The 64,945-nt window shown below is 39.5% G+C and overlaps 1 protein-coding gene across 3 annotated transcripts; it reads left to right on the top strand.

Moving 5' to 3' along the window:
• Positions 1-5,477: 5,477 nt before the first annotated feature.
• On the top strand, positions 5,478-63,877 carry RNF2 (ring finger protein 2). 3 transcript variants are annotated; one of them, XM_003815602.7, is made up of 7 exons: positions 5,478-5,821; positions 49,192-49,280; positions 53,224-53,384; positions 54,723-54,938; positions 59,728-60,000; positions 61,446-61,617; positions 61,856-63,831. In XM_003815602.7, the coding sequence occupies exons 2-7, from the start codon at positions 49,194-49,196 to the stop codon at positions 61,955-61,957; spliced, it is 1,011 nt and encodes a 336-aa protein (XP_003815650.1). In that variant the 5' UTR covers positions 5,478-5,821; positions 49,192-49,193; the 3' UTR covers positions 61,958-63,831. The 3 variants fall into 3 exon arrangements, with proteins under 3 accessions (XP_003815650.1, XP_034798299.1, XP_063459553.1); XM_063603483.1 differs by lacking the exon at positions 5,478-5,821 and adding an exon at positions 33,189-33,309; XM_034942408.3 differs by lacking the exon at positions 54,723-54,938 and having other exon boundaries at positions 5,496-5,821; positions 61,856-63,877.
• Positions 63,878-64,945: the final 1,068 nt, after the last annotated feature.

Here is a 64,945-nt window from a genome sequence, read left to right as displayed (position 1 = left end):
CTCTTCATCTGTACTTTCCCATTGGGATCTTGTATCCTTCTTTACTGGAGGAATTTCCACTTCAGTGCTGAGTTTCAATCTGAATCATCTATTCCTTATTAACTTCCAGAACGATTGGTGATGTTCCTAGATCAATGCCAAAGCACAAACCTCATCTCTCACAGTAACCATTTTGAAAGAAAAAAAAATCTGCAAAGGTTTGTGTGAATGGAATGAACTTTCTTCGTACTAGAAGCCAGTAATTACTGAAAGCCAGTAATTAAATCATACTTTATTTTATATTTGAAAATGGATATCACAACAGTATACACTTCCATTATGAACTATAAAGAAACAGCTATCCATGCTGCATCAGAATGAAAACTTTAATTCACCCTTTTGGCTTTTCAAACACGTTAGTTCATTATTTTAATAAAATGCACTAACAGATGTCAGGCAGAATGTGGCCACATCTGGGACATATAAAATACCATTCCAAATCTCCATGGGAGGGAAATAGCAATATTGTTTAGTTTTCCTCAAAAGTCTTTCTAACTAGCCCATCTCATTTAACCTGTTTAACTCCTTTAAGTTGGACAGTTAGCAAATAAAATATCACCTATTATTTTGGTTGTTTGGGGAATAGAAAAAGGAATTAAAGTGCCAAGGGAAGTATCACAAATAGAAATGCACTGTGCTGAAATACAAATAAAACTTCACTAGAGCTTGTGGCTAGAGCTATATTTTTTCAGCTGAAAAGGTCGTAAATCTCAAGTTGCCTGCTTCCTGGAGCCACCCTGAATTATAGGTCTCTCTAGGCCTTTCTACAATGTCCCCACTTAACTTGGCTCTTTCAAAGAAAGCACAACACATCTAAAAGATGGCAAATAAAGATTTTGGTAGAGGATATATTTCAACAATAGTATCTATACATAGTGGTTAAATCCCAAGCTCCTCCAGTCTTCTAGCTTACCTTTTACTTTTATTTTTCTTTTTTCTCTAAAAGTAAGTTTTCTAAGAAGATAAAACCAACACTTGCTAGTTTCCTATTAATGTATCAGCTTCTTGAAAATCATCTTGGCTGGGCATGGTGGCTCACGCCTGTAATCCCAGCACTTTGGGAGGCTGAGGCGGGCAGATCACTTGAGGTCAGGAATTCAAGACCAACCTGGCCAACATGGTGAAACCCCGCTTCTACTGAAAATATAAAAATTACCCGGGTGTAGTGGCACATGCCTGTAATCTCAGCTATTTGGGAGGCTGAGAAAGCAGAATCGCTTGAACCGGGGAGGCAGAGGTTGCAGTGAGCTGAGATTGCGCCATTGCACTCCAGCCTGGGCGACAAGAGTGAAAGTCTGTCACAAAAAGAAAAAGAAAAAAAAAAAAGAAAATCATCTCTAGCTTCTTGAAAAAATACTACACTGAGGATTGGGATAAATAATAATGTTGAGAGGAAACTCCAGAGATGTTTGACTCATATACCACTTACTAGAAAGAAGAAAGATACTGCAGTTGTGTATGCAGCACAGAGTGGCAAGGCAGATGTGGCAGAATGGAATATATCTGGCACTTGGAGTCAAAGGACCAAGGTCTGAGCCTCAGCTCTGCCACTTACTAACTCAATGTTTGGGAGAGTTATTGAGCTGCAGAAGTCACATTTCTGTCCTCCATAAAGTAGGAATAATACCTTGGAAAACTGTTCTGAAAATTCATGAAATAACAGATCTAAAGTTTCTTTATAAACTGTGATGCATACATAGCTTAGCATTAACAGGTGATTGGTGGCCTGCAGTCTTCATCTCAGATGAGCTGATAACCATTAAATACTTCAAGCATGGCTGAAAATAAATGTATATGGTAGAGATAGAATAGGCAAGTGTGAATTTCCATTTAAGACACACTGCCTAAGCAGAGAAAGCCTCTGGAGAGACTAAACAAACTCTTGACAGAAACGTCCTCTGTTAAGTAATGAAAGTGAAGCAAACCAAGCTCATATGTGCTATTCTATTTCATATACACACTGGAGTCAAAGAATCCCATTCTTTCATTCTCTTAACACCTATTTATTGAGCATCTACTAAGTGCCAGCACTGTGCTAGTCTCTAGGTATCTGCTGGTGAACAAGATTTTTGCTTTCAAGGAACTCATATCCTAGTTATATTAATGTTTTTATTCCAAGTACTTAACAAAATGCTTGGCACGTACTAGATGCTCAATAAAAGCTGGTTGAACTAAACTAGTTTTAATTTTGTAGCCTGACTATAGCAGAATACCAGTTAAGAGGTAATTTTTTCTTTCATTTTTTTTTTTTTTGGATATGGAGTCTGGCTCTGTCACCCAGGCTGGAGTGCAGTGGCACGATCTCAGCTCACTGCAACCTCAGCCTCCCAGGTTCAAGCAATTTTCCTGCCTCAGCCTCCCGAGTAGCTGGGATTACAGGCGCCTGCCACTACACCTGGCTAATTTTTGTATTTTTAGTAGAGACGGAGTTTTGCCATGTTAGCCAGGCTGGTCTCAAACTCCTGACCTCAGGTGATCCACCGGCCTCGGCCTCCCAAAGTGCTGGGATAACAGGCCTGGGCCGCCATGCCCAGCCAAGAGGTAATTTTTATGATCACTTAGAGATACCTACCCAATTCATCATGTAGTTAACCTGATACTACTTCTGAAATGTTAAAGGAAGACAATTTTTTTTAACTAGAATTCATCTAGTCATCACCCATAATATACTTCTATTATGTAGTGTTAATTTAATGTTCCTCTACTTAAAATACAAATATCACTTCCAATTAGCACATTTAACATGCAGATAGAGTGTTACTAGAAAATGTTTTTTAGAACGATATCTGTTATGTCAGGTCAAAACATTAGCAAAAATAATGTGGTCTGGAGATGTGAATCACTACTGATATATTTACTATGGAGTTTACATCGATATAATATACGATTAAAACAACAGGGAAGAAAATGGAAAGTCCACTCTATTTACATGACAGTCAACTCTTAATAAGTAAGAGAGTTTACTTTTGAACGCATAACTTTCTTGGGGTCACTCAAGAGAACCAGTGTTACAGAATAAAACCTCTTAGAATTTTCCCATGGCATCTAGGAACCTAGTGGTGAGGTCAGGGTGGCTGACGTTAGCATTGTTCACCAATGTCCCCACTTCTCTTTCTGAACTCAGTTCAAGGACTCAGTCCCTTTGCAGATGTGTGGGGCTGTACAACTAGTTCTGGGCAATGAAATGTGATCAGTGCTCTCTTTTCCAAGCTAAGGCTACGAAAAATTCACGGGGATTCTTTAGCCATTTTCTTCCTCTGCTGCAGAGAATAAGTTTCTGTGTTCCAGGGTGGTACAGCTACAAGATGGTGGTGTCTCTATCAGTCTGGTTCCTGGAGTGACCAGAACAGAGTGAGTTGGATCCACATGAAGCATGAAGCATAACCAAACAATAACTTTTGTTGTGTTAAGGCATGCAGATTTTGGAGATGTTTGTTACTATACCATAACCTAACCTTTCCTGATTAATATAGTCAGAGAAGATCCAGTGCCAAGTTTCTGAGTAAGAGATAAAATAGATAAAATGAGTTCCATTAATTTGTCAGTAGTGTTTTTCATATTAAGGATGTTAGCCTGAGGTCTAGCTTTTTAATCACATTTAATCCAGATATCCCATAAGTTTTCCGTTTTTCCACTAATTCTCCTGTGAGTCTTTTTTAAGCACTATATTTAACTTTCATCCATAAAGTTCCTGCGCTTTCTACAAATCATCACTTTTTTCAACATCAATTGAATTGCTTAATCTAACCACACATCATGATTTTCAAAGGCATTTTAATTAGAGCAAAAGTTCTAAATTATGAACACCTGTCTTCCTTTAATTGAACTACACATGCACTCGTCATGAAGGAAGAAGGGAGATGCTTCTGCAACTGCACTGTTTCTAGAAAGTGGACTTTCACAAGAAGGGAGAAGCAGAGCTTCCCTGATTATTTTGATTTTGTTGTTGTTGTTGTTTTGTTTTGTTTTGAGACGCAGTCTCGCCGAGACACCCAGGCTGGAGTGTCATGGCGCGATCTCGGCTCACTGCAACCTCTGCTTCCCAGGTTCAAGCGATTCTCCTGCCTCAGCCTCCCGAGTAGCTGGGACTGCAGGCGCGTGCCACGACACCTGGCTAACTTTTTTTTGTATTTTTAGTAAAGACAGAGTTTCACCATATTGGCCAGGCTGATCTCGAACTCCTGATCTCAAGTGATCCGGTGGCCTTGGGCTCCCAAAGTGCTGAGATTACAGGCGTGAGCCACCACACCCAGCCTTTTTTTTTCCCCCCACATTGGAGGAAGAGTTTAACCTTGAAGGGCTTGTAGAGTCAGATAACTGTCACTTGTTATTTAAAGTTATAGATAGTAGGCAAAAACTTTCAAGCCACTGAAAAAGAATAATGCTTGTTTTCTTTGATGGATTGTTAGGTAGCATATATAATGTGCTGTATTTAACACCTGTCCTTTTTCTTTCCACCCATCCAAGGCGTCAAAGACCATCTTAAATCCCGGCTCCTCAGGAAATCATCCCCAAACACACCAGCTGGAATTGATATTTTTCTTTTCCAAATTCCTATGTAAATTCATGTCATTTATTTGGAATTGCTTATAGAGAGTTTCAGAGCGTTAAAGAACTGGAAAGGACCTAGGATTCAATACAATTCTCTCATCTCGCAGACGAAGAAAATGAAGTGCATAGGAGCTACGCAATCTACGTAAGTCACATAGACACACATTGGAGGCTATGAACCTAGTTTGCCCAATTCCCACTGCAGTCCATTGGTTTATGCCTCTATGCCTTCAGATTTACGGTCTGGTATTGCTGGTTATCTTCTCAAGAGAACATGACATCTCAACAATAGTACATATAGAGATCAGGGAACTTTCAATTCTTCGTTACTTCTTCAGCTCATAATTTATATGCATTAAATGTCGGATAATTTACTGGAGACTAACTGGCTGTTTTAGGTAATGATTACATCTATTAATCTATTACTTCGTAAATCCTCAAGTTCAGAAGATAACACTGGAAGGGGCCAAGGAGGTAGGAATAAAGCAGCAGCAAGGTAAATAGTAAGAGCTGATGACCACAATCAGAATGTTAAGCTAAGTTTAGAGTGGAAGGTCATTTTCCCAGGAGTAATTACACTTGCAGTTTTATCCTGCAAGGATGAAAAGTGTATGTTTGTTGTACGAGAGCGGAAGGGTGCCGAAGTTCATGTGAAGTTCTGCAGACCAAAGCCTGATGAGGATTTCCGCCGGGTGGGATAGGTTTAAGAGGACGAACTCATGAGAAAGAAGTCTGAGCCCAAACCCCAGAAGCCGGCCAGGAAGGTGTAAAGGGTGGGCCGAAGCCAGGGCAGAAGAACCCAAGCAGAAGGTTGAGCACGAGGTGGCTGCGCCGTCATCCGGGCGTTGCCCGGGGGCTACGTCGGACCGCGGTGGGCGCCGGGGGGGCGTGGCCGGCCAGCCCAGGGCGGGGCGGTGGCGCGGGTTCTCCAGGCCAACACGCGGCGGCGCACCCTCCCCTCGCGCCGCGGGCCTCCCCGCGCCGTGCACGTCCTCGTCCCGCGCCTCCGCCCCTCGCTCGCTCGCTCCTTCCCGCCCTCCCCGCAGCGCCGGCCGAGCCGGCTTCCCCTCAGTCTCTCATGAATATTGAGCGGCCCCTGTTGTATTTCCCGAGCTCCATTGCGGAAGCTGAGGCTCGCCATATTGTGCGGCGGCGCCGGCGGCCGCGGCAGCTGATACCAGAGTCTTGCTCCGGACGCGGCCAGCGGAGCCCCGGGCTGGGGCAGGAGCCGGTGAGTGGGGCGGGCGGGGAGGCGAAGGGCGCGGAAGCGGCGGGCCGGGACACGCGTCTGCTCGGCAGCGTTGCAGGCGACTGGCGGGGGCCCCGGAGTGTGGGGGGGGTGTGTGTCCGCGGGGGTGTGAAGGGACATGGCGCCGCCGCCGCCCCCGGCCGCTCTCGCGGCGGAGACGGCGGGTGAAGCGGGTTCTCATTGTTACCGTGTCTTCGAGGGTCGTGGGAGGGAAGGGAGCTGGTTTGCGGAGGACCCAGTCAGCGAAGCGCCGGGATTCCTTCCTTCGCCGCGAGCCTTTCGCTGCCCTTTCCTCTGCGCGGAGGCCGGAGCTGCGGCGCGGCCCCCTCGCCTCCGGGGGCGGGGGCCCCAGCCTCTCTGCAGCCCTACTCCGGAGGCGGACGGAGTGGAATGCGGGTTTTTTCTCTGGGCTTTCGCCTCGCAGCTAGGGATGTGTGTCTGCATCGTGGGGGTGGGGTAGGGGGCACTTTGTGCAGATATCGCTCCTTCCTTCTGGGGGGTCGGAGTGGGGGTTCCAGTGTAGAGGAGCTCCTCGACGTCGGGGTTCCTCGGGGAGACCCCTTCAGCTTCACACATTCCTGGAGTGCCGCCTCCTGCTCTGGAGTATCTGTTGCTGCTTTCTAAAGCCGTGAGCTTACCCAGGAGGAGTCGTGGGGGGAGGGGGTGTCTTGGTTAGTTTCTGCGGGAAGCTTCGCGTTTTGAACCGTGTCGTTTACGCTGAGATGCTAGTACCCACTTTTGCCGGGAGCCCACGTCCTGCTGGTCAGAATCGTTTACCTTCTACAGAAGTCGCCTTCTTGCTTTCAGAGATGGTGTTAGTAAAAATTGATCTCAAACTTTGAGGTTCATTCCAGTTATTTGCCCGCTAAGATCAATTATAGACTCATCTATTTGAAGCCCCTTTGGGTATTTTTTTCGAGGCTGTCGGAAGTTTTAGAGAATGTAACTTTACATTGTAAAATGATTTGAAGATGTCAGGTTTCTTTGAAGTGCCGTGAAAAGGATATAGATATGCACTCAGTATTTTAGTAATACGCTGTTTTTCAATTTAAAAAATTAAGGCATGGTTTCAGTGTTCTAAACCGAGGATATGTTTAAAACGAATGTACGAGCGATTTGCATTACATAATCTACTTTTGGTAATTCCAAGATGATCAGCTGGAATACTTAGTCTAATTGGTAGCTAATCTATCTGTTTTGTATTAAGTGCAGTTGTTGAATATTCTGATAACTGAGGTGGGTGTGAGAGTTTGCTTCTTATAGTGAAATTTGATCCTTGGATTTATAAAGTATTTAAATAGCAGCAATATGACTCTTGGTTATTCCCTTTTCCCCCTGAAATTTCTACTTTTCACAATCAACAAGTATCTTTAAAAATCTTGATTGTACTCTTAAACTACTTTTTAGCAAAATAATAGGTAGTTATAGGTGACTCCTTTTTCTAGGGGTAGCACAGCAAATATGGTCCCTCACTTTTTGTAAGGATTGTAGTTATTTTCCTCAGGTATCCTTGTGGCATCCACATTTGAGGTTAATTATAGTAGAGGCAGATTTACGAAGAAAAATTGCCCGAGTCAGGCCAATCCGTTTGAGTATTTGAAAAATAAGCTAGTTGTCCTAAAGTGTGTTGCATAGAAAAATTTCCAGTTACAATCACTAACATAATGTAGACCATGCAGACTTTCAAAATACTGGGAATTTGGAGTTTTTCTCTGCCTCTGTGAAGCTCCCAGGTTTGAATGGATAGAAATATAGACCAGGTCAGCAAACATGTTTGGAATTTTATTAGTGACCTACAGTTTGTGGTGTCACGTCTGTGTCTCTAATCTGATTTATTCATGATTTGTGTTTATATTATGCAGACTTTGGAGTAAAGGTGATATATATGCCTAATGAATAATATATAACCAGATGTTTCAGTGACAGTTTCATTTCTATACATTAGCAAAGAAGCATAATTTATTCCAGCAAGAGAAATGAGTTAATATTAAAACGCACTTTATTAAAATTATGGCAGTGTTTCTAGTATGACTTAAAGCGCTTCATAATTTTGAAATGACTCATTAAATTCTGGATAAACGAAAAATCCATCACAGTTTGCAGCTTTTAAAAGAAAAATAAGAGATTATGTACTCTGCGCACGTACAGATCTACAATTGGTTTTTAATTCGTGTTATTGCACACACTGTAGAAGACAGACATTGTCATCAGACAATGGTTAATTTCTCGATTGATTCATTTATTTGACATCTAAGCTGTCATAGTAACTTAGTGTTTATTTGCATTTAATACTGAGTAGGTGCCCATATAATTTGGGGTACAAAGGTATAATAGCATTTACATAGTCCATTCCTTAAGGGTCCAGATATCCTGACTGTTTGCCTACTGGTCTTCTACCCTTTCTACCTAATGTGTCTACTGGGTCTTCTGGTATTTCTTGTGGGAAGTGCAGTTTGATTGGTCTTACATAAATATTTTGACTGTGGTCATGGGACTCTTGGCATTTAAGTAGAAGCTAGTGTTAGTGTGTTGCCAGGCAGGAGCTAGGTGATGAGTCCCTGACTATAGGTGCTAAGAGCGTAGGTGTGACCCATTATCCAGTTTTATGTTGTGTGGAGCAACTCCGGTAGAATTGGCCATGTTCTTAATTCTCCTTTGCTTTACGGTTTTTAGACAGCTGAGGCAGAGTGGTATGATTAGGCTTAGTTATGTATCTTGTTGGATGCTCAAGGAGCTATATACATTACTAAAAATTCTAAGATTTCTATTGCTTAAATTTACTTCTCCCATTTCATTTTGAGAATTAACATGTTTGCCATTTATCATAATTTTTAAAAATCAGTTTATCTGTATTAAGTACAATGGTGAAAAGTTATTTTTGAAATTAACCTTGGGTTAAATTTTCTAATGAGAGCATACTATTAAGTGAAGTAACCAGCCAAATGAAAAACATGTAAGCATTTTGGTCATTTGTTTTCAAAAGATATGTTACTTACGGGATCTTCTGCAAGGGGGATTTCTTTTTGTTTTTATGCTATAGAGTGGAGTTGTATGAAGAGGTTAGATTCTAAAGTCGATGCATAGAATGAAAATCACATGTAGTAAAAAAAAAAATCATGCTTGAAAATCCCTCAGGAAGGCAGAACAACATACCAATAAGTTCAGCTAAGCTTTGGTGTTGGAACACATTGCAGTTTCTTGGTGTTTCTTTGAGCACTGCGTGAAGTAGTTAGCTTGCATTTAGGGACCTTGCATTTGGGGCGGGGATGGGGGAGGTGCGTTGGGAGGGGAGTGCCTTTAAATGTAAGAATCTGGATCCATTGGGAGGCCGAAGTAGGTGGATCACGAGGTCAAGTGTTCGAGACCAGGCTGACCAACTTGGTGAAACTCCGTCTCTACTAAAAATACAAAAATTAGCCAGGCATAGTGGCGCGCGCCTGTAATCCCAGCTACTCAGGAGGCTGAAGCAGGAGAATTGCTTGAACCCAGGAGGTGGAGGTTGCAGTGCATGCCACTGCACTGCATCCTGGGTGACGGAGCGAGACTCTGCCTCAAAAAAAATCAGGATCTCATGCCACACTATCAGAGGATGTGAGAACTGGGACCACTGGGGAATAGCAGAACATTTACTTTATCATTTCACATTATTTCTAGGATATGTGCTACATTAAAGGAGGTGAGTGCGTGTGTTTGGAATAACTTGCACTTTTAAAATTATTTCTCATTTTCTCTCATTTAAACAGTGTAGTAGTTTAAATCACAAAAATTATTTTTATGCTGCAGCTTAACAGAAGCAAATTTAGAGGGTTTCACGTTATCCTTTATGAAATAGTTTTTATGAAATAACCCAAATTTTGTTTACTTTCCCCTTCAGTGAAGCAACAAGATATCTGAGAGCAGTTAGAATTATTGTTTTACAATGTGCTAGGGTACAGTAGAGAAAACGGAGACTTTAGTAAGAATTTCAACAGAAAGGATTTAATATAGGGAGTTGGTTAGATGAGTGTATAAAAAAAAAAAAGCGGGGGAGGGGGGAACATTACAGTAATCAGAACCTAAGAGCTCAGAGAAGAGGTTCTATGGACCCGGTGCTGGACTTTTGAGTAGGTCAGCATTGTGTGCTTGCTGCTAGTACTTATAAAGGCATGTGTTATTGCTGGTTCTGGGAGAACCACAAAAACCTGGAGACTGGAACCATTTGCTAACTGCCAGGGTCAGGGGCTGCATTTGCTACTGACAGGAACTGGAAAGATGTCCCGTCTCCCATCTTCCTGTTTTCCAGTCTTCACTTACTGCTGCTATTGGCAAAGCCTAAGGAGATCCCAGCTGGCAAAGGAGTTGGTGAAATATAGTTGCAGTCTCAGCCATAACAACAGAGTCTGGGAGAGTAGTTTCGGAGTTGAGAGACAATAAGTAAATGATCTGGACGAATAGTGTAGGTTAAGATGTAGTAATTTAAATAGGGAATTCTGTGTTAACGTTGCCTTTCAAAAAGTATTTATCTTCTGTATGCCAGACCCTGTGCAAGGGATTAGGAATAGAAAAATGAATCGAAAAAGGTCTTGTCCTTGAGGAATTTATAGTGTAAGTGGCAATGACAAACTACTGTACAGTGTTTTCAGTGCAATAGCAAATGAGTGCTATGTTTTGGGAGCCCAAAAGACAGCAACCAACTTGCCTCTTCTCTGCCTACCTAACTTTATAACTACTCTTTTTATCTTCTATCCTGATTAAATCCAATTTCATTCTTTCTGACTGCTATGTTCAACCCAACTCCTGTGAAAGCTTTTTCTGAGATGTCTCAATTTCGTCACATAATTATTATTTTGTATTTCTCTGTGCTTTATTCATCTAGATTATAAAGACCATTGCTTTCTTTGCACTTTTAGCTTAGTACTGTGCACATAGATACTTGAGAAATACTTTTTTCAGTGGCTGATGGAAATAAAATATTGATCATTACCTTTTTAGACATCATTTCTTCCTTCCAAGGTCATTAGAAAATAGTTTGGGTAAAGTGTTACTTGATTTTACAGATAGAAAAATTGAAAGGGTAAAATAGTAAATTTAAACTGCATAGTACCAATAGGTGATCTAAAAATGGGGCTTTGGATTTCTGATCAGCTATCTTTCAGGGCCAGCAATTTTGACAGGCATTCCTTTTGATGGCTAAATAAAATTCTCTCCTACTTCTTAGTATTTTATAAACTGATGTTCTCAATCTCAAGGTATTTCGGTGTGGGATGGGGAGAAATTCCTCATTTCAGTTCCCAAAAATAAAACATTATGTAGTTTCTTAATTGTCCACTCTTTGTTGTCTTTTTTTCTCCTTCCTGTATTGATGACCACTACCTCTATTCGCAATTGCGAAATGTGCAAATCGACAGTACTTCATTTTGACTTTTTAGAAGAGTGTTCTGCTTGTTTCCCACACCATTCACACACCATGTTGATTTACTTTAAAACCAACTAATTCTTCACTTAAAAAAAAAGATGTATGCCTCCATGCCAGTAATTGCATTAAACCCTCACTATTTACACTGTTTGCTATATAGAGTCTTATTCAGTCTGGGACGGCTGTCTTGGAACCCAGCCAAATGTTTTCTAGAAGGCTTTACTGTATTACAGAAGGGGTAGTATTGTGTATAGTAGGAGTTGCAGAATTGAATGCAGGAGACTTGGTTTCTAGGTCTGGTTCCACTACTAGCAAGATTCTTGGCCTTTCTGAGTCTCTTTTCTTTTGTTAAAAAAAAAAAAAAATGCCAGCCTCACTGACTTTACAGATTATTTGAAAAGATATAAGAAGTAATGTACGTAAAGCGGTCTTTGTAAAGAGTAAAGCACATGGTAAGTGTAAGGGGTGTATGTGAAGAAAAAAGTGAGAGTGAGATCCATTGGTCCCTGGCTTGGATCCTGGGGATTGTTTTGTGTCTATTTTCAAGTTGTTGAGTTTCTATATTTAAAAAAGTGTTTAGGGTGGTAACGGGGTGTGGGAGGAGTTGTGGATGTCCTATAACCCTACTTGTCACAAATCTGGTTGGTAGTGTAGCATTCCCCCTCCTTAACTAATTCTTTTTTTTTTCATCTTTCAGAATTTTTTATTGAGGTATAACAACTGTATACAAAAATACACACCAATTTTTACATATATACACACATTTTATGTATATATGTATATACATATTATATATATACATGCATATATATGTAAAAATGTGTGTATGTAAAAAGTCGTATTTGTATTTATACATATATTTATAATATACATATTATATATACATTTTTACATATATATATATATATATATATGCATGCACCCATGTAACACTTCTCAAATTAAGAAGTGGAACATTCTATTACCCAGGAAAGTTTCAGTGTTAGCCTTCCCTGCCAATCCTTTTCCCTCACCTGTGACACCCCCCATTATTTTCCTCCTCGTTTGATCTGACATCATGGAATATCTGTTCTTCCTTCAGACCATTTCAGACTCATTCCTTCCTCCCATTCCTCTTCGGAGACCTTTCCTAATAACTGCAGCACTCTTGACCTCTCCTACCACTAAACCGGAGGTATCCAAAGTAGGGCCAGGCAATCTAGCATGTAACACACAGGTTTCTAGCACCGCTATTCATGATACCCAAAAAATGGAAACAGCCCAAATGTCTGTCAACAGATGAATGGATAAACAAAATGTGGTATAAACTTACAGTGGAATATTATTCAGCCATAAAAAGGAATAAAGTACTGACACATGTTACAATGTGGATGAACCTTGAAAATATGCCAAGTGAATGAAACCAGCCACAAAAGGCCACATATTACATGAGTCCATTTCTGTGAAATATCCAGAATAGAAAAATCCATAGATTGGTGGTTGCCAGAGGTTTGGGAGATGGGAATGAAACTGCTTAATGGGTAAAGAGTTTTACTTTGGAGTAATGGAAATGTTTTGGAACTAGGGTTAGTGGCTGCACAAGACTGTGAATGCACTAAATGCCACTAAATGTTCAATTTAAAATGGTTCATTTCACCCCAGTAAGTTTTTTTTAAAAATGAGGTGACCATCGTTTTAGGTGAGCTGAAAAGTTTGAATGAGGCATAGGCTCCTTGAATTTTTAAGCTGTGAAGTGCTGGGCAAATATCAGCTGGGGATGCTGAAGGAAGGAACAACCAGAGGGTCAGCAAGTGTGGCTTCAAAGCTCTGCCTCAAGTAATGACGGTGATAATAAGAGATGGCTGTACTACAGCTACAATGCTTAATATGAGCCAGGCACTGTTATAGGTACTTTACATCTAAAACTTACTAAATCCTTAACAACTCTAAGAGGTGGTATGACATCACATTTCCATTATAGACAAGGAAACTGAGGAATTAAGAAGTTTAAATGAGGTCTCCAAGACACAGGAAATGACATAGTCCACATTTGAACCTAGGCAAATCAGGCTCTAGACATTGAAGTCTCAACCACCAGGCTCTGCTCTAGGAACTCTCCAGGTTTTATCTCATTTAATCCTTTATTAAGGAAGGTATTATTGTTATTATTCCCATAAAAAAATCCCCTCCATAGTCTCCCCACATTCCATGCCTTCTAGTTTTCCCCCTACATTTATTTTTATGTTGATCCACATACTCCTGTCATTATTTTCTCACTTTGCTTCATTTTCCTTTTTTCTTTTTCTTTTTTTTTTTTAAGAGACAGGATCTTGCTATGTTGCCCAGGCTGGAGTGCAGTGAGGCAATCATAGCTCACTGCAGTCTCCAACTTTGGGCTTAAGTGATCCTCCCGCCTCAGCCGCCTTTGTAGCTGAGATTATAGGAGTGTGCCACCATGCACTAATATTCTTATTTTCTTTCTTTCTTTTTTCTTTATTTTTGTAGAGATCGGGGTCTCATGTTGCCCAGGCTGGTCTTGGACTCCTGGTCTCAAGCAGTCCTCCCTCCTTGGCCTCTCAAAGTGCTGGGATTACAGGCTTTGGCCACCACATTCAGCCTGAATTTTATTATTTGCATTTTCTTTTGGTCTCCCATTACTAGAAGGCAGGGATTTTAATTACTGTTGATTTCCCAATATCCAAAACAATGTGTGGTACGTAATAGGCTCTCAATAAATATCTAAAAGGAATGGTGCACGTGACATTAAGTAGTATTAGGTCTTGTGTGCCTGTGTTTTAATAAATAAGATTATATAATGTGCAGTGTTCTGCTTTTTAAACTTAATGTCTTGTATTAAAAAAAAAAAAGTCACTACCTAGATGTAGCTCATTCTTGGATGGATGTTAGTAACCCAGATTGAATGTAGCAGCGTTCACTTAACCAGTTTCCTGTTAATCTACATTCCCCCCCCCCCCGTGTTTCTCTAGCACGCAAACAATATGGCATTAAACATCTTCACAAATGACTTTTGTATATGTGTACTTATTCTCTATAACTAGTGTCTAGAAGTGAAACTGCCGGGAAAAAGGATATATACTTTAAAAACGTCTGTGGGTAATGCCAAGTTTTACTCATTATCCACTCCTGGTAGAGCTGCTAGGGCACGCAACGGGTTTCAATATGCCTTGGACTAAACTGGACATTATCATTCATTCTTTTTGCTAATCTGAAGGCGGAAAACGAACCCCCAGTTTACAGGTAAGGAAATGGCGGCTTAAGTTCAGGAACTGTTCACATACATAACCGACAAGTGGCAGAGCCGTGTTTTGGCATCAGAAGCGACTCCGGAGAGGACGTGTCAAGGCTGGACACTGTGCTCTGTGTCCTGGGGCACGTCTGGTGATAGCTGGGCCTTGCAATACTGGCAAGCAGGCCTTCTTCTCCCATCTGGGTCTCTGGCCCCTCCGGGCCGGCCGAACGCCGACTCTTCTCCATTACGAGTGCTCTTCCTGAGAGCGGGTTCCTCAGCTCTGAAATGGCGGCCGCCAGGACCCCGAGGCCACGCCTCTAGAGGCGGGGCCTGAATTCCTAAATAATTGTCTTTCAAGATTGACATGTCGCCTCAGTTTCTTTGTAATCTCTCTTTCTTTGTGGGTTTTTAAAAATTTTTTATTATTTTTTTCTGTTTTAAGACAGGGTCTCTTTCGCCGGGGTTGGAGTGCAGTGGCGCGATCTCAGCTCACTGCATCCTCCGCCTGCCGGGGTCAAGCGATCTTCCCACCTCAGTTTCCTGAGTAGCTGGGACCACAGGCGGGCGCCGCCACGCCCGGCTATTTTTTTTCTATTTTTGGTGGAGACAAGGTTTCTCCATGTTGCCCAGGCTGGTCTGGAACTCCTGAGCACAAGCAGTCTGCCTGCCTCGGCCTTCCAGAGTGCTAGGATTACAGGCATGAGCCAATGCACCGGCTGTTTCTTTTCACCAGGGTTGCATGTGTTGATTTTATCTTGAGAGAACACCCCAAAGGTTTCATTACACATGTAGGAACAAAACTATCACTTTGCAGATTGTTTAAATGACTAGGGCCTTAGGGAATAGGGAAAGTATGCTCTGCAGATCGAGTATCCCTTAACCAAAATCCTTAGGACCAGAAGTATTTTGGATTTCAGATTTATTTTTCCGGATTTTCTAATATCTGTATTATACTTACCAGTTGAGCATTCCTAATTCAAAAATCTGAAATCAGAAATGTTCCAATGAGCATTTCTTTTTAGCATGATTTTTTGAGCATCATGTCCATGTCCAAAAAGTTTTAGATTTTCTTATTGGGGTGATAAACCTGTATCGTTTATTTTGGCTAGAAATTACTGTTGTAGGTTTTTGTTTGTTTGTTGTTGTTTTTAAATTTAAATGGGGTCTCACTTTGCTCCTCAGGCTGGAGTGCAGTGGTGCTATCTCAGCTCACTGCAGCCTCCGCCTCCCAGGTTCAAGCTATTCTCCTGCCTCCTGAGTAGCTGGGATTACAGGTGAGCGCCACCACGCCCAGCTAATTTTTGTATTTTGAGTAGAGTTGAGGTTTCACCATGTTGGCAAGGCTGGTCTCGAACTCGAACTCCTGATTTCAAGTGATCCATCTGCCTCGGCCTTCCAAAGTCTGGGATTACGAGGTGTGAGCCGCCGTGCCTGGCCTGTAGTTTCGTTTTATATGAGAGTTATATCAGATTCAGAGAATCTCTGCTTTTAAAAATATACTTGGTAAGATTGGAAGTTATATCTGTTGTTTAGTTTTAATGAACCTATCCTTTTGTCCTTGATCTTAAAATTTTTAGTTAGCATATTTGTGAAGAAAACAGGGCTCTTTGAATTAGTGCAAAAGTGCTTTTTTTAAATGTAGATAGCTGTGGGGTGCTATCCTCTAGTAACATTTCCTCACATAATTGTAAAGTAATGTATGTTTTTAAAGGCTCTCAAATATTAAAGTACTATCTAGAATAGTCAATCTAAATTTCTTTATTCTTAATGTTATTAGAATTGTTACAGTTGCATTGAAATGTAGGTCCCATTTATCAGTTTGGATTGCTCTGTGATGATTTGTTAGTCTTCTGAAATATTTTTTTCAGGAGTTCTCCATTACTTGAAGAGTTCTCCATTACTTGGAAAGATAATATTACAGTTGTGTATAGTGTAGATAACATTATTAATGTCAGTTTAATTTGTTCTGAAAGCTTTTGGGTAATCTTTGGAATAATTGATTTAGGAAAATTAAGACAATATTGGTTTGCCAGTGAAAAAAAATTTTACAAGATAAATTATCCATCATTCTTTTTTTTTTTTCCTCATTTTTTTAGAGACAGGGCCTCCCTCTGTTGTGCAGACTGGAGTGCAGTGGCGCGATCATAGCTTACTGCAGCCTTGAACTCCTGGGCTCAGGGGATCCTCCCAACTTAGCTTCCTGCGTAGGTGGAACTATAGGCGTCTACCATCACACCTGGCTCATTTATTTTTTTTTATTTTTTATTTTTGTAGAGACGGGGTTTAGCTATGTTGCCCAGGCTGGTCTCAAACTCCTGGCCTCAAGTGATCCTCCCTCCTTGGCCTCCCAAAGTGCTGGGATTACAGGTGTGAGCCACTGCACCTGGCCTATCATTCATTTCTTAAATGGATTGTTTTTATTTTTAATCCCTGTGTTCAATATGTTGCTTAGTCCTTTTGGAGGTAGTTTAAGAGCTAAGAATGGGGGTAAATTCATAAATTATTACTTAAAATGTCTTTGAATAAAATAGTATTCAGTTGTTGCTTTATTCATTTTTAAAATTTATTTTTTAAATTTAGGAAATTGAAGAAGTAGGAAAAAATGCTTTTGGTATTTAATCAGTCTTATATTTTGCTCTATTTCCCTTTGGAAATAAATTTTAGATTTTGGTTTGATTTTGTTTAAAACATAGTTTTAACTGTATTTTATATGTAGATCTAAATTTATGTGTGTTTTAAAACCTGGGCTGGGTGCGGTGGCTCATGCCTGTAATCCAGTACTTTGGGAGGCAGAAGCAGGAGGATCACTTGAGACTAGGAGTTCAAGACCAGCCTGGGCAACATAATGAAACCCTGTCTCTATAAAAAAGAAAAATAAAATTAGCTGGGTGTGGTGGTGCACACCTGTAGTCCCAGTTACTAGGCAGGCTGATGTGGGAGGATTGCTTGAACCCAGGAGTTCGAGGCTGCAATCAGCCATGATCACACTGTTTCACTCTAGCCTGGGCAACCCTGTTTCAAAAAATAAATAAATAAATAAATAAATAAAATCTAAATATAATTAACATTTTCTGTGCCATAGCTAGTTTGTTAACATTTTTAATGATTAATATTTTAGGTGTATGAACCATAGTATATTTAATCATTTCATTGTGGTTCGTTTATAAGTTTTTTTAAGATTTGTATTTATGTTCATGATAAGGACATCCATTATTCATGTGGCTGTGGGATGGAAGTAAAGCAGTACCTGTTGTCCTCGTAAGTTTACCTTTCCAAGAATGAATCTGTAGCTGTCTTTGATGGCAGTAGCTTGTTGTGCAGTAGAGCTGAAGAAAACAAGGAATGAAAGAAGATAGCCTGTTTCCCCATTTAGGCTTGAGAATTCTTTTTTAGGTAGTGCAGAGCATATGTTCTTGACCTTCAGTCCAGGAGTCTCTAAGGATCCACGAATACAGTCATCCGTCTGTATCCATGGTTTCGTATCCTTGGATTCAACAAACTGCAGGTGGAAAATTACTCTAAAGGGGAAAAAAAAAAACCAGTAAAACAGTTCAAAAATAATACAAATTTTTGGCCAGGCAAGGTAGCTCATGCCTATAATCCCAGCACTTAGATGGATGGGTCACTTGAGCCCAGATGTTTGAGACCAGGCTTGGCAACATGGTGAGACCCTGTCTCTACAAAAAATACAAAAATTAGCCGGGCTTGGTGGTGCACACCTATAGTCTCAGTTACTCAGGAGGTTGAGATGGGAACATCACCGGAGCCTGGGAGGGTTGAGGCTGCAGTGAGCCTTGATTGCGCCTTTGCATTCCAGCATTGGTGACAGAGCGATACCCCATCTCAAATAATAATAGTAATACAAATTTTAAAGATGCAGTCTAGCAACTAGTTACATAGCATTTATATTGTATTAGGTAGTATAGGTAATCTAGAGATGATTTAAAGAATATCAGAGGATGTGTGTAGGTTATGCAAATATTACCCCATTTTATTTATGTAAGGGATTTGAATATCTGTGGCTTTTGGTGTCTGTGGTGTGCGGGGTATCTTCAGAACCCCATGAATACTCAGGGAGGACTGTACTCTGTAATTTTGTGTGCATGTGCTTTCGTATGTCTTTTTTTCTCCCAGAGGTGAGAGTTCCTTACTTTCATCAGATTCTTAAGAGGAATGTAGACCCAGAAAAGTTAAAAACCATGGACTTAACAGGAATTTTGTTAAAAGTGGAAGTAGAGGGAAAACTGTAAAAAGTATTTGAAACAGTATCTGTTGTCTTGAATTAATGTTGGTTTTCCTTCCTCTTTATTGTTCGGTAATGTGGAATGAGTTTTGCTTTTGAGAGAATGGATTTTGCTACTTTAACTACTTAAGTTTTTCTTTATTGTGTTATGGTTTTCTCTTTTTAATATTGATTATTTGAAGAACTCACATTAAGATTATCAAAGTCTAGTTGCTTATAAGTAGCTTTGCCCTAATGGGCATTTCGGTTTATGTATTTTTATTGTTTGGAGCTCTTTGCAATATTTCCAGAGCAATAGATTTTTTTAGATATCACTTAAAACATGCTCATTTTATAGATAAAGACGTTTAGGTCTGTATATTGACTTGGTTAAAGTCATGTTGATTTCCAGTATATATGAAGTGTGCCATACTTTTGCTGCTTTTGTGAACCTAAATATTGTGCTAATTTTAGATTTATCAGAACTATAAAACTTCTACTAGTTTCTGGTTTCTTGTTCTAGCTTCCTCTTCCTGGTCCCTGGCTTTCTTTCAGCCTTTGAAACCTCTGGAGCTACTTCTGCCAGGATTAAGCTTTTTTGTTGCAAGTTGCAGAAATCTGGCGACAAGGCCAGAAGAGAAGAGAGAGATTAAGTTAGTCTACCTTTTGGAATTGTTTCAAGAACAAAAAATGAGAATAGAAGTCTCCTGAATCCCAGTCTGGATAAAAAAAAAAAACCCTCCGTAATAGTTTTTCTTTTTCTTTTTCTGCAAAAGAAAATCTACCTATGTGACGGGGGACACAGGAAACACATTCTTTGCTTATCTGTTCTTGGCTATTTTTGCCTTAAAACTGCTAAAAATCTGTGCCTTATTGTAATATGGTAACAGTAATAGTGGGAGTTGAAATACTGAGGGAAAAAAGTACCGAGTCCATATCACCTTCTAGAACATAACTTTTACGTAGCTGTCCTTGTAGCGCAGATGCAAATTAGTGTTATCTCTAATCACATTACCTTACAAGTACTTCCAGTCATTACATATGGTATTAATTGTTATATTTAACGACTGGAAAAGTGTCCTGGTTGCAGCAGACATCTTCATGTTAATGGCATTATTGTTGTAGTAGCAGTAGTAATAATCATATGTTTGGTTGGGGGCTAAGAGCATGGCCTTCTCACTCAGACCTGGGTTTGAGTCTTGCCTCTGACATTTACTATGAGACCATTAAGCACGTTAATAGCATTATTTTCCACAACTGGGATTACTTGGACAAAGAATATGAAAATTATATTTTTATCTCTAGAAATGAATTCCTTAGCTGGTTTTTGAATGGGTTATTCCAGTTCCTGTTAGAAGAGTGTAGAGGTATTAGCCTTCAACTTTTCTCTCTCATCTTTCTGAATCTGATTATTTTCTTAGGTCTCTACCTGACCACAGATTTAATTTGCCAACAGACTGTGGCCTTCCCAGAAAAATAGAACTTGTTAGTATATTTCCAGTGACACAAGGGAATGTTACTGTGACTTCTTGCGTTGCCACTTGCTAAAGCTAACATTGGCACTTGATGAACATTTCTCTACCCAGGAAAGGATAACAATCTTGGAATATACCACTTTACAGAAGCTGCTGACTTATGCTGTGGCATATGAGGCCCTGGACTAAGAGTCAGTAGTTAGACTTCTCTTTTTGGTTTGTCTTTAATTCAGATCTGTGTAAATCTTTTAGCTTTGCTTTATGCCTTAGTTGTGTTTCACATATCCCTTACAAAGATACAGATAACTGATCTGTGTCATTAAGTCTACAGGTTTATTTATTGGGGCCAGTCATGTGTGGTGTCAGCATAGAGTGGCAGTCAACAGTCAGTAGTAACCTGGATACTGCCACCACATAAGTATACTCCCTTGTTTAGAGGTTCCTATTATCTGAGTAGGGATATGAACTGAAGTTGGTAGTTTCCCTTGCTCACTTAAGGACTCAAAATTTTTCTGTTCTGCTTAGGAAATTATTGACATTCTTTGTTTCTCTTGGTCTGAGGGCACTCGGAGAATTAAAGGTAGTCCTTTATAAGAATGTGATGAATTTAGTGTAGAGTTGATATGTGTTCAGGACTGAGAGCCTGGGTTATGCCAAAGTCTGAGGTTTAGTTGACTAATGGGTCACTAGATTTAAATAAATTGGATGAATCAGTAGACTGGAAACCCTTTGGCAAGCAGAGGTTGAAACATCCTTGGAGAAGATGAAAAAATCTAGCCTGGCAGATGAGAACCAGGAGGAATGAGTACCAGTGTAAGGAATATGTCTTGTCAGAGGGACAGACAGTTAAGAATTGAGGAAACAGGCTGGGCAAGGTGGCCCACACCTGTAATCCCAGTGTTTTGGGAGGCTGAGGTAGGAAGATCACTTGAGGCCAGGAGTTCAATACCAGCCTGGGCAACATAGCGAGATCCCATCTTTATGAAAAGTTAAAAAAGTAGCCGAGCGTGGTCATGAGTCTGTAGTCCTAGCTGCTTGGGAGGCTGCCATGGGAGGATTGCTTGAGCCTAGGAGTTTGAGGTTACAGTGAGCCATGAGTCACTGAGCCACTGCACTCCACTCTGGGTGCCGGAGTGAGACCCTATTTCTCTCTCTCTTTTTTTTTTTTTTTTTGAGACGGAATCTCCCTCTGTCGCCCAGGCTGGAGTGCAGTGGCGGGATCTTGGCTCACTGCAAGCTCTGCCTCCCGGGTTCACGCCATTCTTCTGCCTCAGCCTCCCGAGTAGCTGGGACTACAGGCGCCCGCCACCATGCCCGGCTAATTTTTTGTATTTTTAGTAGAGACGGGGTTTCACCATGTTAGCCAGGATGGTCTCAAGACCCTATCTCTTAAAAGGGGGGGAAAAAAAAGGGAAACAGAAATGAAAGCTTCTGATCTCAGGCAGAAACCAACCCACCAAACAAAAAAAAGACACAAGATCACAAAACCCCGAATGTGCAGCCTTTAGCACCAAGGCCAACAGTATAGAGGAAAACGATAGCTAGCTCATTGTTTCAAATACATATGCAGTTATGGCAGGTGGATGTGGAGAAGTATGGAACTAGCTATTCTCTTTAAGACAGAGTGGAAAAAAAACGGCAGGAATCATTAGCTATGACTTGGGGGAAGCTAGATGTGTGAATTTTAATATGCAGTATACCTCTTTTTGACTTAGAAGATAAAAGATTAGAGGAAACAACTGGTTGCTGGCTGAAGTATTCAAGTTGAAAGACATTGTTAAAGGTAGAGTATTTTCTTAGCTCAGGAGAACAAGACTGTTTTTAGGCAATGTACTGTCAGAAACATTTAGCATGCTTTGATCCACAGAATATTACAGTTTAGAGAGCTCTTGATGCTACTTAACATAAAGGTTTAAATTTACAAATGAGGAAACTGGACCCTCAGCTATAAGTGACCAGCCCTGTGGTTCACCCAAGAATCTAGAAGCAGTGCTTCTTTACCATTCAAGTGTATTTGTATAATAGAAAATTTGTGCTTACTCCTGTTTCAGTAACCAGTATTCCTGTAATCAAGTTATCTCCACCTTGTGGCAGCAAATATTTTACAAGGCTGAGTACAAACATGGAAGAAAACTGCTAGGGAGAACTTTTAACTGCTTTTGAGGAAGAAAGAGGCAGGTAGCTTTGTGACAATTGTGTTGCTTTTTCAAAGGCAGCTGTGGGGATAGTGTTCTCATTGCCATGTTCATATTTTGTAACCTTATTAAGGAATTTATACACTGTGTATACCTGAATCAGGCAATCATTTATTGTTGACAGTGTAGGAAGTTATAGTGTATTAAGCTCATGTTTTACAGTTTTCAGATAGACACACATGCATATTATATACACATAAAATATATGTGTATATATTCACATATACACATATTTCTCTCTCTTTTCCCATCTTTGTCATGAATTAGAAGATAGCATGCTAACTTATCAGTGGAGAAGAGAGAACTAAACAATGATGTTGGGAAACTTGCCCATTACATGGAATGGAGTAGCTAGATCCTATCCTCTTTACATGTAAAAAAAAATTGCAAGAAAGTATAGGTGGTTGTTTTTTATAATTTTAGAGTATGGCTTCCAAAGATGCCATAGAAGAAAAGTACACTAAAAATATATAAAAGATAAAAGTTGTATACTGAAGAAGTCAAAGACAAAAGACAAAGCAGCAAACTGGGGAAAATTAACACTCATGACAGACAAAAGGTCAATTTCCTTAAAAGAAGGAGTTCTTACAAGTTAACTTAAAAAAAAAAAACCTGACAGAAATGGATATAAATAATTGGTAGACCCCCCCCCCCCCAAAAAAAGGCCAATAAAGCTGTGAAAAGATACTGTTTCACTCATGATTGAGGCTTGCCAATTAAAACAACAAAGAAGTATCATTTCCCTCCCACTTATCAGATTGGGCAGGGTTTTTAAAAAAAATGTTGCTCTTCCCTAATTGGTAGAAATGTAAATTGGTATAATAATTTAGCAGTATTTGTCAGAATAAAAAAATGTACTTGCCCTTTGATCCAGTAATTCCACTTCTAGGAATTTGTCCTGGACAACTTTTTGCCAAGGGTAACTTCTTACGGTTAAAGTTAGCAAAATATACACTAAACCAGTAACTGTAAATGAGTGAATTCTGAGCAATGTCTTTATTTGGGGAAGTACCATTTGGAAATGCCAGATGTTTCTTAGGTCACTGAAACAGTAATTTTTACACAGAATACGTAGAATAGTGGTTCTCAAAACTGGCTGCACGTAAAAACCATTTGGCTGGCTTTTAAACTGGGGGTGGATGAGGGGTAAAGATACTGATTCAGTGAGTCTGAAATGCAACCTTGGTATCAGAATTGTTTAAAATTTCATCCAGATGAAAGATGATTCCTTATATATAGCCAGATTTGAGAACTGCTTCTCTAGAGGAAGACTCTTTTCCTGTGAGTGCATTTAGTTTTCTTTTGGCAGAAGATAAGACTATTGAGAAAATAAACCGAAGTTCGCATTTTTTGTCACCTTCTCCCACTCTTACCATCTTCTGGTAATTAGGGTTCATCTGGTGTATAAGTTTCATATAGTTACTGTAACAAATTACCAAAATGTAGTAATTTGAAACAACACAAACTTACTATTTTACAGTTCTGGCAGTAAGAAGTCCAAAATGAGTCTTACGGGATTGAAATTAAGGTGTTGGAAGGTCTGTGACGTTTCTGGAGTCTCTAGGGGAGAATTCATTTTCTTTCATTTTCTAACTTCTGGAGGTTACCTGCATTCTAATTTGCAGCCCCTTCTTCCATCTTCAGGCCAGCTTCCCAGTGTCTTAGATTGCTCTCTTGGACTACTACCCTGGCCTACTTCATCACAGCTTCTTTGACTCTGCTTCTCACATCACATCGCTTTGTCTGCCTCTTAAGGACCTTTGCAGTTACATTGTGCCAAACCTGGATAATCCAGGATAATCTCCCCATCTTAAGAGCTGTAATTTAATTGTATTGGCAAAGTCCATTTTGCCATGTAAGGTTAACATGCACAAATTCTGGGGATTAGGACGTGGACACCTTTGGGGACCTATTATTCACACTGCCATAGTTAGAGACTTAATTCAGAAGGGCATTTAAAATTAACAAATGGAATATTTCAATCTGTCTTAAATTTATATCATATTCTAGCCCTAAATAAATTAGCTTCTATATAGTAAGTTATGATTAATGTTTATTACCTCAGGAACAATCTTCAATTTCTACTTTATTCTTAGGAATGTAGGTTGGATAGGATAGGATAGCTAGTCTTATTGCACCAATAATAATAGCTATTGTTTATTCTTCATAGAATCCTACTGAATAGGTACTTTATTTCAACACTGGCAGGATTTCATACTCTGATTTTTTTGGTAATGCTTTGGATAGTCTAGATGGTCTCCAATTTACAGTGGTTCGACTTACGATTTTTCAACTTTACAGTGGTACAAAAGCAATATGCATTCAGCATGCTCCTTGACTTGTGATGGGGCTGCATCTGGATAACCCATATTAAATTGAAAACATTGAAAGTTGAAAACACTTTAAGCTTATATTTTCACCTTACTGTGGTTTCACTTTAGACTTAAGATATTTTCAATTTTTGATAGGTTTATTGGGATGTAACCCCATGTAGGTCAACGAGCATCTTTATTGTTATCTTAATAATATTTTGTCTTCAAATCCATGAACATGGGATGTCTTTCCATTTATTTATGTCTGTAATGCCTTTCAGAATGTTTTGTAATTTTCATTATACAAGTCTTGTGCCTCCTTGGCTTAAGTTTATTCCTAAGCATTATTATTTTATGTTGTTGTATATGGAATTTTTTTTTTAATTTCCTTTTCAGGTTGTTCATTGTTAGTGTATATGAATGAAACTGATTGTTTTGTTTTTTTCTTGCAACGTTGCTGAATTCATTTATTAAGCTTTTTACAGTTTTGTGTGTATGTGTGGAGTCTTCAGGGCTTTCTGCATATAAGATCATGTTGAGAGATGAAGCCAGCTGGACTTCTGGGTCGGGTGGGGACTTGGAGAACTTTTCTGTCTAGCTAAAGGATTGTAAGATGCACCAGTCAGCACTCTGTAAAAACACACCAATCAGCCCTCTTTGTCTAGCTAAAGGATTGTAAATTTACCAATCAGCCCTCTGTGTCTAGCTAAAGGATTGTAAATGCACCAGTCAGCACTCTAAAAATGCACCAATCAGTGCTCTGTGTCTAGCTAAAGGATTGTAAATGCACCAGTCAGCACTCTGAAAAAATGGACCAATCAGCACTCTGTAAAATGGACCAATCAGTAGGATGTGGGCAGGGCCAAATAAGGGAATAAAAGCTGGCCACTGGAGCCCCCAGTGGCAACCTTCTCTGGTCCACTTCCATGCTGTGGAAGCTTTGTTGTTTTGCTCCTCACAATAAATCTTGCTGCTGCTCACTCTTTGGGTTGGCACTACTACTTTTATGAGCTGTAACACTCACCATCAGGGTCTGCAGCTTCATTCCTGAAGTCAGCCAGACCATGAACCCACCAGGAGGGCCAGACAACTCCAGACGCGCCACCTTTAAGAGCTGTAACACTCACTGCGAAGGTCCACAGCTTCACTCCTGAAGTCAGCGAGACCACTAACTCACCGGAAGGAAGAAACTCCTAGACACCTCTGAAGGAACAAATTCCGGACACACCATCTTTAAGAGCTGTAACACTCACTGTGAAGTTCTGCGGCTTCGTTCTTGAAGTCAGCGAGAGCAAGAAACCACTGGAAGGCATAAACTCTGGACACAATGTCATCTACAAAGATACTGTTTTACTTCCTTTACAATTTGGATGCTTTTTATTTCTGTTTCCTTTTTTTCCCCCCTACTTGCTCTAGCTAGAACTTCCACTAGTATGTTGAATAGAAGTGATAAAAATACTACTTTCTGCTATACTGTCTCATTTTTTTTTTAGTATCAGCATCTACACAGCCACAAGCTTAGGAGTCCTTTTCTTTCCTTCCTTTCTCATTTCCTATATCCCATGTATTGTTATTTTTGAGCTCTGCCTTTTCTAATTTCTTATTAACAGCTCTACTGTAGGCCTTTCTCATCTCTTCTTCAGATTATTACACAGATTAGGATTCTTGATTTTCTCAGATCCATCCTTTACTGTTGGCCAAAGGTGATCTCTTCGTCATTGCACTGTGGATCTTTCTTGATACCTTTGTATTGCATACTAGGCCTCACTGATCTAGTTCACATTTAAATTTTTCAGCCTCACCCTGTGCTGAGGCTGTACTCCCCACCTTCTTTTCCACTCATTTAATAGTGAACTACTTGGAGTTTCCCAGACATGCCATGCTGAGTGTACCTTTCCTTATTATGTTGGTCCTTCAGGACTGCTTTCTTTCCTCGCTTGGTTAACTTTCACTTCACCTTAAACTCTTCCTCCAAGAATGAGTCTCTTTCTCCAGGAAACATTTTCTGATTTCTGCTCTCCCATTTGACTGCTTATTTATGCCTTCTTAGCATTTATCAAATCATATTGAAAACATGTTCAAGGATTGTCCGCCTCAGTAGCCAATACATTGTTAGAGGTTCTCATTTTCTATCACATGATAGCTCAATAAATGTTTCCTAAATTGTTGAACTCAACTGGTTTTCATTATGGATCTGTTAGCTTCTAATATGGGTAGGCAAAGGGACAGAAAGAAAATAAGGCTGCTGCTGTTATAATTAGTGTTGACTCATATTAGACCTTGATAGGTGTATCTTAAAACCTTAAAAACAGATTACATTGGGCTATTAAAGTATCTATGTCTGTGGTGGGGGGCAGGGGTAGTAGTAGTGTTAGAGGAGATGAGATAGTGATTGATGGCTGATGGGAGAAATGTGGTAGGAAGCACAGATCACACTAAATTATCTAGATCTGCATTTTAAGGGAAGCTTTAAAAATCTTAAAAACATTTCCTTGTAAGACAACTTAGTTATAGAGAGTCTAGAAATGTTAAGTTTATTACTAGTATTCAAAAACTTAAGACCGGATAATGGAGATTTGGCAAATTACCTTTAAGTGCTTTCTGTTGTATGTTCCATATTGTGGAAAAGATACAATCAAATTAGGAATTGATATTGCTTCTTTAAATAAGCTATTAGGCTACCAAGAGTAATTTAGATGAGTATTCCAGATGTTTAGTACAGTGACAAGCTTTTCAATAAAGAACACTTTGTGTCTTTAGAAGCTTACAGAAATTAGCGTCTGTCTTACAGCTGTAGTTTTAGATTGAACTGCGGAAAGTGGTTTTTATGAGGTGTTACCGCAGGCAGTGTTATGATGGCAGTTGGATTGCTTACTCAGAATTTATTATTTGCCTAGTCTTGAGTAAATTTCTAAAATATAACACCTGTATCCTGTAAGCAAGCATTGCTTTAATTAAGGAAGAAATTATTTGCTCATTTACATTTGTGTAATATAACATAAAAGGAAAAGAAAAATGCTGAAGATTGAGAGAGTTAATTTGACGTGACCTTTGTTTTACTGTGTTCAGAAGGGACAGTAACTATGAGAGAAAAACATATCTCATTAAAAGAGAGAGAAGGCATCTTAGTTTTTCTTTGTTTCATAGTGCTTAGGGAAGTGTGTGTCAAACAAATGAAAAAAATGCTTTGTACGGAAATGGGATAATTAAGTAATTTAAAAGTATCCTTTTTTTTTTTTTTTTTTTTGAGACGGAGTCTTGCTCTGTTGCCCAGGCTGGAGTGCAGTGATGCAGTCTCGGCTCTCGGCAACCTCTGCCTCCCGGGTTCAAGCGATTCTCCTACCTCAGCCTCTCGAGTAGCTGGGACTACAGGCGCCTGCCACCATGCCCAGCTAATTTTTGTATTTTTAATACAGATGGGGTTTCACCGTGTTGGCCAGGATGGTCTTGAGCTCTTGACCTCATGATTCACCCGCCTTGGCCTTCCAAAGTGCTGGGATTACAGGCATGAGCCACAGCGCCCGGCCTTTTTTTTTTTTAGAGACAGTCTTGCACTGTTGCCCACGCTGGAGTGCAGTGGTACGATCTCGGCTCGCTGCAACCTCTGCCTCCCAGGTTCAAGCGATTCTCCTGCCTCAGCCTCCTGTAAAGTGGTTACATTTTCTGAAATGTATTTCACATTTGTTTAAAAACAAATTAAGGAAACAGCATGTATGCAGGATAAAGACTTAAGTGTTGTCTGTGGGTAGTTGGTTATATTCATTGGTGGGTTATAGTCACTCTTACCTTTGGTCAGTGTGGTAGGCTGAAAAATGTCCCCCAAAAGATATCTACATTCTAGTCTCTGGAACCTGTAAATGTTAATTTACTTTGAAAAAGGTTCTTTGCATGTGTAATTAAGTTAATGGTATTGAGATGAGATTGTCCTGGATTATCCAGGTAGGCCTTAAATGTTACCACATGTAACTTTATAAGAGAAGGGGCAGAGAGAGATTACAGCCACAGAAGAGCATGAAGCAGTGTGACCACAGAGGCAGATTGGAGTGATATGGTCACAAGCCAAGGCATACTGGCATTTGCCCCAACCTGAAAGAGGTAAGGAACAGATTCTCCCCTAGGGCCTCTGGAAGCCAAGTGCAATCCTGCCAGTACTTTTATTTTGGCCCAGTGTTATTGAATTAGGACTTCTGGCCTTCAGAACTGTGAGAGAATAAATTACTGTTGTTATAGGCCTTCAAATTTGTGATAATGTTACAGTAGCCATAGAAAACTAATATAGCAATCATTGTTCAAAATGTAAATGGACATTTCTAAGTAACTCAGTTTACCTAAACTCTTTCTCCTTTTGGGGAGTATAATTTATAGCTCACTCATATTAAACTATAGCTTTATTTCAGATACTCTGTATAGACCAGAAAATTTTTACGATTAAAGCAGCTGTTAAACATTTTTAGGTGCAGAACTCTTGACAGTTTTGCTCAAAATGTTATATTTAAAGTTCCTTTTTTGAGTAAAATGTTTCATCCAATTTGGAAGCTCCCTTCTTGCTGCCTTCTCCCTCATAACTACTCTGGTAAGAGTACAATTTAGGCTCCTAAAATTTTACAACATAGTGTAAGCTCTTTTGCCTGTTAATGTGCTATTTATTATGAATTCCTCTTTCACCTATACTATTGAAAATATACATTTGGCTGGGTGAGTGGCTCATGCCTGTAATCCCAGCACTTTGCAAGGCCAAGGCTGGCGGATTGCTTAAGCCCAGGAGTTCGAAACCAGTCTGGGCAACATGGTGAAACCCCGTCTCTACAAAAAATACACACAAAAACCAACTTGGCATGGTGGTTCATGCCTGTAGTCTCAGCTACTTGGGAGGCTAAGACGGGAGGATTGCCTGAGCCCAGGAGGTCAAGGCTGTGGTGAGCCATGATTGCATCACTGCACTTCAGCCAGGGTGATAAGAGTGAGACCCTGTCTAAAAAAAAAAAAAAAAAGAAAAAGAAATGCAGAACATACACATTTGAGGCTCTTTATCTAAGAGTTGAGCTATGAGTTCACAGTGATCCAGCACATGCTAGGGTCTCACTTGAGACTTTGGTTTATTGAGAGTCTGACCAAAGAGTAAAGGCCATGTAGATTCTGTATACTTTAGCCCTATACTCTTAATCATCAGACAGCAGTGTGCCTAGCCTATAATATCTTAATCCTCTCAAAGATTGGGTATGTGTTTGGAGCTAGGGAGGAGGGTAATCCAAGAGACATTTTATAAATAATTTGCTAATTTCTAATGAAATTTAAGCCCGAAATATCTCTGTTCAGTATGCTTCTTTTTCCCTTAAGCTTCCAGGAACCGAATATTTAGCCACATACAGATTACTAACAGTTGACAACTAATAAAGAAATCTGCCCTTTCTGGCAAATTTTGTTCGTTATAGAATAAGTCTTAAATGAGTAGTCTTGAATCAGCCATTGATTTTCTGCTTATGAGGCACATTAACCAAAGATTTTAGTACTTTCAGTATTTTCTTCTCTAAAATAACTTATTCTTTTGACAGAGTATTAATGTAAAATTCTCGGTAAGTTGGGGGTAGCTAAATAATTTTCTCCCTGGTCTTTTACATGTTAGGGGACTAGGAAATAGAAATGCTTCTTCAAATTGAAATAATAGAGAAGATGATATCACCTGGTTTATGATTGTCATGTATGGAATGTGCCAGGTACTTCATATGAATATCTCATTCAGTTTTGCTAGTGAACCTGAAAATTTTTTATCACTTTGCAGATTATAAAAAAAAGCCTTAAGAGGTTGAGAAATTTGCCTATGAATCCACAGCTAGTGACTGCTAGAGCAAGGATGCAAATCCAAGCTGATCCAGTTCCAAAGATCATTTATTGTGCTTTCTGACTGTCTCATTTGTTGTTTTATAACATAAAGGGATCCCTAAAATAGTTCTCTGCCTTTACTCTGGGGGAATTTATGGTTTAATGGATCCGTTTTTCCTTGAATGGTCTTGGGAACAAATGTATGGCCCAGTCAGAGGATTATTTGAGAGCCTTGGGATCTCAAAGAGTTGAATGGGAACCTCAATTAGTATTATCCTCAGTTTTTTTCACATGAACCTTATTCTTTGCTACATCTAACTTCTGTAGACTGCAGTATTTTCTTTTCTTTTCTTTTTTTTTGAGACCGAGTCTTGCTGTGTCACCCAGGCTGGAGTGCAGTGGCGCGATCTCAGCTCACTGCAAGTTCCGCCTCCCGGGTTCACACCATTCTCCTGCTTCAGCCTCCCGAGTAACTGGGACTGCAGGTGCCCGCCACCTCGCCAGCTCATTTTTTTATTTTTAGTAGAGACTGGGTTTCACCGTATTAGCCGGGATGGTCTCGATTTCCTGACCTCGTGATACGCCCGCCTCGGCCTCCCAAAGTGCTTGGGATTACAGGCGTGAGCCACTGCACCCGGCCAGACTGCAGTATTTTTATTCCCTCAACTAACTTAAGGATTGTATCTTAAGAGTGGGATAGAAATGGTGTTTTAGGGAACCTCTGCATAAGTATACTTTGTTTGCCAAGTAATACAAAGTGAGTATTTGTGTGGAAATGATGTTATAATTACTGGCAGGTAGGTCCTTAGACTAGTCTTCAGAATATTAACCTGTAATATAATTGAACTAGTATACAAATACAGATTTTCCAATAGTTCAAACACGTTACTTAATTTTTTTTTTTTTTTTTTTGAGATGGAGTCTTGCTCTGTCGCCAGGCTGGAGTGCAGTGGGCTGGAGTGCAGTGGTGCGATCTCGGCCCACTGCAACCTCTGCCTCCCGGGTTCAAGTGATTCTCCTGCCTCAGCCTCCCAAGTAGCCGGGACTACAAGTGTGCACCACCACGCCCGGCTAATTTTTTTATTTTTAGTAGAGACAGCATTTCACCATGTTGGTCAGGATGATCTCGATCTCTTGACCTCATGATCCGCCTGCCTCAGCCTCTCAAAGTGCTAAGATTACAGGTGTGAGCCACCGTGCCCGGCCAGGTATGTTTTTAATGGAAAAATGTAGAATGAAAATTTTAGTTTCTAGTTGGGGATTTAAAATTTTAGTTTCTAGTAGACATACAATTTCTGGAGCAGGGACAGAGTAGTTATTACAGCAATAACTGCACCAGTTCTCCTCTGCCCTAGTTCTTTCCCAGGACAATGTGATGAGAGCGGGATATTCGTTTGATATGTGAGGAACCAGAAAATATTAATCTGGAAACTTGTATATATGTTGTTCAACCCCCGCTCCTGAGAGAGGGAGATAGACCTTTGCTTCCTAATATAAATCTTAATCCTTAGAGCAGAAGGTGGAGGAGGAACCTAGGTTCTTAATCTTTGGAATATAAATCAATGTTTGGGGTGAGGAGGGAGATGAGACTAGTTTCGGAATTTACAGCCCCTGGAATGTCTCCATAGTCTGAGGTTTCATCCTCTTTGAAATGTAAACACATAGCAGCAGAGAGGTAAGTCTCTTACTGTCTATTGTTTAAATTTCCAGTTTTGTCCTTTGAAGGATAGATTTCTTTGCTAAGAAATAACCTGACCATGCAGAAATGTGGAAAATATTTTCTCTTCATATAGAAAATAAACTAACTGTTAAATCTTTCTTTTCTCTTACCTTTTCCCATGTTTTGGCTTGGGGTTTTTTTTGTGCCAAAGTTCTTTATTTGAAGTAATGGTACAAATGAAAGAATTTAAGTGGGTATTTTGGTATGACTTACAGAACAGTTAGGATAACCAAACATGCATGCCTTGTCCTGGTTACCAGGGAAGTCACCCCCATTGGCTATGGGGAAGTGAGCCTAAGGATTCGCTCATCATTTTTAACCAAAAAGTGACTTAAGGCAGGTCTCTGTCATTAGAGGTTTATTTAACCAAAGTTGAGGATGTACCCTGGAAAAAAAACAGTCACAGGAGCATCAGTGACCTGTGCTTTTTCCAAAGGGGGTTGGGGGAACTTGATTATTTAAAGGGGAAAGAGCAAGCAGGAGGAATAAAGGAGGGAGGGTAGGCAGTGAGGCAAATGGTTACATTCTTATAAGGCTCTGGTTAGCCTCAGTAAATCTATACTTTACATATGAAAAGAGGGAGTAGAGGAAAAAGTCAATTACGCATTCATCTCAGGGTAGGCCAAGGGATGATTTCTGGTTTTTATCCTTGTCTTCTACCTGTGAAGATAAGCTGGTATTTGACATTGTTAAGGTGAGCTTCAACAGAACTCAGTTTCCGGGCTAGTTTATAGGGAAGATATGTATCCTGAAAGATTAAGACGAGGGAAGCCATCTTGGGAGATACGTGACCCTCTATTGTTGTGGGAATGTGGCTTATGGATGAAGCTACATATGTCTTGGTTGTGAAATTACAGCTATCTGTTTGGGAACAAAAGGAAAGTAGTATTGCCTTACTTAGTTCCTAAGCTTAACTTCCCCTTTGGCATTGTGCGTTTAGAGTCCCGAGATTCTATTTTCTTTTCACATCATTACTGTCTTCCAGGATGTACTTGTTAAAGAGTTACTCTGCCATGCTAGATTCAGACCCACCTCCCCGCCAATCTTGGACAAGTTGAACATGGTCACCCAGTTCTTTGATAGATTTCACCTGCTCATTCAGGTAATGCATCTCAATGAAGTCACACAGTGTGTGTGGTTTTGTCAATGGCCAGTTCATGCATTTTCAGTAGTGACTGATTCATGCTTTTTTCCAAGTATAAAACATGCTCCATTGTCTTCAACCTGCCCTCCCATTCATTATGGTCTGGTTTCTTGATATGGCGAAGGAATATTAGGCCTCTTTGTTGGTTGTGCAGCTCTGTCACTTTCTCATTATATTTTCTCTCCTCATGACATTGGTGAAGAAATGTCATGGCAAAGCCATATCATTGTGGACAAAGTAGTAAGACATGAATAGGTAGATGTGGAGACAAAGCTAGAGATTAATCTGGCAGTTGATGGTCATGGTGGTAGGGGTTGCTGTCATCATGGGAGGTGGCTAAGAAGAGGTAGCACTGAAGTGGTGGCAGGAGCCTTGGGGCTGCTAGAGGGTGCTGTGAGGAGGTAGCAGGGGGCTGACTCTGAGGTGCTGGCTAGGGTGGGGGTTCCAAGCACAGTTGAAGCAATAAACCAAGGTGACTGTGAAGAATATCTGGACTCTCATGTTGAGGGGTTTTTGGTTATTTTTTTAGGCATGAAAATGTGAAATGTTGAGGTTGCCTAATTTGAACTCCTCTTTTTATTTATTCATCACCATTGATGAGTTCTTAAGCAAATATTTATTGAATGACTACTATATGCCAGGTACAGTGCAAGGTATTGGGGATATTGTGGTAAATAAGAGATAACTACTCTTAAAAATCTTAGAGGCTATAAAAGTGCTATGGTTAAGAAAAGAGAGAACATGAGATAAAGAATTACAAGGTTAGAATTTCTTTAGAATGCATGAGGGAGCTAGCTATGGGAAAATCTTGGGGGGAAGAAGTCATTCCTTTCCAAGCAGAAGGACAAGCTAGTGGAAGGACTCTAAAATGAGAATGATCTTTGCAAGACTGATGAAGAGAAAGATGGCAGATGTGGCTAAAACATACTGAACAGCTCATGCCTGTAATCCCAGCACTTTGGGAGGCTGAGGCGGGCGGATCATGAGGTCAGGAGATCGAGACCATCCTGGCTAACACAGTGAAACCCCATCTCTAATAAAAATACAAAAAATTAGGCGGGCATAGTGGCACACGCCTGTAGTCCCAGCTACTTGGGAGTCTGAGGCAGGAGAATCGCTTGAACCCACGAGGTGGAAGTTGCAGTGAGCCGAGATTGTGCCACTGCACTCCAGTCTGGGCAACAGAATGAGACTCTGTCTCAAAAAAACAAACAAAAAAACATAGTGAACAGAACTCAGAATGACATGTGTTTAGGTTGTTTAGATTTCTTTTTTAATTGCTTAAATAGGATGAAATTACATATTTTGCTCTACAACTTGCTTTTTTTTTTTTTTTACTTAATGTGTGTTGTATACATATATTGAGTTCTGTGTCAGTGTTTATAGCTACATAGTATTCTATACTATGGACATTTCCTAATTAGCCATTTTTCTATTGACATAGATTTTTATGGGTTTTTTGCTACTACAAATAATGCTGTGATGACCATTCTTATGCATATGCTTATTCTATCCCTGTGTGAGAATTTGTGCTGGGTAAATTTCTTTTTATTTTTAATTTTTTAAAATTTTTTTGCTGGGTAAATTTATTAAGAGAGTTATTACAATGTCAAAACTTAGGAGCCGTTTGACAGACACAGGCTGCTTTGAGAGGTGAGGATTCAGCTAAGACAGTAGAGTGACTGTTATTCTTTTATTCAGCCAAAGAGCAGAGATACTTAGCAATTTTTAGAGAGTATTCCAGTCTGTTCTTTTAGTGTATTCTCTTTCATTGGCATCTATTTTTCAGATACTGTCTTTTGATCTACAGCAGTTAATTTTTTGAGTTTTTTAAAAGGATACATAAATGTGATTGTTTTATAGTTTAAGGTACCTGTGTATGTTAAAATGCATATTATACTGTGGTTCTAAGAGCTGATGTGTCTACTGTTACTTATAAGGAATGCAGGTAAGACAATTACATCAGCCAGTACATTTTTATTGTATGTCAATCAAAGATAATAAAAGGGAAATGCATCTACTTCTGTAATCTGTTTCTTCTCACAACATTTCTGACACTAAATATGTGGTTTTCTGCTACACTAACAATTCTCCAACTCTTTAGTCACCAACTGGGTGTCCAACAGTTGATTCAGTTCAGTGGTTACGCTACTCAGAGTGAGTGCCAGACCCCACACATTAAGGGATCAGTCCCACAAGAGACTGCCTCCACTTCAGATGCCATTAAGCCCATGCCTCATGTACTTCTGACCAATTGGCTATAAGTTGGGGATTTCCGCAATCCCCTTCTCAGGTTTGATAATTTGCTAGAATGGCTCACAGAACTCAGAAAAGCATTTTACTTACATTTATCAGTTTATTATAAAGGACATTATAAAAGATACAGCATATTAAGAGGTAGAGAGAGTGAGGTCCATTGGGGTTCCAACCATAGGAGCTCCTGTCCTATGGAGTTAGGGTGTATCACCCTTCTGGCACCCTGACCTTCCACGAGTTCCATCATTTAAAAATTTAATGGAGATTCCATTACATGGACATGACTGGTTAAATCATTGGCCATTGGGAATTAGCTGGATCTCCAAACTCTTTTCCCTCTTCAGTGGTAGGGGTAGGATGGGACTGTAGGGGTAGGATGGGACTGAATGTTCTGACCCTCTAATCTTGTGGTTGGTTCTCCTGAAAACCAGTCCCTGTCCTGAATCTATCTAGGGGCCCACCTAGAGTAACCATATTAGCATAAACTTAGGTATGGTTGAAAGGGGCTTACTATGAATAAGAAAAGTGGCTCCTCTCACCCTTATGACTCAGGGATTCCAAAGGTTTTAGATGATCTGTGCCAGGAACCAAGGACTAAGACCAAATGCAAAGAAAAAAAAAAGACCAGATACAGTCTGCCTTCCTGTATCAGTGGTTTCAACCAACTACAGATTGAAAATATTAGGGAAAAAAAATGGTATGGTTGCATCTGAACGTGTACAGATTTTTTTTCTCGTGTCATTATTCTCTAAACAATACCATATAACAATTATTTACATAGCGTTTACATTGTATTGAGTATTGTAAGTAATCTAGAGATGATTTAAAGTACACAGGAGGAGGGTATGTGTAAGTTATATGCAAATGCTGTGTCTTTTTATATAAGGGACTTGAGTATCCATGGATTTTGGTATCGGGGAGGGGGAGCTCAGAGGGTGTCCTGGAACCAATCCCCCTTGGATACTGAGGGACGACTATATATAGTTGTGTGTGTGTGTGTGTGTGTGTGTGTGTGTGTGTGTGTGTGTGTGTTATTTATTTATTTTTGAGATGGAGCCTTGCTCTGTCGCCCAGGCTGGAGTGAGTGGCGTGATCTCAGCTCACTGCAACCTACACCTTCCGGGTTCAAGCCATTCTCCTGTCTTAGCCTCCCTAGTAGCTGGATTACAGGCACCCATCACCACACCTGGCTAATTTTTTTATTTTTAGTAGAGATGGGTTTTCGCCGTGTTGGCCAGGCTGGTTTCGAACTTCTGACCTCAGGTGATCCCCCCGCCTCGGCCTCCCAAAGTGCTGGGATTACAGACATGACCTACTGTATTGTGTATTTCTTACAGCATGTCATAGAGATTCTGTAATGGCCCCATATAGCTTGATTCAACCATTTTCCATTTCAAGAAATACATTCCTTATGCTAAATACTATAATTATGCCCTAACTGCCAAATTGTTCTGTTCCCCAGAACTTTGCCAGTGGTTCGACAGTTCCTGTTTCTGCACACACTTTTAAACACTAGTGTTCTTGCATTGCTGTGTAACTCCCTGAGACCGGATAATTTATAGAGAAAAGAGGTTTAGTTGGCTCAAGGTTCTGCAAGGCTGTACAGGAAGCATGGCTGGGGGAGGCCTCAGGAAACTTACATTCATGGTGGAAGGTGAAGGGTGAGTGAGCAGGCAGGTCCTACATGTCTGGAGCAGGAGGAAGAGAGAGCAGTGGGAGATACTACACACTTCTAAACAATCAGCTCTTGTGAGAACTCATTAACACGAGAACAGCAAGGGGGAAATCCACTCCCATGATCCAGTCACCTCCCACCAGGCCCCTCCTCCAACACTGGGAATCATAATTCCACATGAGATTTGGGCGAAGCCACAAATCTTAAACCATATCAACTAAATATTAGTCATCTTAATCTTTGTCAATATCACAGACAAAAAATAGAGCCTATATAGAACGCGTTGTTTTGATTTGCAGTTTACTGATTATTAGTGAAGTTTAGCACAGTTTAATTTTATTGGTTATGTATTGTGTTAATTACTCATCATTTTGCTTATATTGTCTTTTAAATTGATTTGATGTAGTACTCAGTATATATTATCGTTATTGGCCTTTGTTAATTTACATATGTTGCACATATTTTTTTCCTAGCTATTGTTTATCTTTTAAATTTGCTCATGGTGTCTCTAGTTGATTTTGTATGCAGGATTTAAAATTTTGTGAGGCGAAATATGAACCTTTCAGTCTTCTGGGTATTGTATCTTGTTTTAGGCTGCCCTTCTTTTCTTCTAGATCTTTTATGGGTTGTTTTTTTTTTTTTTTTTTTTTTTGAGACAGAGTCTCATTCTGTTGCCCAGGCTGGAGTGCAGTGGCGCGATCTTGGCTCACTGCAACCTCCGTCTCCTGGCTTTAAGTGATTCTCCTGCCTCAGACTCCCAAGTAACTGGGACTACAGGCGCGTGCCTCCATGCCTGGCTAATTTTTTGTATTTTTAGTAGAGACGGGATTTTACCGTGTTAGCCAGGACTCGATCTCCTGACCTTGTGATCCACCTGCCTTGGCCTCCCAAAGTGCTGGGATTACATGGGTGAGCCACTGCGCCCGGCCTTATTTTATGGTTTTTTTTTTTTATGTTAATCCTTCCAGAATTTTAAAGTTCACTTATTTGTTTAGGTATCTGATTTATTTGAAAAGGGTTTAAATTTTTTTTTTGTCATCCCTCTGATTTTAAAATACCCTAAATTCACATATCTGTTTTTGAGCCCTTTGTTTTGTTATATTGATCTGTTTTTCTTTTTCTTGAGATCATAATGTTGCTTTCTATTAAGCTTTAATGTTTGTTTTAAGGTAAACTCTCTCCTGTTTTTCTTTAAAAATACTCTGGGCATTTTTTTTGCATCCTCCAGGTAAACCTTAGAATCATTTTGTCTGCTGGTATTTTGATTGGGATTGCATTGCATTGAATTTATATACATATGTGTACATTAATTCAGTTCAGATCCTCTTTAATGTACTTCAGTTAAGTTGTAGAGTTTTGTCTTTTCAATATTTTGTGAAATTATTTTAAGGATTTTATAAACTTTTGTTGCTATCGTGAATGGGATCTTCTAAAAAATTTATTTCTGAATGATAATTCCTAGTTTATAGGAAAACTGTAGCCTTTTTGGCATTTTTTTATCTTCATTCCGCCATGTTACTGCTTTTTATTAGTTCTAATAGTTTTGCATTTGATTTTGTTGGATTTTATAGTTAGCTATCATTATTTGCACTGATACTTTGATCACTTCCTTTTCCCATGTTCCTCTCCCCATCCTCCTCCCCCCTCCCTCCTACTTCTCTCCCTCCCTCTCTCTTTTTTTTCCTACCATAGCATGAGGTAGGACTTTCAGCAGAGTGTTGGGTGGTCTCATTTTGCTCCTGACTTTTTTAACAGGAATCTGTCAAAAGTTTTAACATTGATTGTTTTGGGACTTCCGGTAGATTTTTCATGAGGTTAAGAATGTTTCTATTTATTTCTAACTTATTACGACTTTTATTAGAAATAGTTTATTTATTGGTACAGAGTTGAAGATAACGTTCTCTGACTTAATTTTTTAAATCTCATATCCGTACATATGTGTGGTTTTTTAATTGTTAGGAATTAACCTTTTTTTTTTTTTTTTTGGCTAGAAATTTAGCTATATTATTGGCTGTACCTGACAACTAAATTGTACTTTCATGAGCAAATCTGTTTTGTTTTGTTTTTTTTTTTGGGCTATTGTCGTTTGATTTCAGCTTTTATAGTGATTATTTTCCCCTTTTACTTTGTTTAGGTTCATTTTCTAATTTCTAATGCCTGATTCATTGTTTTTTTTCAGTCATTATTGTTTTATTATTTTAAAATTGCAGGTTATAAATATTTCTAAGGGACATTTCTCTCACTACATATACCATACATTGTGATAAGGTAGTATTTTCGTTTTATTCATTTATAAAGGACAAGTAAGGGGCCGGGCGTGGTGGCTCACGCCTGTAATCCCAGCACTTTGGGAGGCCAAGGCCGGCGGATCACCTGAGGTTTGAGGTTCGAGACTAGCCCGGCCAACATGGGTGAAACCCTGTTTCTACTAAAAATACAGAAATTAGCCAGGTGTAGTGGCGTGTGCCTGTAGTCCCAGCTGCTTGGGAGACTGAGGCTGGAGAATCGCTTGAACCTGGGAGGCAGAGGTTGCAGTGAGCCGAAATCTTGTCACTGCATTCCAGCCTGGGCGACAGAGTGAGACTCCATCATAAATCAGTCAATCATGTAGTTTCAAGTTTGATTTCCTTTTCAACCCATTCTAACATGTCTTTTGCCCCCAAATTAGTCTTACTTGATTCTTATGAAGATTACCATCTTGGCTTCTCTTTAGCTCTGTAACCTCTTCTTGTGAATGTTCCCCTTTATTTACTAGCCACACTGACCTGCTTTCTTTCCTTCTCTAATATGTCTATTTTGAAAGTTATTCCTTGGTTTCCCTATCTTACATGGCTCCTCTTCTCCCCCTTGATTGAAGGTTCCTAGTTTAACTCATAAAGTATCAGCATTAGTAAGCAGTAATTCTTTCTGAGTGATGTACTTAGTGATCTTTCATATGAATGTGAAGGTGGCCTGGTGCAGTGGCTCACTCTTCCACTCATTCCAGCTGGGATTTTACAATCCCAGCACTTTGGGAGGCCGAGGTGGGCGGATCACCTGAGGTTGGGAGTTCGAGACCAGCCTGGCCAACATGGTGAAACCCCATCTCTACTAAAAATAGAAAAATTCGCCAGGCATAGTGGCTCACGCCTGTAATCCCAGCACTTTGGGAGGCCAAGGCAGGCGGATCACCTGAGGTCAGGAGTTCGAGACCAGCCTAGCCAACATGGTGAAACCTCGTCTCTACTAAAATACAAAAATTTGCCAGGCATGGTGGTGTGCACCTGTAATCCCAGCTACTTGGGAGGCTGAGGCAGGAGAATCGCTTGAACCCGGGAGGCGGAGGTTGCAGTCCCTAAAAGATCATTCTGAATATCTTATTGATATTTTCCCTTTGATTATTGGAGCTGCCAGCTTTCACGGTCTACTATGACTAGATCTTTTCTTTTTTTTTTTTTTCGGATTTATTTTGTTCCTGCCTATGCAGCTAAAGTTATCTCATTCAGACTAATGCTTACTTTTCATTTATACATTCTCTCCACAAATTTGAGCACCTACTTTGTGTAGAAGCATTTCTGGTGTTTCGGATATATCTTTTTTTTCAGAAGTATAATTAATGAGCTGTAACTGGAAATTGGGCCTGTGAAACAACATTTTTGGGAGGCTGTTGTTCTAGACTAGCCTCTTGCACTGGACCCCACCAGACCAGAACAAACCAGAATGGAGTCACTTATCCTAAGTACCACATAATCAAACTTGGAAATAGGCCAGTTTTCTAGAAAATAGGAGATTATAGTCAGCCTGAGTCTTCGTAATAAGGAAGTCCTCCCTGTTTTAACCTTTTAAAGGAAAGCATCTTTGAAACAACCAGTCTGCTTTTTGTTCTGTTTCTGCTTTCTTCAGCCTTTTTCTGCTTTTAAAGCCAACCTCCTCTCCTCTCATTGGAACAGTCATTTTATTTTATAATATGAGATGTTGTCCAATTCCAGGAGCCCAAATAAAAGCCAATTGTGGGCTGCTTGTGGTGGCTCACGCCTGTAATCCCAGCACTTTGGGAGGCTGAGGTGGGTGGATCATCTGAGGTCAGGAGTTTGAGACCAGCCTGGCCAACATGGCAAACCCCGTCTCTACTAAAAGTACAAAAATTAGCCAGGTGTGGTGCTGGGCGCCTTGTAGTCCCAGCTACTCAGGAGGCTGAGGCAGGAGAATTGCTTGAACCTGGGAGGTGGAGGTTGCAGTGAGCTGAGATCGCGCCACTGCACTCTAGCCTGGGCAACAAGAGCGAGACTGTCTCAGAAAAAAAAAAAAAAAGCCAATTGTGTCTTTAAACTTGTTATAATTTTGTCTTTTGATAGGCCCCCAGTAGACCTAGATCTTGTTCAGTTGTGTTGACAAGGATCTTTAGGCTGTTGGGATCTAGGGAGCACATTCTTGTCACTGGAAAAAATCCTTAAGATCATTTTGTGTGGCACCTCACTTCGTATCTTCTTTGCTGGCTTCCACTCTACTCTTCAGCTTTTCAGACTGTATCTTGGCCATCCATTCTTGTTCTTTTCCTCTTTGTCTACTCTGTGTATATGTTAGTATCTATACATAGGTGACTCTCAGATATTGTTCATTGAAATCACTTTTCATTGAGATCTGAAAAACAGAAGCTAAATGTATTTCACATTCTTGGCTTGGGCAAGGGGGAACCACAGGCAGAAATGTAGCTTCTCACTAAACAGAAGAGAAAAGATTAAATCGATTTTGGGGCAGGGTGAATTTAGATTAAATTTAAATGAAGATGTATATTGATCTAAAGCAAAGAGACACTAATTCTCAAGAGTATATCTGTTCAGTGACATGTTCATAAGAATTGAGATAATGATTTTGGCAGTCTGCAAGACTTTGCCCCTATTTTTGGTCTCAGGATCAACTGCTGTACTATCTGGTAAGGTAGCATCCATGTGGTAGTATTTAAGACTGTAGATACCAGAGAACATATTATTGTAATGCAGACTTAACAGAAAGATAAGGAAGACTAGAAAATTCTGCAAAGTCATGAAGATTGTAGTTTTTCCAAATGGTACCAGGAAATTCTGGAAATGCAACTAACTTGTCAATCACTCCTAAGTCTTATTTGCCACAGGAATACAGATATCCAAATCAGACATAATTTGGTTATGTGCAAGATAACTAATATCTCTAGAAATATAATACTTCAGCAGAATGTTTTATTTGATAGTTCCTATTAATTTTCCAGGGTAGCGTTCAGTAGGCAGAAGGAGTGTTCTGCTTATAATTAGTCCTAGGGTCACAGTTACAGGTTGGGACATGGGTTAGCATTTGGAATTCTTAGAAATCCCTCCAATGGATTTTTAGAAATTCCTCCTGAGTAGTTTTGGTTCTCTGAAAGATCTATCTAGGATATATGTTAGAAATAATGGCACATGTGTTAGTTTGGTACAAAAGTAATTGCGGTTTTGGACTGTGAATTTTAAATAATCAAAACTAGGCTCAAACACATCTTTATTAATCAAAATAGGAACCATTACAATCAACACATTTTTGCCAATGAGAAATAAGTTTGTTTATTCCTGTAGTGTAAAAATCCATGCTTTGGGATTCGATGAACTCTTGGAAAGTATTTTCTGCATCCTGCTAGTTGTGGAAGTGTCTTCCCTGCAAAAAGTTGTCAAGATGCTTGAAGAAGTGGTAGTTGGTTGGCGAGAGGTCCGATGACTATGGTGGATGAGGCAAAACTGTAGCCTAATTCCATCAATTTTTTTTTTTTTTGAGGTGGAGTTTCACTCTTGTTGCCCAGGCTGGAGTACAGTGGTGCAATCTTGGCTCACTGCAACGTCTGCCTCCTGGGTTCAAGTGATTATCCTGCCTCAGCCTCCTGAGTAGCTGGATTACAGGTGTGTGCCACCATGCCTAATTTTTGTATTTTTAGTAGAGACGGGGGGGGGGGGGCGTTTCACCATGTTGGCCAGGATGGTCTTGAACTCCTGACCTCAGGTGATCACCCGCCCCAACCTCCCGAAGTGCTGGGATTACAGGTGTGAGCCACCGTGCCTGGCCTCTGTCAACTTTTGAAGCGTTGGTTGTGTGACGTGCATTTGAGCATTGTTGTGGATAAGAATTGGGCCCTTTTTGTTGATCAGTGCCAGCCGCGGGCATTGCAGTTTTCGGTGCATCTCGATTTGCTGAGCATATTTCTCAGATGTAATGGTTTTGCTGGGATTCAGAAAACTGTAGTGGATCAGAAAGCTGTAGCGGCAGCAGACCACCAAACAGTGACCATGACTTTTTTTTGGTGCATGTTTGCCGTTGGGAAGTGATTTGGAGCTTTGGAAGTGCTTCAGTCCAACCACCGAGCGGGTCGTCACTAGTTACCAAATAAAATCCACTTTCGTGGCAAGTTGCAATCCAATGGTTCATTGTTGTTGCATAGAATAAGAGAAGACAACACTTAAAAATGGCGATATTTTTGATTTTCACTCAGCTCATGAGACACCCACTTATCGAGCTTTTTCACCTTTCCAGTTTGCTTAAAATGCTACAACCATAGAATGGTAGACATTGAGTTCTTTGGTAACTTCTAGTGTAGTTATAAGAGGATCAGCTTCTATGATTGTCCTCAGTTGGTCGTTGTCAACTTCCGCTGGCTGGTCACTACGCTCCGCGTCTTCAAGGTTCTTGTCTCCTTTGCAGAACTTTTTTTTTTTTTTTTTTTTGAAGACAGAGTCTTGCTCTGTTACCCAGGCTGGAGTGCAGTGGCACGATCTCGGCTCACTACAACCTCTGCCTCCCAGGTTCAAGCGATCCTCCTGCCTCAGCCCCCCAGTAGCTGGGATTACAGGCACATGCCACCATACCTGGCTAATTTTTTAATTTTTTTTTTAGTAGAGACAGGGTTTTGCCATGTTGGCCAGGTTGGTCTTGAACTCCTGACCTCAGGTAATCTACCCTCCTTGGCCTCCCAAAGTGCTGGGGTTACAGGGGTGAGCCACCGCACCCAGCCTGCAGAACTTCTTTCTTGGACCACCACTGCCCTGTACGTTCGTTAGCAGTTCGAATGCATTGTCGATGTTGCGAGTAGTCTCCACTGCTTTACGAACCATTTTGAACTCGAATAAGAAAATCACTCAAATTTGTTTTTTGTCTAACAACATTTCCATAGTCTAAAATAAACATAAAATGAACAGCAAGTAACAAGTTGTTAGCAAAAAAACATAAAGTGAGAAATGCCCATTAAAATGATGTATAACATAACCACATTGAAGAATGTATTCCAGTATCAAATGGTGAATTCCAACAGTGCAAAAACCACAATTAATTTGCACTAACCTAATATCTACAAAGAAGCTGGCCATCTATATGGTTCTATACATATATGTATATAACCATCTATACATGGTTCACCTCAAATTCAACAACTAGAGTCATCTTCAAAGCAGCATCATTTGGATAGGCTCTGGCCATTGTTTTTTTCCCCTGCTTTGTTTGCTAATATGGAACAAAGCCTCTTATTTTTCTGCTTGCTTTATCTACTAATATCTTACGAGTAGGTCTTTAATTCTTAGAGGATAAAATATCTTTTGATTTTTTTAAAATTATTTTGATAGCTAGATTTATTCAAAGGATTGTATGTTTGTTTTAGTTTGTATTTTGTCAGTTTTCTCAGGTTCTTTGAATGCTTTTAGCTACATGTTGGAGATTGTCCAAATTCGCAATTTTCCATTTTAATTTTATTTTATAAGTCCCGTATTTTGTTTTAGCCTATGAACAAGAAGACAGGCTGGGTTTTTATTATACTAACTTTGGGTCTGTTCCACAGTATAAAGTCTTGATGACAATTTCTCATGTCTCTCCCCTCCACTCTTCGCTTTCTCTCTCCTTCCCTCTCCCTTCCCACTCAGGGTCTCTCCTGCAGCCTTGAACTCCTGGGCTCAAGCAGTCCTCCTGCCTCAGACTTTTGAGTAGCTGGGACTACAGGCCAACCCTATTTTTCTTACTCTAGTCACTATTATTAGGCGTATTTTTGTTTTTTGGAGACTCGAGCTCAGTCTCTTGCCCAGGCTGGAGTGCAGTGGTGTGATCTCAGCTCACTACAACCTCAGCCTCCTGAGTAGCTGGGACTCCAGGTGTGTGCCACCACTCCTGGCTAACATTTTGTATTTTTTGTAGAGAGGGGATTTTGCTGTGTTGCCCAGGCTGGTCTCAAACTCTGGGACTCAAGTGATCTACCTGTCTCGGCCTCCCAAAGGGCTGGGATTACAGGTGTGAGCCACTGTGCCTGGCCTACCTTTTTTTTTTTTTTTTTTTAAGTCTTTTCCTTAAAAAAAAAAAAAATTAGGGATGGGGTCTCACTCTGTTGCCCAGGCTGGAGTGCAGTGGCACAGTCGTACCTCACTGAAACTTTAAACTCCTGGGCTCAAGCAATCTTCCAGCCTTAGCCTCCCAAGTACCTAAAACTACAGGCACACACCATCACACCCACCTAATTTTTAATTTTTTTTTGAGGAGATGGCTTCTTGCTATGTTGCCCAGAATGGTCTTGAACTCCTGGCCTCAGGCAGTCCTGTGAGCCACCATAGCCACCCAGTCTTTAAGTCTTCTTCTAGCTATCTGTTGGCTTTAACTGTTAGCTCAGCCTTAAACCATGCCTTAATTCAGTTTCTGTTGGCTTACCACTCGAATCAGCATTGTAGCAATTTTAAATGAGTATTAGGTCATTGGTTGTTTGGGGGAGAAGACCTTAGGAAAGGATAGTTCATTTAGGATTTTTGGGGAGGGAATAGAGAAGAACAAAAGGAATATGTGCTGATGGTGATGCTAAAGCATGATAATGTTAGATGCATAAGGAGGACACGTTTCAGATAGTTTGAGAGGTTTTGTTTCCCCCTTCTTACTTTTGCAAGAGAATCTTCTAGGGATGCTGTTTTCAAGTCAGTTTTATTTTGAGACCTTGGCATGCTGGTCACAAAAGGCCATTGCATATTTGGTACTTTTTTTCCTTTCCTTTCTAGAGCTTCTCTTAGCTGTATTATCTTTGATGTGCCCCACATTCTTCATAATAGCTGAGGTAACTAGAAATCATCCTTGGAGAAATTGTGCCATCTAGCCTACTAAGCGCAATAATTTAGGATTATAAGAATGCATATAGCAGGAATTCTACCAGGAGAAGCTTGCAGCTTTCACTTTGATTCACAAGAGAGGGTTGCCATAGCAGGTGTCTAATAATGCTTATAAAATGGTGGCTAGGGCCTATGACTGAATAATCAAACTCTGTGATTACCAGTCTGTTAACCGTTAGCTCCAGAGTACAGGAATGAGGGACATGTTGTGTCTTCAGGGAGGTGTGGGAATTTTTTTTGCCCACATCGTCTGCTGGACCACTCTACCTTAGTGGTCCCTGAGTAGCTGGAACTCAGTGTGTGTAGCAACTGTACTGCTCTTCCAACGCATACTTTTCTTTCTGTGTTCTCTCTCAATAAAAAATGGTTGCTTTCTCAGAGCCATATTTGACCCTTCTTTCTTTTTCTTTTTTTTTTTTTTTTGAGACAAAGTCTCACTCTGTCACCCAGGCTGGAGTGCAGTGGCACGATTTTAGCTCACTGCAAGCTCCGCCTCCCGGGTTCATGCTATTCTCCTGCCTCAGCCTCCCCAATAGCTGGGACTACAGGCACCCGCCACCGTGCCCAGCTAATTTTTTGTATTTTTAGTAGAGACGGGTTTCACCGTGGTCTCGATCTCCTGACTTCATGATCCGCCTGCCTTGGCCTCCCAAAGTGCTGAGATTGCAAGCGTGAGCCACCGCGCCTGGCCTGACCCTTCTTTCTTATACCAGTGTTTTGTATATCATTTAGTGCTCTCTCTAATTCCGTCTCTGTGTCCATGTTTAATTGCTTTAGTTCACATAGTTAATATCATACAGGTTTTTAACAACTTTCTCTCACTGATTTTATTGTTAGTTGCTTTCTAGTCTTCTACCTTCTATACTACTTGAGTTTTTGTGAACGATTTGATCATGTTACTCTCCTGTTTAAAACTTTTTTTGGGGGGGGACTAAGTGTCTCTCTGTCGCCCAGGCTGGAGTGCAATGGCGCGATCTCAGCTCACTGCAACCTCTGCCTCCCGGGTTCAAGCGATTCTCCTACCTCATCCTCCCGCATAGCTGGGATTACAGACGCGCACCACCACACCCGGCTAATTTTTGTATTTTTAGTAGAGACGGTTTCACCATGTTGGCCAGGCTGGTCTCGAACTCCTCACCTCAGGTGATCTGCCTGCCTTGGCCTTCCAAAGTGCTGGGATTACAGGGATGAGCCACCGCACCTGGCCCTGTTTAAAACTTTTAGTATCTTCCAATCACAAGCATACCCATACATGGTGCTGTAATTTGCTTAGAACCCGCTTTCTTTTGTACTTCCATTCCACTGTAGTAATCTGTATTAATATATTTTTTTCCTTTAAGCTCTGTTGGATTGATAATCTCTTTCTTTTTAAGGTTTATTTCATCTCTACCAAAGCCTCCTTAACTCCTCAAATTCCCCAATCCGCCTCTATAATTCCATATATTTTTGTCTGTACTCCTGCTTAGACTTTGTCTTATCGATTGTTGTTTATCTATTTGCATGCATTTCCTTCTAGACAAGGACCCTGGGGCAGTTCTGCTTGACTAGTGAGAAATATTTACTAAATATTAGGATGACTGGGGTCACTTCATTTTTCTGTGTCCCACAAGAGTGAGGTTTTTTTTATCTACAACCCTCTTTCCCATATTTATACTAGATGTCCCCCTACTCAAAGACAAGCAGAGAAGTTGGTCTTATGCTCTTCAGTTCATTTATATCGGGAAAGGAGGCAGAATTAATCAGCGTGGTGAGGAGACTTTGAAATGATGTCAAATGGGGAACAATAGGAGGAACTAGGATATTTAGCCAAAAGTAAAGGAAAATCAGGTGGGATATGATACCACTTTCCAAATATTTGAAAGGCTGTCATGTAGAAAAATTATAGACTAATTGTTATTAGTTTGTCTTCAGAGGGCAGCTATAGGATGAATAGGTAGCAGTTTGGGTCTCAACATTAGGAAGAGCTTTCTGAACATGAGATCGGGAATTTTTCATGAGTGAAGCTGTGAAAAGAGGCAGAATGACTAGTGGTTTAAAGTGCTCTAAAGTAGATTTTTTAACTTGGACAGCGTTGGACTAGATAGCTATGCTGAAGAATCTGAAGTTTTCCTGATTTAGTTCTAAGTTCCATGACCATGAATTTCATAAAAATATTTATTGTTTTGGGTTAAGACAATCTTCTATACATTCAGCAGTAATTAAGCACTTTTGATATGTTAAGTACTTACTGTATGCCAGCTCTTGGGCATTTGGAAGTCAGTAGTAGGCTTTTACTGTCAAGTAGTTCATATTTATAAGTGTAAAGATTTTGAGTTTTTCTTCTTTTTAATTTTTGAGAACCAGTGAATAATTTGTTTTTATTATTCTCAAGATTAACAATTCCTAAAAATCAGTTTTGAGATTTACTTCCTATCTTAATCCATTTAGCCTGCTATAAAAAATACTTTAGGCTGGGTAATTTATAAGCAATAGAAATGTATTACAGTTCTGGAGACTGGGAATTCCAAGATCATGGCACCAGCAGATGCAGTGTCTGGTGAGGGCCTATTCCTTATAGCTGCTTCTCTGTGTCAGAACATGCTGGAAGGGCCAAAAGTTTCCATCAAGCCTCTTTTATAAAGGCACTAATTTCATTCATGAGGGTGGAGCCCTCATAACCTGATCACCTCCCAAAGTCCCCACCTCTTAATATTACTTCATTGAGATTAGATTTCAACGTAGGAATTTTGGTGGGACACATACATTCAGACCATAGCACTTCCCTTCCAAATACTAAAATTGTTTTTCTCTCTTCTTTATTTCCAGCAATGTCTCAGGCTGTGCAGACAAACGGAACTCAACCATTAAGCAAAACATGGGAACTCAGTTTATATGAGTTACAACGAACACCTCAGGTAATGACTAAGATGACTGCCAAGGGGCATATGAGACGTGTAAACTGGGATACATTTTTAGAACGTGAAAACTTAAATAGAACATAGAGTAATAATAAATTTATATTCAAGCATTCCTGACTTCTGTATGTTGGCTAACACTTTATTCATTGATTGAACAAATAATCTGAATACTCTATACAAGCTTTTGTGGTAGGTACTGGGTGAACAGTGGTGAATAAAACAGATGTAGCACCAACCATGGACTTTACAGACATTGAAAAAGTACATATCTATAAAATTCACATGTGAGAAGTTGTAGAAAGTTGGGCAAGTCCTCCTTGGTGTGATAAGTACTGATAAGGCACCAAGGAAGACTGTTTTGAGATGATGGCAAAGACTAGGGGAGGAGCAGGTTTGAAGGCAACAAACATGCTTAACACTGGATTAATTTTGAGATTCCTATACAACAGGCAGGCAGAGATGCCAACTGTAGATGATTTTTATATTAGTCTGAACTAAATACAAAATTTTAGGGATTGACAGCACATTTTAAGCAATAAGAATGGTTAAACTCATCCAGAGAGATGAGCAGAGGACCTATAACTTCATCCAGAGCTGTTTCAACATTTAGAAATTAGGTAATGGACAAGGAGCCAGTGAAGGAGACTGAGAAGAACATCCAGAGAAAAGGAAGGAAAAACAGGAGATTGAGAGAGAGGGGGGATTTAAAAGCTAAAGGAAGCCTTACCAACATGGAGAAACCCCGTCTCTACTGAAAATTCAAAATTAGCCAGGTATGGTGGCACGTGCCTGTAGTTACAGCTACTTGGGAGGCTGAGGCAGGAGAATCACTTGAACCTGGGAGGCGGTGGTTGCAGTGAGCCAAGATTGCGCCATTGCACTCCAGCCTGGGCGACAAGAACGAAACTCCGTCTCAAAAAAAAAAAAAAAAGCTAAAGGAAGTATTTCAAGGAGGATGTAGTTAAAGTGTTTAACACTAGTGACAGGCTTAATAAGATGAAGGTTAGACAAGTGTAAATTAGACTTAACAATACAGTTGGCCCTCCACATACATGGGGTTCTGCATCTGTGGATTCAAGCAACCACAATTGAAAAAATCCAGGAAGAAAAATTTTCACAAAGTTCCAAAAACCAAAATTTGAATTTTCCATGTGCTAATAAGTACTATGTTGAATCCATGCAAGTGAGGTGCTGTATGGGCATTGTATTAAGTGTTAAAGTAATTTAGAGATGATTTAAAGCAGCATGCCCAGGGACCAGTTTCATCCATGTGCTAATAAGTACTATGTTGAATCCATGCAAATGAGGTGCTGAATGGGCATTGTATTAAGTATTAAAGTAATTTAGAGATGATTTAAAGCAGCAGTCCCCAGGGACCAGTTTCATGGATGATAGTGTTTCCATGGATCGGAGGTGGGTGGGTGGGTGGGGGATGGTTTCAGGATGAAACTGCACCACCTCAGATCATCAGGCATTAGATTATAATAAGGAGCATGCAGTCTAGATCCCTTGCATGTGCAGTTCTCAATAGGGTTCGGACTCTTACGAGAGTCTAATGCCACCACTGATCTGACAGGAGGCGGAGCTTAGGCAGTAATGCTTAACTTGCCTGCTGCTCACCTCCTGCTGTGTGGTCTGGTTCCTAACAAGCCAATACCTGTCCATGGCCTGAGGTTCGGGACCCCTGATTTAAAGTATGTGGGAGAATATGCCTAAGTTATATGCAAACATCATGCCATTTTTTTATAAGGGACTTGAGCATCCAAGGATTTTGATATCTGTGGAAGTTCCTGGAGCCAATCCCCCATGGATACCAAGGGTCGACTGTATATACTTGGTGACCTTGACAAGAGCAAGTTCACCTGAGTAGATTGTACAAGTTTGAGGGTTGATTGGAATCATGGTGCATTCTCATCATTGGTTCACGTGATGAATCAAGGATATGATAATTATATATATATGGCCCAGTAAGGGGAGGGTAGAAGTGACAAAAGATGAATAGGCAATTCTTCAGAGAAATTCAGCTATGCAGGGGAGCAGAGAAATGGAGCAAAAACTGGAGACCAATGTGAAATTGAATTTTCAATTGTGTTTATAAGATGGAGATAGAGGCCGGGCGTGGTGGCTCAGACATGTAATCCCAGCACTTTGGAAGGCCGAGGCCGGTGGATCACCTGAGGTCAGGAGTTTGCGGCCAGCCTGGCCAACATGGTGAAACCCTGTCTCTACTAAAAATACAAAAAATTAGCCAGGCCTGGTGATGCACACCTGTAATCCCAGCTACTCGGGAGGATTTTTTTTTTGAGACAGAGTCTCGCTCTGTCATCTAGGCTGGCATGCAGTGGCGTGATCTCGGCTCACTGCAACCTCTACCTCCCAGATTCAAATGATTCTCCTGCTTCAGCCTCCCAAGTAGCTGGGATTACAGGCGTGTGCCACCATGCCCGGCTAATTTTTGTATTTTTAGTAGAGACAGGGTTTCACATGTTGGTCAGGCTGGTCTCGAACTTCTGACCTTGTGATCCACCCACCTCGGCCTCCCGAAGTGCTGGAATTACAGGTGTGAGCCATCGTGCCTGGCCGAGGCTGGTGAAATTTTTAGTTACACCAAGGTGGTTTTCCCTTTTTCTTTTCCCCTACAGTGCTACACATCTGCACAGGTACAGCCCTGGAGGAGAACATAGATGGTTGAATTTATCCAGGGTTGGGATTTTGTTAGGCATGTTCTAAAGAGGCAGAGGAGAACAGACTTGATTACTCTCTGGGTCATCAATATACTCTGAGTGATAGTTTCCTAAATCAAGTTTGTCTAAGTGTTAAACTAAGGGAAAAATGAAAATTTTTTATTTCATATTTATATAGAGAGGCTGAAATCTAACAAACATTTTATTAATGCTTGAGCCCTTTATGAACAATAGCTATAGTTTCTATATTTTTCTTTGTGGAGTAATCCATCTTTGACCATATAAAGAAAGCACAAGTATGATGGACTGCCAGTGGAAACAGGAAGCACAGGAGCGTATTGAAAGCCACTTATTTATACCTGCATCTTCCTTTACAATTCTCGCCATACTAGAACTCTCCTCAATCCATAGGAGTTGATACTGGTGGCATTAGAGCTGAGTAATCTGTGTTCTCACTGCCAGCTTGTGGAGAGGGTAGTGAACCAAGTAGGATTCACTAATCATTCTGCAGCAGGGGAGATATGTCCTGAAATTTTACATTGGAACTCCAGATGCATTTTGGAGAGAAACATTTTTAGGCATGACAGTTAGATATAGCAATACATTTTATACTTTGGATATATTCTGGTTTAAATCAGCTCCTGGGTTAGCGTGAGAAGCTGACTACTTTGTATAAAATTGCTCTGTGGAAAAGAATTTTCGGGGTTCAAAAGTATTTTAAAATGAAATTCTATTAAGCTGTTTATAAACTAGAGAAACTTTTATTGGAATCTTGTTTTAATGGGCAGCATGAAACATAATTTATTGTGAAAATGGTGTAACTTTTGAAGGTGGACGTTTTCTGAGGGTTAATTTAGCCCTAACTTTCTCATTTTGCAGGTAAGAAGACAATGTTAAATAATTATTTAGACTCAGCTAGTTAATTTGACTAGAACTAGATCTAACCTAAGGTATATGATTCCAAATTCAATTTTTTGTATTATACCAGACTAATTTCCCACTAGTAAGCTTTTAAATACATTAATATGTTATCTTTAGCATTAAAGCAAGAGCATTTTTATAACAGTGGTGGTGAGGCTGAGGGGAGCTGTAGGCGATTATAGTTGAAACAAAATTAGCTGTGAGTTGACAATGGCAGTGGCTGGGTGATGGGTACATATATGTTTGTTTTTACCATTTCCAGTACTTCTATATGTTTGAGCTTGTCCATAATAAAAAATTAAGTAGCTTTTAATTTTAAAGTGACTCTTTTACAGGAGGCAATAACAGATGGCTTAGAAATTGTGGTTTCACCTCGAAGTCTACACAGTGAATTAATGTGCCCAATTTGTTTGGATATGTTGAAGAACACCATGACTACAAAGGAGTGTTTACATCGTTTTTGTGCAGACTGCATCATCACAGCCCTTAGAAGTGGGTATGTTGAAAAGAGTTGTTATACTAGGTACTTAATTGTAACACGAAAGTGCTTTCCAGGGTTTGAGAAATACATTTTCTTTTTTTTTTTTTTTTTTTTGAGACAGAGTTTCGCTCTTCTTGCCCAGGCTGGAGTGCAATGGCACGATCTTGGTTCACTGCAACCTCTGCCTCCTGGGTTCAAGCGATTCTCCTGCCTCAGCCTCCAGAGTAGCTGGGATTACAGGCATTGCCACGGTGGCCGGCTAGTTTTTTTTTTTTTTTTTTTTTTTTTTGTATTTTTAGTAGAGACGGGGTTTCAACTTGTTGGCCAGGTTTCAGCATATTGAACTCCTGACCTCAGGTAATCCACCCGCCTCAGTCTCCCAAAGTGCTGGAATTACAGACATGAGTCACTGCACCTGGCCGAGAAATACATTTCCTTTCCTTTCTCCTTTTTCTTCTTTCCCCTTTCCCCTTTCCTTTCCTTTCCTGAGATGGAATCTCACTCTGTCACCCAGGCTGGAGTGCAGTGGCACGATCTCGGCTCACTGCAACCTCCACCTCCCGGGTTCAAGTGATTCTCCTGCCTCAGCCTCCCGAGTAGCTGGGATTACAGGCGTGTGTCACCACGCCTGGCTAATTTTTGTATTTTTAGTAGAGGGGGGCTTTCACTGTGTTGGTCAGGCTGGTCTCGAACTCCTGACCTCGTGATCCACCCGCCTCAGCCTCCCAAAGTGCTGAGATTACAGGCGTGAGCCACCGTGCCTAGCCGAGAAATACATTTTCTGTAAGTGTTTGATTGAAAACTAGAAATCTTTCTAAAGCGTAAGTTTTAATTGTAGGAAAATCTTTGTATTGAAATCGCTGATTTTTAGACACTTCATAAGATGAGTATTTGTTTTGAGGAAATTACAACGCATAAAACCATGATTTTTCCACTTAAGTATATAAAATAATATCCATATGAAAGTATTAGTTCAGTAAAATAATTTATTACATATAAATTAACATATATATATTAGTGGGTATTTTTTCCTTGCAAAGCATGGATATCGGAAAGGGGAAATTTAAATTAGAAAAAATAGATTTTTATTTCTAAGATGGTTATATATAAATTATCTTGGGAAATACTCAAAATTTTTCTTTCAACGAGTGGTATAGAGGGTTTGAGGTTTCCAAAATCTTGCTTACCCACTAGTCAGATTTTCAAGGAAATTCAGGATAATTGGTTTACATTTCTGTGACTTATTAAAGGTATTGGAATAAAGGTGAATAACTATCCAGAAGCTGGGTATTTTTGTCTTTAGCCCAAAGATACTAGCATTGTTTACATTTGCTTTCCCCTCCTTTTATTTAGCAACAAAGAATGTCCTACCTGTCGGAAAAAACTAGTTTCCAAAAGATCACTAAGGCCAGACCCAAACTTTGATGCACTCATCAGCAAAATTTATCCAAGTCGTGATGAGTATGAAGCTCATCAAGAGAGAGTATTAGCCAGGATCAACAAGCACAATAATCAGCAAGCACTCAGTCACAGCATTGAGGAAGGACTGAAGATACAGGCCATGAACAGGTATATGGGAAAGAGGGTCAGAGAGGGTAGCTATTTTTCTGAATACTTTATTAACAATTAAATTTACTTTTTGAAAAACGTAAAATACAGTAACAAATAGTACTGCATGATTACCTTTCGTGCAGGTATAATACATGCCTCCAGGCATAATAGGGTATTTCATTTAAAATACTAGAATCTCTGTTTTACTTACTTTTTTCTCAACTTATTCTATTTCTTCTCTTCTTTTTATAGCAAAATTCCTTGAAAGAGTTGTAACTCCAATTCTTTTCCTATTCTTTTATGAACCCCCTCCAATCAGACATTCATCCTCACCACCCCATCATATTGCTCTTATCAGTGTTATTAGTGATCTCTTCATTGTGCCATCTAATGGCTGATTCTCAGACCTCGCGTTACTTAGCAGCATTTGACACAATTAATTTCTCCCTTCTCTTTGAATGATTTTCTTCACCTGGCTTTCAGGAGGCCATAGTCTCTTGGTTCCCTTCGTATGTCATTAACTGTTCCTTTACTTGTTTCTTTTGTACTTTTTATTTCGGTTTCCCCAACTGTGAAATATGGTGTGTCCCAGAGACCAGTGTTTGTTTCTCTTTTCAATACAAAATCTGTCTCCAAATTATCTTTCTCAGTTTCATAGTTTTATTTACCATCTGTATGCTGATGACTCCCGAATTTATATATCCAGCCCGGACTTACCTGAATTTTAGACATTTCTCCATATGGGTATCTAATACGCATCTCAAACTTAACATGATGAATACTGAACTTACTCCCTACTTCTCTTCATTCTTACTCATTTTGGTTGATGGCAATTCCATCATTCTACTTGCTTAAGCCAAAAACTTTGGAGTCAGTTTTTATTTATTTTTTTTATTTTTTGAGATGGAGTCTTGCTGTGTCGCCCAGGCCAGAGTGCAGTGGCACCATCTTGGCTCACTGCAACCTCTGCCTCCTGGGTTTCCAGCGATTCTCCTGCTTTAGCGTCTTGAGTAGCTGGGAGTACAGGTGCACACCACCATGCCCAGCTAATTTTTGTATTTTTTAGTAGAGACGGGGTTTCACCATATTGGCGAGGCTGGTCTCAACTCCTGACCTTGTGATCTGCCTGCCTCGGCCTCCCAAAGTGCTGAGATTACAGGTGTGATCCACCATGCCTGGCCTTGGAGTCGCTTTTAAATCTCTTTTACACATCCTGTATTCCAGTCTGTAAATAAACAAATATTTTTTGCTTTCTCCATAGTATATCCAGATTCATTCAGGCCACAACAATCTTTCATTTGATGTATTGAAGTAAGTTCCCAACTGGTTTTTCTACTTCCCATGCTTACTCCCACATGGTCTATTCTCAGCACAGCAGCCAGAGATACTGTTAAATTGAAAGGAAGATCATGGTTTTCCTTTGCTCAGAGCCCTCTAATAGCTTCTATTCACATTCAGGCTAAAAACTAAAAGACTTTAATGATGGTTTTTAAGACCCTATATAAGGTGGGCATTTTCCTTACCCTCATCTTCTTTTCCTCTCTGACATTATCGTCTGATTTATTCAGGCCTCAAGGAGAATCATTATTTTCCATAGAAGGAGATAATAGTAAAGTCCATCTCAGTCTAGTGGTTTTCGCCTTGGCTGAACATCAGACTCACTCAGAAAACTTTTAAATCTCATGGCTTTAGGCATCATCCCGGTCCCAGTAATCAGCGTCCAGGCATTTCTGCTTTTAAGTTTCCATAGATAATTCTGGAGTGTAGTCAAGATCAAAAACCACTGGCTTAAAGGTTAAAAGATGTGCTCCATTCTAACAGTATTAAACTGACCTACCACTCTGTTTACCAAAGTATAATGTACTAAATGTTAAATGTATTTATTTTTAGAAGAATTTTACATTCCTAAGCGTTGGAAGGACTTTAATGGTTGTTCAGTTTAGCCTTTTACTAAAAGCAAGACTCTCCTTGTAAATATTCTTTTGGTTTTGCTTGTACATTTCTAGTGGTGGGGCTGTATGATAGGCACTTCTTTCTTTTGTTGGCAACTTTATTACAGCTTCCTTACTGTTCTTCAGACTCACCAAGCATGCTTCTGCCTCAGAGCCTTTGTACTTACACTACTCTATTTCAGGAACCTTCTTCCAAATAATCCACATGGCACACTACCTCACTTTCTTAGCAGGTATCTGCTTAAGTTCTCATCTTCCATTCTAGGACTTTGTAATTCCTTACCCTCCCTGCCTCATTTTTTTCCCATAGCACGTATCACTCTCTCATGTGTTACCTGCTACACTAGAATTATGACCCCTAAGAGGGAAGAGACTATGTCAGTATCATTGATTCTTATTAACACCATTATTTAGAACCATGCTTGGCTTAAAGTAATAGCTGCTCAGTAAATATTTATCGATGTGTGAATTTTTAAGTTCTTCCTTTATATTGAATTAAAATTAGTCTCTTGTGTGCAGCAGTCTGGGTTTGTCTTATGTTGAAATACTTATGTTGACTTCTACATACATTTCAGATTCTACTTCTGTGTTTACAAATATTTTTATGTAGGTATATGTTCGTATATGTCCCTCTAAAGGCTTAATATTCACATTCCTCATTTTTGTTCCTCATATGACACTCAAGATTGGTGTCATTCTTAAAATGCTACCATCAGGACAGTATGTAGTATTATAGACGTGATTTGATAAATGTAGGATATAATAGACTTAATGTTCTTTATATGAACATATTCTTTAAACGCTGCCTGCAGTTGCATTAATATAGCTCTGTCACATCAATCCTTTTTTGGAAAGAGGTGTGGGATAAAAATAAATATATTGAGTCTTAATAAACCTGTTAGGTCACTGTAATTTATGGTCAAATAACTTTTCATTTGCTTTAGTTGTGGATTTTAGAATATATTTTAGTCTTTATGTTGTGCTATTAATTTTTTGTCCCATTATTTTAGCCCATTCATACCTTTTTTTCAAAAATTGTGGTAAAAGACATATAACAGAATTTTCCATCTTAACCATTTGTAAGTGTAGAGTTCAGTAGTGTTAAGTACATTCTTTTTTTTTTTTTAAACGATTGGCTCCTCAAAGCTGAACACTCACAATGTTGTGCAGCCAATCTACAGAACTCTTTTCATCTTATAAAATTGAAACCCTGTATCCATTAAGCACTAACTCCTCATTTCTCCCTCCCCCCAGTTCCCGGTAACTGTCATTCTACTTTGTTTTATGAATTTGACTTCTTTAGATACCTCACATAAGTGAAACCGTGCAGTATTTGTACTTTTGGGGTTTTTTTTTGTTGTTGTTATTTACTGTTATTTATTTCTCTTTTTACTTGACTATAGGCCACCAAGTTACGTATTTGTACTTTTGTGCCTGGTTTATATTACTTAAATGACCTCAGCATGTCTATTCATGTTGTATGTGGCAGGATTTCCTTCCTTTTTAGGACTGAATAATCCATTGTGTGTGCTTATGTATTTTTGAATCATAGTTTGTTATTTGACATACTAGTCATCCTCTCTTGGTTTTGCAATGATCTATGAATTTTATAAGCAGGATTTTTTTTTTTTTTTTTTAAAGCATGAGTTCTTGAGCATCTTTCCTAACCATTGGACTGTTATTTCTTTGTTCTGGCAATAAACATAATGACAATATTCTTACAAGTACAAGGCATTCTTTCATATTTCTTTTTCATTATATATTCCTTTTTCCTTATCTATACAGGTACGGAGACAGGCAGTGTGGTAGGAAGAATGTGGTCTGGTTCACATCCTAGCTCTAGCTCTGGCACTTATTAGCTGTATAACTGGAGGCAAATTATTTAATCTTGTACCTGAGTTTTCTTTGCTTTTCTCAAGTAGAAAATGACATTAATGGTAACTACCTTGACAGGTTATTTTGAAGAGTAAACAAGATTGTATGTATAAAGTGCCTTGCCCGGTAATTAGGTTTAGTATCTGAGCTTGTTAGAGAGCAGCTTCTGTATCCACATTGGTTATTTAGATACCATCGCATTTTCCCCAGTCATTTTGTATTGCCTTAGCTGACTTGGCGGAAGATCAGCAGGGAGGAAGTACTTACTATTCTTCTTAACTTTTGTTTCCTTAAGAATTTCTTTAAAGAGGCATAAATATCTTCCCTAAGAACTTTTACATTTTCATATTTGAATCATGCCTTTCTTCAGACCTGTAACCCCATGAGAGAAAATGATCAGAATATAAAGATTTGTCAATTAATTCTTATAGTCTTTTGTTTAATAAAGAAAATTATTTTTAAGAGATAGCGTCTTACTCTGGCCCAGGCCAGAGTACAGTGGAGCCATCCTAGTTTACTGCGCCCTTCAACTCCTGGGCTCAAGCCATCCTCCTGTCTCAGCCTCCTGAGTAGCTGAGATGATAGGTGCACCACCACGCCCAGCTAATTAAAATTTTTTGTTGTTGGTAGAGACAGGGTCTCACTTTGTTGCCCAAGCTGGTCTCAAATTCCTGGCCTCAAGCTCCTCCCATCTTGGCCTCTCAATGTGTTGGGTTTACAGGTGTGAACCACCGTGCCTGGCCAGTAAAATTATTAAGTGAATAGAAACATTCGTTAAATTATTTAAATGTTTGCCTGTGAGCAAGAGAGATTTTTTAGACCTTTCAGGAACATGTGGGAAACAATATCATCCAACTCAGAGCAAATTCAGTTACCAGTATTTTTTGGAATTCTAAAGTTCAGTAGCAAACATGCTTCAGATTTGTTGCTTTAAAGGCCTAAAAGTAAATTTTATGCATCCTTTTTTCCCCCTTGACTAGACTGCAGCGAGGCAAGAAACAACAGATTGAAAATGGTAGTGGAGCAGAAGATAATGGTGACAGTTCACACTGCAGTAATGCATCCACACATAGCAATCAGGAAGCAGGCCCTAGTAACAAACGGACCAAAACATCTGATGATTCTGGGCTAGAGCTTGATAATAACAATGCAGCAATGGCAATTGATCCAGTAATGGATGGTGCTAGTGAAATTGAATTAGTATTCAGGCCTCATCCCACACTTATGGAAAAAGATGACAGTGCACAGACGAGGTAAGTGTGTGGATTAGTTTCAGATTATCTAAATTCAGAATGTTTAATTTGGAGGTAAAAGGCAGTCTTGTATAAGAAGTAGGAGCAATATTTGTCATCCCATTGATTGCAGGGTTTCAGTTACTAGCTGCCTAGATTGTTGTTTTCTTCCTTCCTCCCTCATGTGCTTTCCACCCAAAATTGCACATCTGAAAGGAATGACTCTCCTTGGTAGAGAAGGTAAAGGGGCCTATTCAAATTTCTCAGCAATGATACTAGAGTACCAATAGGCTCTAAAACTCATGCTGGCAAGAATGGCTACGTTACCACTGTTTCTCCAGCACACTGCCTGCCGTTGAGTACAGATAAGCATCAAATATTTATTGAATGAGGGATTTAATGATATATTATGTTTTAAAAATCCTCAAATTAACTTTTTTTTTTTTTTTGAGATGGAGCCTTGCTCTGTCGCCAGGCTGGAGTGCAGTGGCGCGATCTCGGCTCACTGCAGCCTCCGCCTCCTGGGTTCAAGCGATTCTCCTGCCTCAGCCTCCCGAGTAGCTGGGACTACAGGCTCATGCCACCAAGCCCAGCTAATTTTTGTATTTTTAGTAGGGACAGGGTTTCACCATGTTGGCCAGGATGGTCTCGATCTCTTGACCTCGTGATCCGCCTGCCTTGGCCTCCCAAAGTGCTGGGATTATAGGCCCAAGCCACTGTGCCCGGCCTCTTTTTTTTTTTTTTTGAGATGGGAGTCTTGCTCTGTCTCCCAGGCTGGAGTACAGTGGCACAATCTTGGCTGACTGCAACCTTTGCCTCCCGAGTTCAAGCGATTCTCCTGCCTCAGCCTCCCAAGTAGCTGGGATTACGCTCACCACAACACCTGGCTAATTTTTGTATTTTTCGTAGAGATGGGGTTTCACCATGTTGACCAGGCTGGTCTCGAACTCCTGACCTCAAGTGATCCACCTGCCTCAGCCTCCCAAAATGTTGGGATTACAGGCGTGAGCCACCACACCCGGCCCAAATGAACATTTCTATGGTTAGTCTTAAAAGACATTTTAATTCTTAGACAATAAGAAATTTGCTTCTATTCTGTTTCTGTTGCTGCTATAGCCAGCAGATTCTGGTCATTAGGGTTTGGGGGGTATGTTCCTTTTTTCCCCTTAGTACTTTGTGTATTTCTGTTTGATTTTTGTCACTGTGTATCTCATTTTGCAGAAGGTAAGGTAGGTAAAGCTTTTGTGACCTGACAGTAAGATATTGAGTATTTACTTTCCCCTCTTCTGTACCTATCAATAAGAAATTTAGATTGTAGAGCAGTAAATTTCTGATATTATTTTGTCAATAATTGAGACATTGCCATTTTACTTAGTTTTTAAGAAATGTATTAGTTCCATAATTTAAGTACATTTTTCTCATTGGCATATTCTAGAAATGAAATTTTTAATGATTTATTCTTCTAGATACATAAAGACTTCTGGTAACGCCACTGTTGATCACTTATCCAAGTATCTGGCTGTGAGGTTAGCTTTAGAAGAACTTCGAAGCAAAGGTGAATCAAACCAAATGAACCTTGATACAGCCAGTGAGAAGCAGTATACCATTTATATAGCAACAGCCAGTGGCCAGTTCACTGTGAGTATTTAAAATAATAGACTGTTGAAACTGGGAGCACACTGACCAACTAACTGAGTGGCAAGTGGTGGGGTAGAATCTAATAAATAATGTAAAAAACCGTAACAGTGTTAAGTGACAAGTAGTTATTCCTAAGATTTGAAAAAAAAAGATTCTGTGGACTTCCATTTTAGTTTCATTTCATTATTATTGTGGTTTGTGCAGTTTTCATAATTTTTTTCTTTCTTTTTTGTTTTAGGTATTAAATGGCTCTTTTTCTTTGGAATTGGTCAGTGAGAAATACTGGAAAGTGAACAAACCCATGGAACTTTATTACGCACCTACAAAGGAGCACAAATGAGCCTTTAAAAACCAATTCTGAGACTGAACTTTTTTATAGCCTATTTCTTTAATATTAAAGATGTACTGGCATTACTTTTATGGACAGATCTTGGATATGTTGTTCAATTTTCTTTCTGAGCCAGACTGGTTTACGCTATTCAAATCTTTTCCCCTTTATTTAAGATTTCCTTTTTGGAAGGGACTGCAATTATTCAGTATTTTTTTCTTTCCTTTAAAAAAATATATCTGAAGTTTCTTGTGTTTTTTTTTTCCCCACAAAGTGTGTTTCCACTTGGAGCACCCTTTTGACCCAGGAATTTTTCATAGTTTCTGTATTCTTATAAGATTCAGTTGGCTGTCCTTTTCCTGCTCCCCTCAAAAGATTTTTAGTCATACAGAATGTTAAATATTATGTATTCTGACTTTTTTTTTCCCCCGGAGTCTTGTATATTTATAGTTTTCTATATAAACTGTAGTATCTTCATGAAGACCCAAGGCTCAAATTTACTGTCCTTAAAAACAATTCTCATAGGATTATTCTTTTCATGGTATTTTCTTCCATAATATCTCATTTTAAAAAGAAGTTCTTTATGAACTTAGTGTCCATTGTCATGCAATGTTTTTTTTTTTTTTCCATTCTTTTTCCCTGTAATTTTGGAATTTCTGGTCCTGGGAAGAATCAAACAAAATCTTAAGTTCTATGAGAACTTGGTTCATTGACAGATTTTGCTGAAGAAAGAAAAATTAAATTGGTAGTAAAATATAGTCTTCAAGTATACGTTTGAGAGTGCTTTTTTTTGTATTAGTTCTGCTGTCACTTCATTTCCTGTATTATATGTGATGTTTTTCCCCATTAAAATACCAGAGATAATGGAGATATTTTGCACTTTAGCCTTGATGAAAAGTACAAGATATGTTCAAAGCTTCCCTTATTTTTTTCTTATTTGTAGCCACATAAGTTTCAAGAATAACATGGCACACAGAACAATGGAAAAAAGTTTGTTTCCATTGGAAAATTATATCATTTTGGGTTGCCACATCAGTTTATAAATTTGGAGCTCTTTTAATTACACTCTGTAGAAGGTTAATAGAGCTTGAGCCCTGCTTTAATATGTAGTGAAAGATAATTCTGTAGAAAAACGTCAGCCAGTAGGGTAAAGTCATTCTACTGTTCTTAATTTTTATATTGAGGAACAATATTGGGTGTTTGGGAGCCAGAAAGCTTTGTTGACAGATCAGAAATAAGATTGACTTGGGTGTTATATTTCATCTCTCTCCAGACTCTAGGTATATTTCCAACTTTATATATCACAGTATTTAAAAAGACATGTTTGCATTGAGAAATTAACCCTAAAGGGTTTTCAATAGGGTGTAGACCTCCAGTACCTTTGTAACTGAAGTCTGTCTAGTCATTGTAAATATTTATCTGTCAGTTTTGACAGATTGGGGCGAGCTTGATGTTTTAAATCTTCAGCCCGGTATGAAAACTTAAAGGTATATATTCAATTTTTTACCATTTTATGGAAAATATTTAAAATCTGTTTTTACAGGGTTTTTTTTTTTTTTTTTTGTAATCTGTGCCATGAAATTTGAAAACCACCAAAAATCAAGGGAACTTTTATATATTCAATTCCTTTTCTGGTGTAGTGTTAAAGTTGTATAGATTATTAATGCATGCCCACTGAATATAACCCTGGTTTTGTGATAAACCTGCTTAGATTTTGTTGATGACATTAGATTAGTAGTTGCATTGAATAACTAAATTCCCATTGTGATTAACTGAAATTTTGTCTTTAAGCAGAGAGTTATTTGTGACTATAAGCTTTGTGCTTAGAGAATGTATGTGTTTTTATCTGTCAGTATGGGAGGATATAAACTGCATCATTAGTGAAATTATTGGTTGTGTAATCCTTTGTGAAATATAATTCTAGGTATTTGATAGGGTATTGAGTGTATTTTGTGTGTGTGTGGATGTGTGTTGGGGTACGGGGAGAGGCGATGCTATTGGCCATCACTACCAACCAGGGTTTCAAAAAGTATTATCTAAGTAATTTCTTTTATCACTATCTCAACTGAGGAAGAAAAGGCTCACCACAAGTGGTGTGAAGGCTTAGGGTACTTAGTTCTAAATTTTTTTATGGTAACATATACATAACCACATTTACAGTTTTAACCATTTTAAGGCATGTAATTCAGTGGGGTTAGGTACATTCACAATGTTGTGTAATGATCACCGCTGTCTACTTGTAAAACTTTTTCATCACCCCAAACAGAAACTCTGTGTGCAATTAAAGTAATGCATTTCTCTTCTTCTTAACCCCTAGCAACCTCTATTCTACTTTCTCTTTTTGAATTTGTCTATTTTAGGTGCCTCATGGCACCTGTGGAATCACACATTATTTTCAAGGTTCACGTGATAGCATGTATCAGAATTTCATTCCTATTTATGGCTGAATAATATTGTATGTATGTGCCACATTTTGTTTATCCATTCATCTGTTGATGGAGACTTTTGGTATTGTGAATAATACTGCAGTGAACATTATTATAGAAGTATATAATTGAGTTCTGCCTTCTGTTATTTTGGGTATATATGAAGGAATAGAATTACTGCATCATATGATAATTCTATGTTTAATTTTTTGAGGGACTCCAAACTGTTTTCCATAGCAGCTTCATTATTTTATATTCCTGCCACCAATGAACAAGCGTTCTGGCTTTTCCGTATCCTCTGTAACACTTGTTATTTTCTTTTCTTCTTTTTAAAATAACTATACTAATGGGTATCCTTATGATAGCTGTCTTATTGGATGTCTCCTTTCATTGTGGTTTTAGTTTGCATTTCCCTAACAGCTTGTGATGCTGAGCATCTTTTTCTGTACTTACTGGCCATTTGTGTATTTTCTGTGGAGAAATGTGTATGTGTATTCAAGTCCTTCACCCATTTTTGACTGGGTTCTGTTATTGTTGAGTTGTGGGCATTCTTTATTCTAGTTAGTAATCCATT

The sequence above is a fragment of the Pan paniscus genome, chromosome 1, assembly GCF_029289425.2.
Source record: "Pan paniscus chromosome 1, NHGRI_mPanPan1-v2.0_pri, whole genome shotgun sequence".
Taxonomy (NCBI): Eukaryota; Metazoa; Chordata; class Mammalia; order Primates; family Hominidae; genus Pan; species Pan paniscus.
Note: the sequence above shows the minus strand (reverse complement) of the source record. Positions and strands in the feature narration are given on the sequence as shown.

What these genes read in the sequence shown, in the direction of transcription:
- RNF2 (XM_003815602.7), top strand. Translation starts at nt 49,194, where the DNA reads ATGTCTCAGGCTGTGCAGACAAACGGAACTCAACCATTAAGCAAAACA. An exon ending in AAGATACAGGCCATGAACAG is followed by an intron (nt 54,939 to 59,727) that starts GTATATGGGAAA and finishes CCCCTTGACTAG; the next exon opens with ACTGCAGCGAGGCAAGAAAC. An exon ending in CAGCCAGTGGCCAGTTCACT is followed by an intron (nt 61,618 to 61,855) that starts GTGAGTATTTAA and finishes TTTTTGTTTTAG; the next exon opens with GTATTAAATGGCTCTTTTTC.